This window comes from Manacus candei, unplaced genomic scaffold (assembly GCF_025592945.1).
Source record: "Manacus candei isolate 608988 ecotype Guabito, Panama unplaced genomic scaffold, ASM2559294v1 h1tg000057l, whole genome shotgun sequence".
Lineage (NCBI taxonomy): Eukaryota > Metazoa > Chordata > Aves > Passeriformes > Pipridae > Manacus > Manacus candei.
Genome location: NW_026138105.1, coordinates 15,873,564 through 15,938,411, shown reverse-complemented (window position 1 = coordinate 15,938,411; position 64,848 = coordinate 15,873,564). Strand labels below are relative to the sequence as shown.

The following is a 64,848-nucleotide window of genomic DNA, read 5'->3' as shown; positions in this document are numbered from 1 at the left end:
AAGGAGTTCTCAATGCACAAATAACATTCTCTGTACCTGCTGTCACTTGATGCATAAGCTGATTAGTGATAGAAAGTGCCTCCACATTCTCAGTAGGTGAGGCCACAGAAGATGTTCATTCCAGCTCTCCTCCATCATGGATCCTGGCAATACAGATATTAACAGGTGAACAAAGAATTAACTGGTGATTTCCACTTTAGTGTACAGAGCCATAGAAGCACAATCAAAGTGTCGTAGGTACTAAATCCCGATTAATATCTTCCCTTGGTAGCACTGGGCCCTGCCCTGTGTGTACTAGCACTATCCTAGGCACTCAGAGAGGAGTGTACAAGGGTAGGAGCAACTTATTTTGGAAAGTCAGATACATTATCCAGATAAATGGCGCATGGAGAATGTGCCTCCCTTTAGCTAGTCATCAAATCCATACAGATACATTTAGGGATGCCCTCATGTGTCAGTATCTCAGTTCCTCTTTCAGGGCAGATTACTTCTACCCTATTGCTCTTACTATACAATATACACCAAAGCTGAAGTTTGAAAAAGCTTTGTTTCACATCTTCTGTGTGTGAAACAGCCAGAGCTGCAGCAGGACAGGGAGACCACAGAATGCCCTGTCCTACCTGCACACTTGATAATCCCACTCCTCAGTGCTGGAACTCATTTCTTACTTGTGCCATGTAATCATGGTTCCCTTCAAAACAGGCCTGGGCAGCCTCTGTTTGCCTCAATCTCAACATTTCAGATTCCAGGCAAAAAGCAGATTGATCAATCTATTTCCTATCCGTACATCCAGTGCTCCTCAACAGCCTCACAGGTACTGCAGGTTTGAAGGGGGTCTGAAGCCTGACCAGTTCTCCAGCCTGACATGGCAATGCAGCAGCAGAACCAACCACCTTCTACACTTTACTCTCTAAACAGGGCTTGGAGGAAAGAGGGACAATGGTCACCCTCCTCACCTGTAATAACCAACATGGTACCAAGGGAGGGCTCCCTGGAGATGCTTTCACATCAAGTCTTATAAGAACAATGAAATTTCCAGTCCTCATCCCATTTAGAGCCCCAGCAAGACAAAGGGATGGAAAACAGCAGCTGAAACCACAAACAAAACCTAGTTGTCTCAGGTCCATTTGCCTTATGAGTTTGCACCCACACAATGCTAAAACAAGGCCAGCACCGCTTGCCATCTCTTGAACAGATGTAAAACCTGAGCAAATCGTTCATCAGTAATGAATTTCTGTTTAAAATGCCTCTAAATTGAAGAAAATGAGTATTTCTCTTTCCGGCAGAGAAGCGGCACCGTCCCTCAATCGGGGTTGCTACGCAACCACCTCCTGCACATGGCTGATAACACTCCCGGCATTATTTCCTCGCCTGACTACTCCGTCAGAACAAAGCCCAGCTAACGAAGCTTTCAAATGCTTTTGGCTTTGCCTTTGACGGCTCAACACGGGTTTTCCTTGCATGTATGTGACAGTTACAGCAGGGACTCACTGTCCCTCCCAGCCAGGCACTCTCCGGAGCTGGATGGAGGAGATGCCCAATGGAGAGTGATGGGCAGCAGGGGAAAAGAGCAGCCAAACACCCAACAGACATAACCAGCGTCCAAAATGGAGGGCAGCCACACCTGCCACGGCATGAGGTGGCAATGATGAATCCCTCTGAAACACTGAGCCGTCAGCATTACAGATCAAGCCAGACATTCTCCAGTTTCAATTTATCCCTCTGCCCTAAGGCCCTTATCACACTGAGGCTGCTGCTCATGGGTTTGGATATAATGAGGATAAACCTCCCCTAGCATATGCAACACCTTTTTTTACCAATATGTTGGAATAAATTTGACTGTGATTTTCTTACACAGTGTGTGTAAGCAAAACCCTCCTTCTGCTAGATGAGTTGGTGTAGCAAGAACCATTGCTGGCAAGGAGAACTAGCTTCCACCACAGACATCTTCATCCTCCTGAAGGAGCAGCCAGCTGAGGCTGAAGCAGTCCCATTTTGTAGTGCCACATCCATACAACTTTTGAACGCTTCCAGGGATGACGATTCCACCACTTCCCTGGGCAGCCCATTCCAATGCCTGCCCATCCTTTCAGCGAAGAATTTTTTCCCAATCTCTAATTTAAAATTCCCCTAGCACAACTTGAGGCTATTTCCTCTCGTTTTGTCACTTGTTACCTGGGAGAAGAGCCCGATCCCCATCTGGCTCCACCCTCCTGTCCAGGAATTGTAGAGAGTGAGATAGTCCCCCCTGAGCCTCCTTTTCTCCAAGCTGAGCCCTACAGCAACCTCAGCCACTCCTCTTCAGACTTATGCTCCAGACCCTTTCCTAGCTGTAGCAGATCTACCCTTTACCAGTTCATTTCACAGAAGGGCTGAACACAGCGAAACAGGGAGCATTTCCTTGGCCCTCTGATATCTCATCTACTTAATGGGAACACCCTAAATACATGTGTGGATGTGACACAATCTCGGTGTGACCAGGCAGAAAGGATAGGCTGACTACACAGGCACTGTGAGCTTGCCAGAGCGCACAGACAAAATAACAAGCAACAATAAATAAAATGACAAGCAACCCACACAGGTACAGAAGCTCCAACAGGAATGAATTCCTGTAGCTGAATGTTTTCTAGACAGCACGTGGCTCCAATTACCCGGAAGAAGAGCTGGGGACAAGTTTTTCTCACACCAGCAGGATGGAAGGATTGGCTGGGGCTAAAAGCACAGATGCCCTTGGACAGCAAGGCGGCATCTGGGCAGTCAGAGCAGGCAACAGACAACCTGAGGGATTAATCTTGCTCTCAAAGACATACATTCTGCAAACAACTCAGTAAGAGTCACAAGGAAAGGCACCACCCAGAGAATCCAACCCAGCCCTGATCAAGGTGTAGATTATAGCAAATCAACCCACCTGGCTGCTCGCCTGCCAGGACTCTGCCTCGCTGGGCTGAGCTGAAGAAAGCCCAGCATGGGCGCTTTTTGCTGGAGACAAAATTATCTAACAAGAGACAATTATGTGACATTACCATTAAAAGCAGTGTGTGACAAAAAAAGCTTTAAGCCTCTGTATCCTGAGATCTGCAAACCCCTTTCTCTACCTTTGTGCTAAAAGGGCCTCATTTAGTCCATTTGCTCTGTCCCAGTCAGGCAAAGCGAAAGTAAGGTTGATCGATTTGTTAATTACAGTAATTTTATCTTAAATAGAGACAGCTGAGTGTTCATCAAGTCACAACTTCGCCTATTACAGAGACCTACCTCCTGCTCAGTAATTAGGGATAATAAGTGGCTCATAAATGCAACCCACAACAACACGCTCTGAGAGCATGGCTCAGAATCAGGAGGGCTATTAGGGAACCCCAAGGTCTATTTCTCCTTTTGAAGAAAACAATGTAAAAATCTTTAATTGTCTCTCTTGAAACCCTGAGACAGCTTTGCCATTTTGTTATAAATAAAAGGCAATTATTCCACTTTGTGATTGCTCTTGTGCCCAGAGAAGGCTTAACTAGAGTCACCAGTGCAAATGAGAGTGACTTTCTCCTGCATTGACTGGGCACATACAAAAAGCTGAGGTAGGAAGTAAGACCAGTGAGTTATGTATAATCACACTCCTCAGATTTTTAAGACTCTAAGTAAGGCTCAAAAGATTCAGTTTGAACACAAGTCACAAGCAGTCCATGCTCAGCTTGAATCATCCATCCACACACATAGCCTAACTTGAAATGTGTTCGTTACATGATGGCTCACCTCACCCTCCTGTCACAGAAAGGGCAGGCTGGCAAAAGCTGAGGGCAAAGGAAACCAGCTTTGGTCGTCATCCTGCACAGAATGGGGAATCTCTGAGGCAAGTTTCTACTGCAGCCTGCCAAGAGCAAGGCTTGAGGTGAGCAAGGAGAGAACATCAGAGCTCATGTGCATCTGTATCTCTTCCAAATCCTGCAAAACAACAAACAAAATGACAAGCAACCCACACAGGTACACCCACACCCTCCATTTCTGTTTGGCTTCTTGCTCTTTTCCACCTTTATCCCCTAGGTAATTACTCCTGCAACTTCACCAGCCAGAAAAGTACAGACAGCCAAGAGGGTCAGAGAGATGAAAACCACACCACTTCAAGGACTACAGAGAAAAGGAATTCCTTCCTCCACCCACCTTCTTTGGGCCAGTCCTTGGACAGAGCTAGATAACAGAGCACAGTGTGGAAGGAAAGGCTTCAACACCTTGAGCTCAGTTGATCCTGCCAGGTCCAGGTGCTGGGGAAAAGGACCTTAGTAGGTGAGGTTGCCTACCTTCCCCAGGACAGTGAAGAATGGGGAGGGACAACCAAGGGTGTTTGTCACCACAAGTAACGAAAAAAAACATAAAACCTGAGATCGGGTGTAGTAGAGGAGGCTGGGGGTGACTATGGGGGCTGATCCTGCCCTGGCTGTTTCCCAGATGGTAAGTCAGTGCAGCTGCACATTTTCTTTTCCGGTAATTTAAAATACTGAATTGTGGCCTCTATTTTCCCCTGAAGCTGAAGACATATATGCAGCCCCCACGTGCAGTCAAGACCAACCAGCATTTGGAGAGAACTTTAAAGTTTCATTCTCTTAGCATGCAAAACAACAGATGTCATTTATCTCATTTTCAGCACTGGAGAGTGCACAAGGATAAAGAAATAGATTTAATCAAATGCAGTTGTATTTCATTTACAACAATACTTGCTGTCACTTACTTTGCTCCAGGAAGTGCATTTAGTTGTTTTCCTGTGGCATTTCCCTCCAGGAGCTGAAGCTTCACTTGTTCCTGTGAAGACCCTGTATTTCTGCAAATACCTTTTCCTGATGCAAATTACCCTTTTTTTTTTTTAATTAACGTGTGGACGTGTGGTATTTCAGTTCCACTTAATCCACAACTATGTTTAACCAGCATTTGCAAGATTGTTTTATATTCTGTCCTGTTATCTCAGCACAGCATAAAGTTGCATTCAAGTTGCCTGCAGAATAAATACTGAGCTTTTATTGCGAGCAAGGGAGAGCTGTGTAAGGATCAATCACAAAAGCCCTTGGGGATGGGAGAGATCAGCACTTTGATAGTGCTGAAGATGAATGGGTGAAATGAGTTTGATAAGCTGGTCTTTTCCTCAGATAATTGCTCTGGAAGCTTTCTAAAGCCACTTGGATCCTCTTTCCCTTTTGTTTCTGGGTAGGATAGTAATTCCTGTTTTTCCAGCAGCACTACTGGATGGGCTGCTGTTACTGTTTTTAAACAAATCACAGTGGATTTATGCCACATTTTATCACCGACTATTGAACACTAAAGTATTAGTCACGATTTAACAAAATATTCAGACTGGATTCCTATTATTCCTTGCCAATTTGGCTAGTCCAGCACCCATGTCACTGAGCACAGCTCAGCTGAGAAGGACTGAGGGAGTAGGAAAGGGACTTCTCATCCTTCCTCAAGCTTAAATCTTTAACAGCAGCTCGGAAGTCATTAATCCTTGGTGCTCACCTTCAGCTCCCATCAACCTTTCTCTGGACTTTTTATACCCACAACCATCCTCCTTTTTCTCCTCCTAGATCATTCTTTTGCAGCAATCCCACAGGATCATCCAAAGAGGAACTTCTCCTGAAGCTTTAATACAAAACTCTTGCCCAGCTCACTTAGACCCCAGGTACATCCCTCTTCAGGCCCAAGGCAAATAATGCTAGCATTCATAGACATACTAACTTATTCTCAGCCACTAATGAAAATGGAGCCAAGAGATTTCACTGTATTTTTATTGTTTCACTGAATAAAATGGAATTTAAATACAGAATTAAAAATTTGTAAAAAACGTTATTAAAAACCAGCATTCAAAAGTGGGTTGCACATCAGTGACCAAAAAATTTGCGTTTACTTTTTGATACAAAGACAGGTCAGAAAAATAAAAAAAGCACGTCCATCATCTGAAAAGAGCTGATTTTTTTTTTTTTACATTTCCTTTCATATTTGAGACCTGATATTTGGCTCTTAAGAATCTCCCACGAACCTTGGTTTTCACAGCTCTGATTCACATTGTTTGGTTTTCAAAAAACCCCAATCATTTGTAGTTTACAGTAGCAGTGATGTAGTGACCCCTCAATACATACTGACAGTATGTTTAATAAACCAGCATATGAGGGGTGGAAAAAAAATGCAGCATTACGTGATTAGCCTGCAAAAGATCTTTGCACTCACACCCATGCCTTTATGAGTTGGGTATTTCTCGGGTTATCACATTTCTGGCATTCGCTCTTTGCCAACTCCATCACTGCAACAAAGAATTCTACAAGTGATGAGTGAATAGGTACCATTGATTTTTAATGCCCCATTTTAAAGCAGCTTGATCTTTCAAGGCACAAATTTCTCATCCTCAAGGGAAACAATCAGGCTCTTTTAGGCACAATTTAAACCCTATAAAAGAGGCACCTTCCTCAAGAATTCTTGACATCATCGGGGATCTCAGTCGGGGTTGGGAGGTGGTTTTTTTGCAAGTTTATATTATCGTTTCTTAAGAAGACAGCTATGAAGATGGTCCAACCAGTCAATGCATCTGCATCATCTCAACCAAAAAATACTAGACAGACTCTCTAATATATGCATAATTTTAAGATATCACTGCCACTCACATACTGTTCATAACAGGCTGGAAAGAATATGGAGTATGGCTCACCTGTTCTTCTAGGATCTTAACCACCACAAGAATTTAACCACACAGACAGAGAGTGAAGTGCCCTTACAACAGAAACTAGGAGTTTGAGATAAAGAGTAAGGAAAGCTACACATCAGCCTCAGGGGAAAAAAAGGAGAGGGGGGAAAACTCAGATTGCAATGGAAACCAATTCATTTAACAAAAGAAATAATACTGGAGATTGTCACTAGTGCACCTAGAACTTGGCAAATGAAATACTTTGAGCATACACTTGCAGGGCAGCCCTGCCTCTGCCACAGGAATAAATATCCAACAGTGTTTAATAACGGTACATAAAAAGAGACGTCCGGATTTCTGGATACGATGCATGTTCCACCCTCTGTAACTGCACAGTGGGTTCCCTCACATAAGGTATTTCAGTAACATCACAAAGGAATACAATTCTTCTGTGCTCCTCCTCCAGGAGTAGAGTCCTCTTTAGCTGGGGCTGGATGATGATGATGCAGCAGCAATGTGAGGTGCAAGTGTTTTGCTCTACCCTCATTCTCCACCCACAGCGACCACATTGTGCTGTGAGGGACAGAAATGTGCAGCTGGAGCAATGAAGGCTCAGTTCAGTACCCACTGTGTGACCAGGCACAGGCATAGACCTGTCAGTTCAGCCACTTCACATCGCAGGGGAGGCTTGGTTTGTTTTGGACAGACATGTTCACACAGAATCCTCCACAAAGATGTTCAGTTTATGTGGCCAGGTCAGATTACTAACCTCAAATTAACTTCAGAATATTTCCTGTTTTCTGTTGACATATAGGTTGTCCAGCAAAATAAATGCATGTTTTACCCTCATCAATGGCAGCCTGTAGATTTGGTTTGCATTACCAGCAGAGCTGTATGGGACACACATCTCTCTTGTCACACTGCACATCTGAAAGGTTGCTGTCCATTTTTTGCAAGGAAAGTTATGTTCTTGTGTTGTGTATGTATTTATCTGCAGTCATTAAATACAGGATGTTGGTATCACATTCCACCTGGCCTTTTTGCAAACACCCTTCTTCATTCTTCAAAGAACATAACAGTGTCTCTTAGTGAAACCTATGGTCTCAACTTCTGGTGATGTGCACCAGGCAATCATGGACCTTATCAAGGGGATATCCTTAATACCACTGCAGCAATTTGACTGTCTCTCCTCCAAATGGTGGATACGACCAAAAAAAAAAAAAGAGCAAATCCAGAATAGACAGATGTTTTCTAAAATCTTCAAGTTAACCTTTCTTCTTTTACATTCCATATTTGCTGCACAATCACTGTTGCTTTGCTTTCAGGGCTTGTTTTGGGGGGATATTTCGTTTAAGAACAGTCATTCCCCCTGCAAACTCTTCTACACAGGAACTGCTGCTTGTTTCCAACGCCTCTGTTAGCAGGTAGGCTCACGTACTCTCACTGCCAGCTGCCATGGAAGCAGTAAATAAAGTTGTTTTTACCTCCAAAGTCACAAGCATTGTCCAGTCTGTGACTACACCAGAAATGTCTCTATTTCCATAACTTCCAAAAACGTCAACCAAATGCTTTGTTTTTCTCATCTTTTCCTTAGAACATCCGAGGATAAGATGGGTTTTGCTTAATTATCCACTCAGCATGGGGGTTGATGTGGTACAAGTCCAAGAGGTAAGTGTCTGGGTCCAGGCAATGTTCACCTATTAAAACAAAAAATTCAGGAAAAAACCCCACTTTTTTTTTTATGTCCTTAGTTCTGTAGTTGTTAGGTTTTGGGGTTTGTTTGGTTTTCCCTCACCTAAAAATCAGTACTTGTTAACATTAATTTCAATATTACGCCATTCAGAAGTGTTTTCACAAATCTGGGGTAATGCTTCAAAATGAAAGAGGGTAGATGTACATTAGATATTAAGAAGAAATTCTTCACTCTGAGGGTGGTGAAGCACCAGCACAGCTTGCCCAGAGAAGTTTAACTCCTTTCTAAAACAAGTTAAGCATAAAAATTGGATAACAGAGTCCTTATTTTCAGTTGCCTTTTGTACTTACCAATATTACCTCCCACTTCATACAGAAATAAGTTTGTGCACTCTGTTGAGTTGTTACTGCAGAAAGAAAAACACACTGAAGTTAAATCTTTGCAAAGACAGGTTAGGTTGCTCAGTACTGTTTATTGCAAAATAATTGTTTGTGGTTCTGAGGCCAGCAATGGTCAAGGAAGCTACAGGCCATGGTACAGAGACCTTGCTGATCCTCCTGAACAGGTGTTGAGAAGGACACCCAAAACTGGAAAAAAACCCCACCAAGGCAGTTATTCCTCACTGGCAGCAAGCAGCACACTGTATGCAAACACTAACTTTTCAGTTGGAAAACAACAGGCATAAATATCAAAGTTCACTGTCAGCATTCCTCAAAAACTGATGGACTACTCCAGAGAAGCTCACTTGCAGGAAGACTTTGGCAGCTGTTAGTGAGATACCAGCTGACTCGTAATCAGCCAACTTCCCCTCCATCCTCCTTGTCTAGACACCTTGTGTGACACAGTCAGGAGATGCACTGCTGCATTACCTACTAAATACAGTCTGCAGGAATGGTGACAGAGTGGGGCAGGAACTCTTCATTTTTTGGGTTACTTCAGCAATTTACCACTGGAGCATAGGAGGGAATTGCAGAGTTCATTTGAGGAAATCCCTACATTAACATATTCATGTTGAGATTACTACTCCAGGCAGGTAATTTGCACAGGTGATGTTTTTTCCAGGTGAGTTAGAGAGGATTTGCTTTGCAGGGTCAATGTTATTCCAATTTTCCTTCCTTTCTCCACCTACTTTTCCAGAAAGGTTGCTGGAGTTCACTTGCTGTCCAGCAGCCCAGAGGGGATGGGACCACTGACCTCTTGACAGCCTAAGCACAGAATGGAATCACTCAGCTGAACTAACACTTGACTTCCCCATCCAACACACTATTTCCACTGCTGAGAATAGAGAAGCAGAGAACAGTCTCCTCATGATTCACTGTGTTGCCACATCACCTCAGCCACAAGATCAAAACCAGCAACCACTTAGTTGGGGGTTTTTTGTTTGTTTGTGGTTTTGTTTGTTTGTGGGGTTGGTTTGTTTGTTTGTGGGGGGTTTTTTGTGTTTTGTTTGTTTGGTTTTGTTTTGTTTTTTTTTAAAGCAGAGAAAAAGCAATTTACCACTTGAGGAGGTTGACAGTGTTAACAATATTCCAGCCATTCTGGCACAGGTTCTTTTGAAACTGCTTGAGGACATCTGCAACCCTGGTTGCATTGTTCAAATGCACCTCCAGTGAGTCCTTCAGGAGGAGTGATGCGTGGACTTTCACAATCTTCGAAGGCTAAACAAAAAACAAAAAAAAAGTGCTTAAAGAGTTTATTATCAGTCAAAACCCCAAGTTTCAAAATAGATTGGAGAGTGTGAAGAATTACACCTATCCAGCCAGCTTCTCATAGACTTTAGCCTTGTTTCTTATTCCACACATTCTACAGGTTAAAAACTTAAAGCAGCATCAAGGTGAGCATTATAAATAAATCACTAGCATTTCGGTGCTGTGTCCGGGAAAGGAGACCTGTGCTCTCCATCAGCGAGCGGTGGTGCTCTCTGCTGTTCAAACCCAGCACTACCACCAGAAAGCGACACAAGCTTGGATGAAAATAGGATTTGTCGCAAGAAATTTTAACAAACTGGTTTGCACAAGTCTGAATGACTTATCTGAAATTCATTTAAATTACTGTAAAAGGAGTTTAGACAGCTGGATTGCAGACTACTGAATTTCAGAAAGGTAGTTTCCAAAGAAAGGAAGCACTGAGCCATCACCAAGCTGAGTCCGAGTGGGTTTTTTTTTCCAATACTGTTTTAATCAGCTACTCCATGAAGTAACTTCTCAGAACTTTTGCCAAGAACACTGAATTATTCTCACAGGATTTAACCTGCTGTAAGTTAATTTTGCAATTCCAAAACCTCTGCAAAAACAGTGCACAAGATTGAGTCCATTAGAACGGTGTTAACCATTCCAAGCATGGGGTCGTCTGTTTGATTGCCTAAACAGTAGCTGCCCTATCCAAAATGACAGCACCTTCAACAGTGACATGTCATCTTAACAGCCGTATTTTAGGCAGACATCATCTCAGTATCCCAGCCATAGAAAGGTGGGGAATGTATTGGCTTGTGAGAACATAGACTCTTCTTCAGGAATGCAGATTTAAACTTTCAATTATTATTTCTACCTGCAGACTCCAACTAAGCCTTGTGTCCTTAGAGCATCCTGGTTGCACCACCACTATGTGATATTTCAAATCCAGCCCTGCATGATATAACCCAGCCCCTACAGACCTGCACATATTCAACTAAGATGGCTACCAAAAAAACCCAGGCAGAATGGCTCCAAGGATCTTTTCCCAACTTTGATACTGAAACAGATCAGGTAGAAACATCTGTTTAAACAACCTCAGTCTGCACCAATACGAGAGTGCGCAGAGCCATGTCGTTCATCAGGGAACTTTTCTCCCTTTAAGCAGCAAGAACCTCCTCCTCAAACCCTTCCATACAGATCAACAGCATTATGGAGCAAAAAGAAAATTAGATACAATACTGGTATAATAACCTAAATTTTTGTTTTAAGTTCCTGAAAATAAGTCTGCCTTTATCACAGCAGATGTATCTGTGCCAACACCTAGGGCACCCAGAGCCACGTGAATTTTGCTTTTCACACGAGGCAAAGACCAGCATTTCTGCTCCTGGTCTCTTCCCTCTTCATCTGCTTTTCACCAAGTGTTTTGTAGCCTGAAACGTATTTAGTGTTCTTGTTGTTGGAATCAGTTTTTCCCACAATCTGGCCGAGAGAGTCTGGGAAACTGTTCCTCACTATTCTGCAACTTTTTTCTCTCTCTTGCTCTTCAAAGAACATCCCTCTTTACAGCTTTCTGAGTTCTCATGAAAGCATTTGACACTGCCATGAAATGGCTTGTTTTTTCCAAGCCCCAACTCACCTCTGCCTGGTTCTTTTCCACCTTATCTTTATCAGCATGAATCTTGCGCAACAAATTTTTAATTCGCTTGTCACAGAACTGGTACCTTTTGCTGTTGCTCTCGTTCAGCTTTCTCACTTGAGCTACCAGAAAAGAGGAGACCTGGGCAAGGGAGAAGGGAGAAAACAGGAATTAAATCAAGCAGAGATGAGGATGTCATTTAAGAAACTAGTCATCACTTTATGAAGCTCCTGAAATAGACAAAATATCTGTGTACCTTGAAGACAAGGTAGTCTTGGAACTCAGTCAGAGGATTTGCCTACAGATGTTTAACTCCTCTGAAATTTCCAAGACTATTCCCTCCCCTCTTCTAACTCTAACCAGATCAAGACACTGCTGCACCATACTGCAAAACACGTGTGCAACTTACTGTCCAGAGCAGATCCTGGTAATGTATCATCATCCGTACCACATCAGCCGCTCCCTCTGCCAGCTGCTTCTCCTTCCCTTCAGGGATCTTGTTTGGTAGCCCCTTATGCATAAAGAGGTTTGGGGCCATGACTGTGGAAACATTCCAGAGGTTCATTTTGTTGTTGTTCTCCCTGGCAACCACTTTGCTGAGAAACTCAAGTAGAGCCTGAAGAGAGGGAAAGAGACTTAAGACTGTGGCAATTGCTGGAGAGATCACTTAATTAGCTTTTTCTTCTTGTTATCCATGAGCAAATTCTCTTTCCCCAGTCATGAAGTTCAGTGACCAGTTTCTAATACTAAAACGGCAACAAGCAACTATACTAAGCATACTAGTTTGTCCAGCACTTAGAGATCAGGAGAGACAGTCAGTGTGGGAAGCAGATGGGCTCTTACTCCTTGGCAGGTAGCAATTTACAAAGTCGAGTTGTAAAATTTGCAGAATCTAAAGATAAACCCCTCCTTCTCTTAGTATCCCTTCAAAGCCATTCCCAGATGTGGAAAAATAAACCCTTTTGGATTATTTCTTTCACCTCATGCCTCACCAGAGCCATGACAGATCATCTTTGGCTCGATTATGTATTCCAGAATCCTAAAGTCTTCAGGGTGCTAAGTCAGCCTTGCCTTTAGTACCTGGAAGCTGAACTATGCAAGAGAAAAAAAAAAAGCAGTAGCAACCACCATAGCTCTTATAAAGCACAGAAAGCCAGAGGTGGTGCTTATTTAAAAGTCATGCAGATGTGGCACTTGGAGGTATGGTTTAGTGATGGCCTTGGCACTCCTGGGTTAATGGTTGGACTCAATGATTTTAAGGGTTTTTTCCAATCTAAATGATTCTATGTTTTTTCCAGTTAAAACCAGAACAAGCACTTTTACCTTTAGAGTGTTTCTGTTGGGCTCTGGCAGAATCAGGATCAGGAGGTTCAGCGCTTGCAACCTTTGCTTCAGGTCTGGAATACCTAGATAGGGAGAGCAACAACAGGACAGAGGATTCAGGCTTCTGACACTGTTCTTCTTGAGCAGGGAATCCCCCAAAGAATAAGGCAATTACTTATTGCAGCGTTGTCTAGGATTTGAGAACTTGCTTTATAGAAGTAAATCAAGCTCATACTGTCCTTATGAAGGGAATTACCCATGTTTTAGAAGACTGGCTCATTTCCTTCAGAGTACACAGTCTACCAGCAACTCTGATTCCCTTGAAGGGCACCAAATGACCCCATTATTCCCCGTTTCTTGAACAAAGAAGTTGTGCACTGAAAAAGTTAGCTTAACCCATCCAAACCACTCACTGAGGCACAAACCTCAAACTGAGGTGCTTGCAGAACATTGCGTTACCTGCAGTCAAGCCAAGATTGTACACCCTGGCCAGTGGCCACAGCTGAGTTTTCATGTCCTAATTTTTTCCATGACCTAATACAGCATGGCAGCAATGCTGTAGCCTCAAATGACACAACATTATGTAGATTTCAGGATAGTGTACAAAGACATATTCAAGCAAGCACCAGCAACTATGACTCTCAGTCATGCACTGTATTCCCATTGGATCCGCAGGCTCCCAACACACCTGACAAGAGAGTTCAAGGCCATAGGAGCTTTGCAAGAAGAGCACATACCAAAAAACTGCTGCCAAGCAGGCAGAGCAGGGACTCACTTTGCACAGCAGTAAAAGCAGGGAGGTACTCTGCTGTTAGCAGCGGGGCTGGCAGTTCCCGTATGAACCTCTTCAGCAGCCCGGACACATCATTCTGATGCACTTCATCCCAGCGGAAAAGGCCAGTGTAGAACTCCCTTTCTAGCTTCTGTTCCAGACTCTATTAAAAAGATGGCATTTATTACAAGCAGGTATAAGGGAAAATTCTGTAGCTGAGCACTAGGAGGGCAATCTGTCAAGTCAAAACAGTGCAGAGGCCCTCACAGTATGCACTCCCAGATTTCCCAGGGTATTTCCAGTTGTAATTGGAAGGGGGATGAGACAGGTTATTAATAAATATTAATATTTATTATTTTGGGTTATTTAGATACTCGCTTCAGCAAATGCTCCCTGATCACCTCTGACATTTTTAAACACTGCTAAAGAGCTCATACCTTGATCCTGGTCTGAGACCCAGAAACTCTCAGAATGCCCTCTGTTTCAAGTCCTCTCTTCTCCAAGCAGGACAACAGCTATTAAAAACGGGGGAAATGAGAAAGCTATTAGGCACAGACGATGAGGAGTCAGCCCTTCCTTTTCACAGGATGACTCTGGGGATCAGAGGTGTGATTGAAAGCAGAAGAGAACTTACTGCCTGGAGTAGCAGAGGAACCTTGGTGTTGGGGAGCAGTTTTTGGTCATTTTCCAACAAGGTGCTGAGTGGAACTCCGAAAAGCCTTTTCTCTACAACAGAAACAACAGTTCGTAAGGTCTGTATCACCTCTAATACAGGGCTAAGGGGTATATCCCCCACTGCAGACTAAGATGGCACTTTTGCAAGCATAGATACTGGAAAAAGAGAGGAACAGTTAAACAAGACAAATGCATTTAATAGCCAGATATAAATGTGGTACTAGGTCTTGATGTCATGATCCAGTGACTTCCAGGACCAAGGAAAAGACACCTGTCACAAGGTTGCTTATCAAAGACTCTCTCTGTCCTAACATTTGGGACACAAATCTATGAGATGAGTGTAAAAAAAAAGGCACCAAAAAAGAAAAAAAACATAACAAAACACCCCAACTAACCTGTTGTTTTCAGTTTTGCTGCTTTGTTTCTCTTCAGCTCAAAGCCCAGGATATCACAGAGAGCTGTCAGTTCAATGAGGGCCAGTGTGGGGATCTTCTTCATGTCCTGAGCAGACAGATCTCCAATCCTGGTCACTCCTAGTCTGCCCTTGAGGATCTTAAATTTCTAAAGGAAACCACACACACCCAAAAGCTTCAGTTCAAGTTGTCACTTTTTCCACTAGTAAACAACTTTTGCTGTATTCTTACGACTCTTTATCATAACCAGCCACCTGTTCATTCTGCTGTGTTCAAGACCAGACACATGCCCAAAACTGCTCCTACTCAACCACTAGTTGAATAAATATCTTCCCTTTTCAGTATTGCTCTTCGATCATATTGGACATTCCAATTTATCTAAGTTAAAGCCTGATACCCACCCTGATCTACTTGGATTTTGGAAGCAGTCCAGTTCATCTGCAAAGAAAACTGTTAGGATGATGAATAAGTCCAGTTACTCTCCCCTTGTCAGAGGAAACAACACAGATCTGTGTCAAAACAGATAGTTTCAGATATAAGTCTTACTTCTTTTGACCCTCCACTATACAGTGTCTATCCTTGCCCAACACTGCAAGGATAAAAGCACTATGTACCCAAAAATACCTAATACAGACCCATTGCAACACTATCCACAGAGGATGTTTCCAAGAGCTGATCATACAACCGAACTGAGTGTCTTGACAAGAACAGATTAATAAATTCTAACAGAAGAAATTCCTTCAGTGCTTACAGTTAGAGCATTTCCATCCTTTAACTTCCTAGATTCAGACAGGAAGGATCCCTTGAGGAGGACAGCTGCTTGCTCTGAGTAGGCAACATCCATGTTGAACGTTTCCTCTTTTCCAGGGTTTCGAACTGTGCGGGAGTAACCCTGGGTTTCTGATACAGAGGAGAAATTGTCTCGAATTTCTGAAAGCCAGGAGGGTGAAGCTTAGAAAACAAGAGTACTAGAAAAGATTTGGTACCATTGTTTTTACAAAATCCTAAATTAACATACAAACACAGAGTTCTAATAGCACAGCCCTGACACTGATCAATAGATGAGAATAGTTTGAAGTCATAACATTACAGCTACAATCATCAGACCACTGGTAAGACAAGTATGGCCTTAAATTACAGGACACACCTATGGCTAACTTCTCCTTGCACAATTGCATATAGTATTTATAGGATTTCACCACATGATCTTTACTAGACTGATTCTACTTTCATTTTTCAGTTGCTTTCTTGCAGAGTTACCGTTATCAGTTTGAGCAGCAAACTATATAAACGATATATAAACTATAACAACAACTATATAAGTGTATCTATCTATCTTTCCTTCCAGTTTCAGCCCTACTTCAGATCCTACTCCTCATTCAGTCCAACTCTACATTTAAAAACTCTCCTTACTTCTCTGTGCATTTGTAGTCTGTAGATTCTGCCACAACAGATCTGGGTTGGACTCCTCTTTCTCTGCTGCTGTCTCCTGAAAAATAAGGAAAATGTTGTTTTGACTAGAGTGAAAAGAGGAGCAGAACTGCAGGAAAACAGCTGAAAAGCCAATTGTTATGTATTCTCTGGCAAAAAACCACAAAAACAGGCATCAAACAAAAAAACCCCAAAACCCTCCAAAAAAGGCAGCTCTACTCTTCCTCCAGGATTTTTCAGCTGCACAAGGTCAGCTTATCAGAACTGAACTTAAGAAGTTCTTTTGTTTTGGTTAATAATGATGATTTAACATGTCACTGGAATAAAGAAGACACAAGAGGGCTCCAAATGATGCCAGTGCTCCATGAGGCTGTCATGCTGTAGACACCATATAGAGGCAGGATACAGAATTGTTCCAGCAGCCTCTAAGTAGTTTATGAATCTTCAGGTTTTGCAATAACTTATCAGCACTGCAACCAGGATGTAGAATTTCTCCAATCTCAGCTCCATTTCAGCTCAGGGGATGAAATCATCTCTTTGGACATGACAGCAGCCCTAGACCCAGAAAGGCAAGTCAGCCACCAGAAGGCAACAAGGTCTTTCAAGAGATCCCACTAAATCAACAAACCTCCGAGCTGGCCACTCCGAAAATGTCCCGGACATCACGCACAGAGTGCTTGTTCTTTCTCCGGCGGGAGCGGGAGTAGGTGTCCAGCCGGCGCTGCACAGCGGCCGCTTGGGTCTGGGTCAGGGTGGAGAGCAGCACGAGGTTGTCACTGTCCGAGCCACGGTCTCCGAGGAGCTCGGACAGACCCGCGTCCTGGAGCCACTCAGCTTCAGCTTCTCCCTCTGCCAGGCAAGGGATGAGAAAGCAAAGTGAGCAGATAAAAGAAATTTGGGTGCTTGCAATGCTTCAGAGGCAGAAAACCTGAAGTTTGAGCCATCCCCTTTCTGAGGCGGCAAAGGGACATCAGTGGAAGTTAAGGTTAGGTTCCTAACACGTCCTGGTTAGGAAGCCACAGCTGTTCTCAAATTCTTAGCCCTATTCCCTGGTACCCAGCTGCTTGTGCAAAGGGGAGCTCTGACAGCTGGCAATGGAACACAGTCCCCCCCCAGAGGGAACAGCAGTGTCTCCCTGAAGCACACGTGATCCTTTGACAGCTTTGAGAATGGACAAAAGGTCTGTGAGAAGCCACAACACTGCATATTCGGCTTTTGTACTTTTCCAAATTACTTGGTTATTTATTTTAATTTTTATTTATCTATGCATATGCCTGTATATCAGCTTCTTTTTTCTTTTAATATCCGGACCCTGATCTGGTAGATTCAAATGCATTTTATTTAATATACCCGCAGAACTATTTGTTTGCACCATCCCTACTCTTTACCTTTTTAAGTGAATTGGTATCCATACACTCAACAAAAGCAAAAACGTCATTCTTACTCTGTGTATTCCCTTTATGTCTGGGCCTATTCAAAACATCACTAAAATTAAAGACCATTTCAGATTCAGAAGGAAGTGTGAGAAGCCTGGAGACAGTACAGCAGCATCACTCAAAAAATCTCAAGTTCACTTCATTCCTTAATAAAGTTGCACTTCAAACACAGAAGACAATTTTTTTCTTATGAGTTGCACTCATAAGGAAGTGCAAGTGAGAAAGTGCCCTGAGCAAGGCAGCTACTTGAAATCCAAAGATAAAAGAAACAATTTAGCAGGCATTTTCAACTTTAACACAGCAAACACCACAAAGCCTTTTATCTTTTCTGCTCTTTGCACCACATGGATTCACTGCAGGCAGCTCCAGTACAGCTCTACCAAAGGTTATATTGGGAAAAGAAAAATCAAAACTGAACTGACACAGAACAGTCCATTCCCAGTCTTTCTATCAAAAGAAACTTCTAAGCAAACTTCTATCTCCTCAGCTATCACAGCTGCTCAGGCCAAGTTTTATTATTCCTGCATCAATAATAAAGCAGCCAAGCAGCTCTTCCTGAGAGATTAAATAACGTCATTTTTCTGGAGAAACCTCTGTGTTCGTGCAGCTTGCAAACATGTTGTGACAATTAAAACTCTTCTCAGCCTTCAGAGCATACTATTTGTGTTTTTAGGTGCTGTAACGAAACAGAACATTTCTCTTCATCACACCACAACAGAGCTGGACTTGAAGTCAAGTAATTCCCTTAATGAATCTACTGGCAAACTATCTGGTTTTCCTACATGGTCTTGAGTTTTGGTCTTTTCCCGTGTCTGGTTCTACAGTATCTAACAGTTAAGAGTATCCCCCCAGTAGTGCTCATTTGGGCACAGCCACTCGTGGTCCCACTCACAACTCCTCACTGTACATTTGTCCTACATCCATGGTTTCACAGTAGAACAAAACACAAAAAGCCTCTGGTTTATTTTGCCTTTGGGAACCAGAGGAAGTGAAATGTATTGCTTGCAAATTTTGAAAATAGCCATTTCAGTCATAACAGGAAACAAATCTAGTACACAACACTAAACAGCAGCCCCTAAATCGAACATCCATGTGAGCCTACTGCCCCTTCTGATGCCAAAGCACCAGATTGTAATTCCTCTGTTTAATATTTTGGCCCAGTTATGTTTGCCAGTAGCACAAAAGGAAACCAGCAAAATAGGTTATTTATGGGGAAAAGGTTAAAAATGGGAGAGAAACAGGTCAGAACAGAGAGATCCACAGAAGCTGAGCTGCAGGCTTAAACCTGGAGAGCTGCTAAGACTTGTCTTGTGAGCAAGCAGCACTTCAGTGGATAACAATTAGGAATGATTTCGCAAAAACTAAAGAACACCACTTCTAAAGACTTACTTGAAACATAAGCTGGCCACAAAGAGCATTTGTAATATAGCATTCAGTTTCCAAGTATTTAAAGGACAGCTATGGCATCCTACAATTTCAGACTGAACATTAAGCACAGCTTCTTATTTAGTTTTTGAAGGTGGAGAAAGATCACTCTGCAGACAGTTCTCAGCCATGGTTACATGTTGGAAGTGAACAGGTATTTTAGTGGCAGAGACCCTGCTGTGCTGTCAGGTCCTGGGGAGACCTCGACAAACAGCAACAAGCAAGGAAAGGACAATGCTGTTTGTATTCCAGGAAAAAGCTACTTTCTGCTCCCATCAACCATAAGCGAGGTCACAAGACCATCAGCACCTTTCAGCTGTCCCAATTCTGCACAGTTACACTCTGACCTCCCAGGTCAGGAGCAGCTTCCCACAACACCTCCCCTCACACAGGGCTTGCACAGGAGCCCAGTTCTCCAACTAGGTCAGCTTTTTTGCAATGCCTTATCTCCACACAGCCTCCTCACTGTCCTTTGTGCAGTGATTGTGATCAGCCATCTCTCCATGCTGTCTCCAGATGGAGCTGTTTGCCACTGTCCAAGTACAACTTCCTGGAATTTATGCAAAGAGCAATGGTGCCTCTGGCTCTGAGGAGCCTCAAAGCTTCCATGTTCCAACCAGAAGCTGCAGAGGTGTGAAAGCCAACAGGCACCAGTCAAATCCTGCCTCCACACCATCCAAAGTTTCCCCTCATCACCAGTGCTCCCAGCACAACCCTTATTTGCCTAAGCTCCTTTGGAGAAGGTACCAGGAGCCCAAGTGTGCTGCACCACCTTCCCCAGCCCACCAGGAAGGCTTTGCTACTCAGAGCATTATTTCAAGTCTGTCTGGTTTCAATGGCCAATTAAGCAGTCAGCTCCTGCCTGACAGATTAACACACAGCATTAAAAGACATTTCCTGCATACACATGGTAATTAAATTGCCTCCAGCATATCAGCCTTTTGGATATCCCAGACAGTCTTTCATCTCATGGCATGGTCTCTTTTCCAGAATCTCCTTCCTGATGCACTCGTTTTCTTGGTTACTCTGCATCTCTTCCAGTTCTAAAAAGCAAACTTACATCCTTTATGTAGGGACACAATCAGCAGACCTTAATGTTTATCATGTCTTGCCTGCTACAGCAAACACAGATGGTGATCTTCACATCCTTCTCTCCAGAGCCCCCCTATGAACCCAGGAGAGCTATTGACCCTATTTTTCAAAATGGACCCAGGAAAGGTATGATCCCAAACTGTGGGATCACTGGGTATTTGTCACTACTTATCATCCCTCCGAACACGCCAGGATGTTGTACCTCGCATGTCAAAAGGAAATGCTCATCAGGAAAAGGTTCCTGCTCACCAGTGATAGGACAAGGAGTAAACTGAGGTTCAAATTGAAGGAGGGGAAATTTAGATTAGATATTCAGATGAAATTCTTCCCTGTGAGGGTGGTGAGGCCCTGGCAAAGGTTATCCAGAGAAGCTGTGGTTGCCCCATCCCTGGAAGTGTCCAAGGCCAGGTTGGATGTGGGAGGTGTCCCTGCCCATGGCAGGGGGTGGAATAACTTGAGCTTTAGTGTGGCAGTGAGCGTCACAGGGAGGGTGCCAAAAGGCATCCTGGGAAATGTAGTTCCTGGTACTCTGTTGCACATGCCCCGTAGAATACTTATATGTAGTTAAACATCGTTTGTTACTTTTTGAACCTCATTATAAGATATTGATGTTCTAAATAAAGTTGATTCAGACGCCTGCCACCCCAGGCATCAAGGTCCGTGCCCACAGTGCCATCACTTTAGTATCTCTTTCAATGCAAAAAATTCTATGATTCTAGAAGAGGCAACTGTATTCCAAAAATTTTAGAATACGATTGGTTTCAGTTATTCCAAAACACTGCATATAGTTACTTCAGGTTCCACTTATTCCAAAACACTGGATAGTGCTACAGAAAGCCCATTAAAAACACCCTATGCACATGAAACAGTTTTCCAAAGAAAGAAAGAAAGAAAGAAAAAGAAAAAAAAGAGATATGCTGGAAAAACCTTGTGTGGAAGGACTCAAGGCTTTCTGGATGTTTACTGTGTTTTCTTGAACAGTGAATTAGAGAGGGAACAGTCTGCCTTCCGCAGAAGCAGCTCCCATAAAAGCCACTATGATGAATCTCAGAACCACGTACACAAACAAGCCTTCCAAAACACAGTCAGCTTTCACAGGGTGTCTAACATGCAGCCACCTGCAGTGGGAGTGAGATCCCCTCCACTTAGTGGGGCTGTTTGAAAAAAATCTGGAGCCTTGAACATGCTCCTGTGACTAACCTTTAGAGTCAGCTTTGCTTCAGAAGCCAAAACCAGGCCAGGCCAGCACTTCCCTTCTGTAGGGCATTACCCACCACCCAATTAAAATAATATGTCTATCTCTGATTGACTGATAATATTCTAACCATACTCCCACATGCTTCTAAATCGTTCAGGTGCGTAAGCAAATTTCCTGTTTCAGATGTTCACATTCCTCTCCTCACTCCCAACATTTTTGGCAACCTACCCTCTTGTGTTTTGAGATCTGCAAGGCTGCATTCCTCTTGCTCGGCTTCAGCGCTCTGTTTAATGTTCTCTACTTCTAGCCAAAAACTGTCCATTGACAAGTTGTCCAAAGCCTCTACCCTGGAATTCGTGCCCTCTGACACCAGGGATGCCAAAGGACTCTTCGGAGGAAGCTGGCTCATTTTGCAAGGACAATTTCTGGTGCTGAGAGAGGAAGAGATAAGGAGAGAGAGATTAAGCTACACATATTCACACAGAGCATTCACAGTACAGTCTTCACTGATTAACGGCTGCAGTAAAGTCAAACAGAGGTAAGCGCTGAACTTGCTGTGGTTAGTGTTTAGCAACACAGACAAGGTCGGGACTAAATCCCCTAGAGAAGGGGGAAAACTGCTGTCCAAACCTGTGAGAGGACAAAGTATCAACACAGTTTTTCCAATGCTGCCCCTCCAGTGACCTCCAACACACCACCTACCACCACACTCTTGCTTCCAAGACTCCTCTGCAAGCTTGCACAGATACCCTCTACATTCACAGCCAACCAGGATGTTCTCCAAGCTTGGTGTATATGTGCTCCAAGGACCTGGAGCCTGGAAGCTCCCAGCCACAGCAGCCCAAACCCAGCAGGTCTGTGCTCCATATGCAAAAACAGCACAGCTCCGTCTCTTGCACTTCAGCTCATGCAACAAAAAACTCAGATGGCTGAGGCCCCCTTTTCCTGCTCAGACCAGACTTTTCAGCTGTGAAACAGCACAAGTGTCCTGGGGAACCCAAGCATATGGAATTTTCTTACCACCCTGTTGATTCATTCATGGGCAGCCAAAGTCCCAGACTGGCCTCGTTCAGCTTTCAACCTCTGTGCAGAAAGCTGTGATGTTCTCATCACCTCATGAAATAGTGCCTCTCCTAAAATGAATTATAATTTTCTTTAAAGGGTTACAAGCCATTTAAACCCTGTTACACATCTTTTTCAAAGACTTAAACAAATAGGGATAAGTGGAACATACTTATGAGAACACCTCAATAGTTCCAATTATGAATACAAAATTAAAGAGGCGGCACACTACACTAACTGTGGGTGGTTTGAGAAACACCTGGGAACAGCCACCACCACCAAATGTAGGCCAGAATTCCTTTCTAGTTTCATGAAAAATAAAAATATAAAAAATAAAAAGGCAGATTGAGTCTTATGCCTTGAAAACCATGACAACAAAACACACATGAAAAGCAGTTTAGATTCCTAACTCCTGGACTCTGAAAGTTATAGATGGCAAAATATCTGGAAAGTTTTAGCCCCTTTCATTCCAGAAAGCCATTACTAGCAATTCTGGCACCAACTTGCTTCTGTTAGAAGAAGCATTTCAAGTCATAAAGGGCTAATTTAGAGACACATGTTATAGGACATTCTTAACTTGTATTTATGCATATGCATCCACATCATGCTCACACCTTATTCTAACATGCACATCGGCAGACCTTCTCTTCCAAAGGTCAGAACCAAAGCAATAACCACCACTCCAGGAACATCTGGAGCCAACCAGAGTGTTGACAACAAGAATAAAAGGGATTTTTTTGTTTTATAGGAACACAAAAGTAAAAGACTGAATTGAATCATTCTGCTATCCAGCCCTGGCAAGGGCAGAGGTGATCTGCTTGTTTAATACCCATCTGCTCTATCCTATTCCTGGATATCCAAATAACAGGTCTCCACTTGAGATGCCGATTTATAGCCTGGTAGAACACTTAAAAAGTAAATCTTAGATTGACTATTTATTTACCTTCACAATCCATGTCCATCTCTCTCAGTTCCACTGCAGCAACCACTCCAAATAATTATTTCCCCTTTGGACTTTTTACTTATATCTTTACCCATTAGGAATTAAAAATTTGGATCACACCCCTCATTAACTCTTCATCTTTAGTACTCCTCTCCATTTTCTCACATTTTCTGACAACCTACTCATAAGATTAAACAAAGCCACCTTGCCAGCATCAAAAAGTGTTTAATACCTTGCCATATCTCACTAGGATTCTATTTTGCAACAGTCAGTAGACATCAACACTAACACAAAAATAATTGGAAGGAGGCATCTATATTGGAAGGAGGAATTTATATTATCTTGAGGGAGTTGGTTTTGGCCATATTAGTGTCAGAAACACTGGCATAGGAACTTGCACTGAAGAGCAGTCTCTCAACACAGAACACTAAGGACCATCTTACAAGCTCTCCTAATTACACTACTACATGCTTTCAGCAGGCACAAAACTACTCTTCTTGCCCTAAGTTACTGCCCTATACTCCTGTAGAATTTAGTTTATACAGATCAAAGCTGCTCTGAAATGTATCTTTCTTTTGTGTTAAGCTTGGTTTAGAGCTGACTCATCCAACACCCCTAAAATCTCCATAGATTCACACCAAAACAGAATTTAGGTTTGCAGCTCCAGCAGAACCTTCCCTAGACCTGAGCAGCAGCTTGCACCCAGCAGATGTGCTCTGTGGCAAGCCTGTGTCACACATGGCTGTGACAATCCCTTCCCCATGCCTGCTGGAAAAAACAACACAATTTTAAGCCAACATAAATACAGTCTCCAGCTCTTTCCAAAGAGTGGCTCTTGACTTAAATCTTCTGCATGACTTACATAGATACCAGACCCTGAATGTGAGTTTCAGTCCAGGAGATGTTACTACAAGTGCAGCATTATTTATCTAAGGCATTAGGGCATATTTCTGGTGCACACCTGAGAAGGGTCACAGCATCCTTTCAGCCCAGGTTTCAGGTTACAGCCTTGCCAGCAGCTATTTTTGATCTACCTTCAGTCCACACCAAGACTCTTGCACAGAGTACTGGTGTAAGGATATAGTTTTGCCACACAACAGCAAACTGCTGTCCCCATCCCACTCTGACTGTGTCTCCACACCACCCACAGTTATTTTGCTTCCTTCTACAGCTGGAAATACAGATATTCTACTACTGATTGCACCAAAATGCCCCCTGACCAGTCACACTATAAAACTACTCTAGAAAAGCCATCTCTGAACTACTTTTGTGTCAAGCAACTTAAAAGGCATCCTGACTTTTTTTCTCAACAGGCCCACGTCCTCATGCACTAAACTTGATTTCACTGAGGTGTAGGATGTTATTGTTACACAGCAGCTCTACAAAGCAGCAGCAGGTTGCAAAGCCCAGTTCTAGAAGTGCTAAACTACAGCTGTTGCTCCTGTCTCAAAGGACAACACCAAAGTCAAGCGTTTACATTTAGAAAATGTTTTATTTTCTGGTCTAAGTATCTTTTTTTTCCTTGAACTCAATGCACAGTGCTTTGCAAATACAGCTACCCAGGTGGAAGGTTAATTTTAGATTCAGTGCACCTGAAAGATTGTTCTTCCTCATTGCATTCCCGAGTCAACTGGAGGGCAACTTGTGGCGTACAAACATAGCAACAGTTTAGATTGAAGGCAGAGATTGTTGGCTTAAAATGTTAATCACTTGGTTGCAACTGGGCAAAGAGGAGGTAGAATAATCAAATTCACACTGTTGCACTGTCAATGTAACTAAAAGCATCAGATTATGAAGCTGTAAAAATTAATCCAACAAAAAGCAAACTGGCAGAAAGATCTAGTTAAGGACAACCATAAAGAAAGGATTCTGTGGGAAAGACTGACCATCCTAATGCAGCCTTCTCCTCTTGTTTAAGAGCACAGACAATTTCAGTGGGGCTTAGGATTTGCCTAACACCTACAGTCTAACTCTGACTTCAGTGTTAATGACACAGTTACGAGTAATTAGACTGGTATGGACTTTACAGAGTTCATTTTCTTATTGTTTTCCTCTCTCCATCCCCTCCATATGGATCCCTGGGAGCTCCCCATGTCTGCACAGTGCTGAGTCCAAGTGATGGTGCCTCACTGATCCTGGGCTGGGAAACGCAGTCTCAGTAGTTCTTGATCTGTTCCTAGATACTGTCAACACACTGCAAATGTATCGCAAACACTCATTCACCCTCTTGAATATCAAAATAAAATAAACACTGTTGCTATGCATTTGTTCATTCCAGGCTTGAATCATTCCTGTCAGAGAGCTGCTCAAAGGACCTGGAGCTGCCTAGACTACTTCTCTGCTTGCTCAACATCCCTCCCTCACTGAAATCTCTCCAGCAGATGAATAAATAAGGAGGTTCCTTCTCAAGCATTTCAAGTAGAACAGGAGGCAACAAGTGTAAGCCAAGAAAATGGAATTCCTTTAATACTGATTCCAGAAAAACTAAGATGAGAAAAAGGCAACAAGAGCAGAAGTATTAAGTCAGACAAGGCAGTCCTGCCACACAAGGAGCATCTGGTCTTTAAAAACATTTCCAAAGATTTGGAGCAAGCACAAAGGCACACAAGAAACAAAGAAACAGACTGAGAGTCTGAAATAACCTCAACAGCAAGTTGAGAGCAGTACACCAAGTCACAGCATCATTTATAATGATTCAGACCCTGAGCATAAAACACAAGTGTCTTGAAAGGAAAAAAAAAAAACCGAGAGATTAGTCTATCAACTGGTTGCGGTATTTTGACAGATGAAGACACTAAGTAAGAACAAAACTACATTAGTGTCACAACACATATTTTACCTGCTTTAAGTTTGATTCAAGGTCAAAACCAACTGATGAGTACAAAAGCACAAGACTAAAAGAAATGACAAAGAAGTCCAGACAGAAAAAAGTCCCTCTTCACACTGCTTCCAGGTTCTTCCCCTAAGCAAGCAGTTTAAACCCAAATGATGAACTGTGAAGTAAATTCTGAAGAGAATGAATCACATGAAGATGAGCCTATCACAGTTCCTAACATGATAGACTTTGTTTAAAATCGTGTGGCAGACGAAGGTGTCCAGAAACAACAGACAAGAGACTTTGGAAAACTGGAGAAAATCCTGAAGCAGTAAGTCACATATATATCTCTATTTTACATAGATATAGCTATAGATATTTTTCTTATTGGAGTTTAAACATTAGTCTCTCAAAGTTATCAATGCTAATGTAAGAACAAGTCCCTGTATGGAAGAATTCAATCTACTCATTATCAAAATCTTACACGAAATATGCATCAGCTACTTCATTCAGACACACAGAATTACACAAAACTCTATTCCCAACACAAATAGCAAATTTATCTAGGAGATGCCTCATGGACAAAAACTCCACAACTTTTATACAAAAGGCCTAAACCAAATGGAAGCTCTACCACAAATATTTAATGCCTGGATCGGTTACCCCCAGATTTTGTACAGTAACATCACAGACTACCAATTCCTTCCTTCTCCCCGTAACAAGAAGGAGGAAAGAACTACTGCAGTTTACTCTGAAGAGAAAATGAAAAGCACATGCTGTTCAGATTCCTTGGACCAGACCACAAAAGCAAAGAGACTAATTATCAAATTACTGTGGCAGCAACAAACAGTAACGTACCAAATAGACTGTTACCATGCTTTACTTTCTCTGACTTAACTCAACCAAAGCAGTCAAAGAACCAGAATTAAAGTAACCTTAGTAGCAGTCTGCCACTGCTGACATGTCTCCATAACTGACCACAGATTTGCTCACATAGTAGTTTCACTGAGAACATCCCCTATGAGAAGCCACAGTTCTTTAGCTCAGACTATTTTATCCAGCACTGCTGCTAACCACCACTTATGTTCCTATTAAGGTCTTTTATCAAGGACTTTTCACATGTGGGACAGCACAGTTGAAGGTCTCTATAGCACCAGCAAGAATAGCTAAGATGTCACTACCACGATTTGTTAATAAGATTAGAGCTTGTTTTCAGTAACACAGCAATCAGCTCATCAAGATCTATTATGCAAGCAGCTCAGGGAGCAGCGTCATTTCAGGTTGTTTTGAAGAAGCCTGTTCTGCAAGTGATAAAGAGGATGCACCAGATCGTGCTGAGAGTGTGGGGTAATCCCTACTAGTTCCAGCTTTCCCCCAGACACCTGAGAAGGCACAACCTCCTGTCCTGGCATCCCCAGTGACACGAGAAAGAAGGAATAGAGGTCCTTTGCTCTGTGGCTTTGTGGAGGGAAAGATGTGAATTCTGATGCTTGTATGTATCACACTGCTACTCCTGAGCACCTCCAACATTTTCTGTGCTGGACAGGAACTCTAGATGGTGGTGGAACACCAGCATAGGTTGTCCAGTGAAGCTGTGGATGCCCCATTTCTTGAAGTGTTCAAGGTCAGGTTGGATAGGGCCCTGAGCAACATGACCTGATCATGGGCATTCATGCCCATGGATCGGGTTGGAACTAGGTGGGCGTTAAGGTCCCTTCCAACCCAAACCATCCTGTGATTCTATGATTCTGTGTTACCTCTATCACAGCATTGGGACTTTTAACTAAAGCACAGGTTATAACTTACCAATAAGGGTCTCTGTTAAAGTATTTAGGGGTAAAGAAACTCCATCTCAACTTCTTTGTCTCAGGCCTTCATCCGGAATAGTTAGGGGCAAAATGAGCAAGCTAAGGAATAAGGAAAGTTGCCTGTAATTACAGATCTGCCTGGAGGTATCTCAGACCGAAACTCAGAGCAGAACAAACACAGGATCGATAAGCCCCTGCAGATACAGTCAAATTAAAATTATTCAAAGCCATTTTTAGTTTAGACTATCAGCTGGGTGTCTGTCCCATCACACTAGCATTTGTTTTGGCCTCAGAAGACCAAAGCTATGCTCCCTGTACATGGTTTCATGTTTGACTGTAAGGTCACTACAGATGAGCCCATTGTTCACTTTTCCCCCTTAGCAGGGTAAGCCACACAGGAAAGGGCTTTCATCCACACAGAAATCCAGCTGAAAGGAAGGGGTACCTGGCCAGAACAAAGCTTTAGTAGTACTGGGATCTTTAATGTGATTGGAAATTGATAAGGCTGATCTACAGGATGATTAGATGACAATCAATTAAAAGGTAGCATTCCCATCTCCACTGAATCCATAGTCACCTAAACACACAAGCTGCTTTATCTATCCCTTAGTCACAAGGACCTGGTCTGACAGTCAAATTCCCCTATCAATATGACACCAGGATCCCAAACCCCACAGTTCAGTAGCACTGGTTACAGATGGGAACCCCCACACACTTGTACCTCTGTACAGAAGCTGCCCTGGGCTTCCTCCAGCTGCCTTGAGGCTGAGCCTGTGCACAGGATTCTCACGAAGGAAGCAGCAAGCACGGACTCTCTGCCCTTTAGTGACTTGTCTGTCACCGCCCCAAGCACACACTGCTAGGGATTTTGCCGAGACCAGAATGAGTCAATACCTCCCAGTTACTGAACACATCCTCAAAACATGCTGCCGTTACATCAAATGAGACAGCTTGACTTTATTTCCATCACTGCTGTGACTTCAGGCAAGATGCTAACCTGTATACATCTGAGACGCCTAGGTTTGGGACAAAGGGGTGAGGGACCACCTGGCTTCAAAAGGAAAGGCAATGTGTTTGAATCCACTATAAAAAGGCTGTGAACTTATTTCTTGTGTGCTCATTCCTTAACACAAAGACTTTTTACAAAAGCAGATTCACGCATACTAAATATTTGGCCTCCAACCTCTTTAATGTTGAACTTTGAGTAAATCAGGATGATAGAGCTCATCCTTATTTTTTCTTGTCGCCCATTCTACCAGTGCTTGGCAGTTACACTGCCATGAAAAGCCCTTGGTAAAAATTTATAACTAATTCTGTAACTAGTAACTGGAGTGCTGCCAGCAAGTGCAGGGCCAGCGACCCCACCCATGAGCCTTCTCAGGTATCACGAGCTTCACAACACCCAGAGTAGGAGCAGGAGGCACAGCTGGCTCAGCAATGGCTTTTTCTCAGTGTTGCTTTGGAGCCAAGACACCACCACTGCTGTGTAAGCCAGTAGGTGTCTCAGTGGAAAACCCAGTGAGCATGTCACAGTCACTGATCAAAAATAAACAGTCATTACAGGCAATTAATTAGAAGGCCAGGATGGCTAGTGTATCATTGCTGTATTGTACAGGCATGTCTTAAGTAAATCCTAGCAGAAAGGCTTAGTTACACATGTACACACAGGACATGTCTCACCTGTGGTGAGTTCCGAGTGAACCGGTGAGAAGTGCCACCTGGTTGGAGTTCAGTGTTTCGGTCGAAGTTAGTGAACATGTTTGAGGTTCCTGCTGTAGGATCTGTTCAGACCTGACCACAGAGATGTTCTAGCACCAGTACAAACACTGGAACTCAACAAACTCGTTTGGCAAAAACATAAGTTGTTAACAAATATTTTAATTTTTACCAAAGAAGCCCTGCCATACTCAAGGTGTTAATCTTGTTCTCTTAAACACTGCGTCAGTCTCCTAAGATTCTTCTTTTTTTTTTTTTTAATCTCAAATTTTGTCTGGGGTCTTTTAAAGATTTCTTGTCTTGCTTTGAACACACAATGTCAAAGCAGATTAGAAAAAATGAGAACTCAGACAGAAACATGAAAACATGAGCTGTGATTAGAAGTAAAAATCAGTACATTCACACAAAACCAACAGATTTCAATTACTACAGCAGGGAAACATTCTAAAACTTGATGCAACTTCTAAGCTCATGCAAATATACATTAAATGAATGTCCAGTAAGCACACCAGCAAGATGGTGTTTGCCAAGCAAAGCAGTTCAAATTTCAGTTCTATCCTCTAATGCTTTGCATGATATTTATAAATAAGCAGTTCTTACCTTTATATAGTTCCACAAATCCCTGAACAGCCCCCAAACCCCAGGAGCTGCCCAGGCAGGTTACCAGTGAACCACAGAACAGGCAGTCGACAGTTTAGTCCCCCAGGTCCCACTTCCCCAGTTTGCTGCACTCAGCCCAATTACAGAATTAGTACAAGAAAAAAGAAAGGTTTTTTTTTTTTAACAAGGTTTCATTTCAGGATCAAGGCACTCAAAACCCCATTTAAAGAGCATATAAAAGCCTCCTCACTGCTCGGAGTTCACCTTGCTTCCACACTCCGTACCTGCTCAGCACCTGGGCACAGCTGCCTGCCCGGGCAGGAGCCAGCACTACCCGGGGCCTGGGAATCCCACTTCTGGCCATCCAAGAGCCGCACGTGCCACGCTTGTCCATGTCCAAGTGGGGAGGAGGGCGGCAGTCAGTCCATCCGTGCTCCTCCGAACACCGCTGGCCACTCGAGGAACGGCTCACCCGCGAGGTGCCGGCTGGGTGGCCGCGAGCATCCTGCATCCACCCGCCTCGGCAGTCCCCGGAGAAGTGACAGTAAATTCACCCGATCCTTCAAGTGCCTGAGGCTGAGCCGCCCACGCCTGGGACAGGGGCTGAAGGAGACAGCCCACAGCCAGCACTCAGTGCCCGGAGTACACAGAAAATAGCGAGCAGCTATTCCCAAGGCTGGGCTGAAGCTAAGGCTTGCTAAACATTAACATAAGCCTCGGCCACGTGAAAAAGTAACTCCCTATCACAGCCCTGGGAAGGAGGAGTCAAAACAGCCTATTTGCTCTTTAAAATTGTACTTCCCTGCAGTGAAAGAACATCAAGAAAAGCATGAAACATCTGTCTGGGGACCTCGGGACAGCAGGAAAAATCTTCAAGTGCTTATTAAAAAAGCAAATTCAGCATTTCTTGCCATAGTTGAGCAGTGAGTAAACCCCAGCTGGATGTAAGACACTGGTGTTGAAAGAGCAAAGCTAACCCGTAACACCCACAGAGGATATTTTGTAAGATCCACATTATTCTTCAAATTCTCATCAACAAGCAAAGCACAAGTGAGTGAAGGGTTAAAGCAATCCGATTCTTTTCAGCCATCCCTGACAGGTTTGTTCTGTCCTTGTTATTCTCTCCATCAAACCTCCTTTCACAGTGTTTCTGCAACTCTCCTTTCTTATAACATTTACTATTCATAATCCCAAAGTTAAGGGGACAAAAAGTGATTTATTTAAGTTTTCTTAACGAAGGTACACAAAGCTTATCCAGCACAAGTAATAATCCCTCTCTGTGCTTCCAATATTCCCAGTAAGGCTGGATCTACAGCTCAGCCTCCTCTGCCTCCAACAGCTTAAAGGGCAGCATCAGCCAATTTAGAGACAATCCCTCATAAAAGGATGCAAAGAGCCCATTTCAGCTTTGTTCCTACTAATATGGCTATTTATCCAGTCACTGCTTTAATCCAGTCTGTTTAAACCCCCTTTGCTGCCAAGGGAATGCTGCCTCACTGCCCAATATCAGACACCAGGGCTGAGGAAGGGAAGTTGTTTGGTCTGGGACACTTACAACTCCCCACAGTATGTGAAAATACTCACGGGAATTTCTACCAACCCTCCTCTCTTTTCCTCCTTACCCACAATTCCTGTGAAACTTTATTCCTCCCCTCAAAATTGAAAACTCAGGTTATCCATACAGCTCCCCCTCCATCAACTCCAAACCAAGATAAACTACAGAATGTCCCAGCTTGTGAAGTTCACAGTTATAACCAAAACACATCCACAGACCACAGGTTTTACAACAGCACAGAATTATACACAGGTAGCATATTATCATAAAATGATTTGGAAGGGACCTTGAAGATCATCTCGTTCCACCCCCTATCATGGGCAGGGACACCTTCCACTAGCCCAGGTTGCTCCGAGCCCCATTCAATCTGGCCTTGAACACTTCCAGGGATGAGGCAGCCACAGCTTCTCTGGGCAACCTGTGCCAGGGCCTCCCCACCCTCACAGCCAAGAATTTTTTCCTAGTATCCAATCAAAAAAGTTTATTCAGCAATGAAGATCTTAGAAACGGGCAGAAAGCGCATCTAAAGAATTCTGATGCTTTTATACAGATACACAGAACAGTTGCTGCAAAGCTACATCAGACAGAAGCACTACCATCACGTGTGACCACGCACACTGCCCAGCATGTGAGACATGGGAGGGCAGAGCAAAAAGGGACAACAAAAGCATCTGTGAGAGGAGATGTGGCTGCTCAAAGCTCTGCTGTTTTTACAAACTTTGGAAAGCATAATTTCTCCCCAGGGACCACCCAGCCTTTCCAAACAGCTCCCCAGCAAATGCACCTTGCCCTGAAACAAGAGGTTAGGTCTCACACCGTTCCTTCTCCTATATACAAAATCACATCTAAGCTTCCAGCACTGCAAGTCAATGTACACCACAGCCCTCAACTACAATTTTTTTTGTCCCTCGGTGATGTTCCTTGTCATTACATTTCTTTTAATAACTTCAGCAGCCAGCTGCTCATCCTTTTTGATGGGTAAATTTGAAGACAGAGGCTCCCAGACACTCATACCAGCTAGCTTCATCCCCACAAGTTTCTCATCACGGCTAGGCTTTGCGAACGAAGATTTGGGTAACAAGTTTCTAATGCAGTAGTAATAACTCAGCCAGGCTTCTTGCACAACTGAGGCAAATTTAAAGTATCCAAAATGAAGACAGAACTCTTTAAGAGTACATTCAGCTTTGATTACTCACATAAAGCAGTACACAAGCATTACTGAAACTTTCAGATCTCTGTGGATAATAACAGCTGTGCTCCCATCTACAACCTCTAATGTCTTCACTCCTGTCTGGCCTTCAGTTATTCATGGTATTTGGGAGGAGCAATCAGTAAGTTTATCTCCTAGATTGTGCTTGTGAGAAAAGAGGTGGAAGAATAGAACATGAGGCCAGCTGAGTCTGCTTTTTCAGAGTGAATCAGTTTAAATATTCCAACTCTGGCTCCAGCATGTTTCATGCTCCAAGACAGTCTTCCTGGCATCATTAGAGATGAGACAAGCTCACTGGGATGAGACTATCTGGATCACAGGAGCTGAATCTTACTCAAATATGGAGACAAAGACATACTGATGCTCTCAGCAGCCAAGAGTTCAAATGAATCACGGGTACAGACCCAGCACTGTTACCGTCACCACTTCAGTGCACGAGTTGTTTCTGAAGGTATCTACACTTCCTGCCAAACTGACATGACTTGGCCTGACTTCTTCAGAAACAAAAGGAGGTGAAAAAAAACATCCAACATGCTTTTGGACAATCAGGAATTTCAGCAGGCTGGAGACCTGTAGACTAGAGGAACCCTCATCCAGCCTACAGGGAATCCCCAGCCTGAACCCCAGCCAGGGAATCCCCTGCCTCTTCATGGTGCTTGACAGAGAGCCCAGCATCAGTGCCTTCAGGTCAGCTTGAACACAATGCCTATTGCATCACAATGTTTTATGACAACATTACATTTTTTCAAGCATCCCCAAAGTAATTTTTTACCCTGAAAAATTAATGCAAGTGACACACTGCAGTGTGGAGTGGAAAAACCAAAATCCATAACACGTAACTTTTTTCCTCCAGCCAGTTTACTTTTAGGGTGTTTGAGATTAGGAAAGGCTGAAAGTAACTTATCCCCCCTCAATCCCACCACATAACAAGAAAATCCTCGCACAGTGTTACCTATCCATCACATGGACCCATCAAGATTAAGAGATTATTACAGTTTCTGGAGCCACTGAGGCGCTGAGATTATCCAAGTCCCAGCTTGTTCCCAGTCTGGCAGGGAGCAGAGCCCAGGCTGTGGCTTGGGGCACAGTGCTAAGCTGCCATCAGGTCTGGGTAAGGCAGCAGCTCCCAGCAGTCAGCCCTACAACAGGTTTGGCTCTGCTATGCCCTAAGGTGGGAGAGCAAACCAGCACCTCTAAGCAAAACAGCTGTCAAGAAACAGCCACAGCAACACTCAGACCCTAAAAAGTGCTTCCACTCATGACACTACTGCACAAGACAAGACCTAATTTGTCATCCTGCTGGAAGAGATACAGACATGCCCATGGGAGCTGGAGTATCAATCCAGTACAAGCAGAGGAATAAAGCATCACCTGCCCAATGGCCCAGCATCACCCCCTCGACCCTTCTTGCTCTATCCACATTTGGGTGGCTCAGCCCCAACAATGAACAGTCAGACCTTGCTTACTGTCAAACCCATCCTGTCTGCAGACACAGCTGTATGTCAGAGCACACAGTCTGCTTCACTGTATCCAAAAGTTGTAACAGAGGATCAGGACTTCAGGCAGCAGACAAACAGCAACAAGTATTTCCTAAAATGAGATTAATAGCCATCTGCATATAAGCAATCTCTCAGTTAAGAATATGGAAAACAACATTGGACAAAGGGCATATCCGGGAGGACACAATGCTGTAGCACAGTGGGATTGGTCAGTTGGCAAAAGATAGAGCCACTTCAGCACATCACCATCAGAAGCAGCAGTTGTAAGCAGAGATCTCCACCAGACAGCACGGTGGAGATCTCCACATGGGCCAGCGGTTGGGTACACAACTGCCTCCAGTCGCCTACCCTGTTCGACAATGTCATGTCTTGGGGGAATGAAGGAGGAGGGGGAAAAAAAAGTCATACACTCTTTAGACACAGATGTATATTCAGATAGGTGAACTGCAAAGATGCTTAAACCTAATTACTACTGTAAATGTAATTTAAATCACCCAAAACATTTCCACTGCTCAAGGAAGAGCTGTAACAATGGGAGGAAGCACTAAGACACAGCAGCTATTCTTAACACTCAAAACCACTTATTCTGATGAATAATCAAGATTTACTTGTTAATTTAAATTTAATGTGCTTCAGCCTCCTGGGCATTTAAGACTGTATAAAATTAGAAGTCTTAGCAGGTTTCAGAGGATGATCTCATTTACCTCCCTGCTCAAACATGTGTTTGACATCACAGGGTGCTGTGCCTTGCAAGAGTTGTATCTTTCCTGCTGAATGCCAAAGGCAGAAAGAAGTGACAGGCACCAGATTAATGACCAGCAAGCTGCTTGTTCACTTCCTTCAAACACCGGGAACTATTATGCCTGCAGGCAGCCAACAGTGCCACACATCACTGCCACAGTGATGGAAGAGAGGCAGGTGGGGAGGAAGGACCAGTGAGTTCCCTCTCAGCTGCAATGAGTAACCAGCACCTCGTGCCAGTAAGAGCACGCACTGGACTGGAGTACACGCTGCAGAGCTCACCCCAACACCACCTCCATGGAGCACTTTGCACCTCCCTAATTCTCATGGAAAAAGTTTCTGCAAAAACTCCAATTCCCACACTCACATCCCAGCTCATTTCACAAGCCTCATTTTGATTTTTGCAAGTTGGATTTTCTGTTTCTTTCTGGGAAATGGATGGGGCAACAGAGCCATGAATAGGAAGAGTGTCATAAATGGACTTTATTACTCTGGTGCCCCAGTTCCCAGCCCAAAGGTGTGATGGATTAAGTTGTCATCTTGTTCATTTCCTGCACCATAATCACAGCAGCAGGATAGGCTCCATGGGCTGAACTCACCATGAGTCAGTCTGTTTTTGGGCATCCCACAGGAGTTACTGCCCAAAGAATGCCAAACATCCACTCCTGAGAGAGGAGATCATGCACATGGCATGGCCCCACAATCAGTGCAGGGCAAATGGTTCAGAGCTACCAAGCTTATGAGACAACTCAACAATACCTACTGATAGCTTGGCTCAGATAAGCTGGAGTTTTAGCAGGGATGGTAAGACAATGGGAGGGGAAAAGTAGAAGTGACCTGATCATAGCTACAGAATTAAGCTATTTATTTAGATTAAAATTAAACACCTAAAGACCAGAGCACAGTCTAAGCATAAACGCAGTTTTCAAAGCAATGTCTCATTTAGGAGAGGTTTTGTTTCCTTAATAGATTTTAGTATCTTATAGTTTTAAAAATCCCCCCATAAGTTTTTGTATTGGGTCAGACTACCTGAAGCTACTCCAGAGATTTGTCTGGAACCCCCTCTGTGTAGTTGAAACTTGTCTTGTTGAATGACTACAATAAAAGCTAAATCCACTAACCTAAATACTCAAAATTCAAGTTTTGGAAAAATATAATTACCAAATAGGTTCCCACACATTGTCCTTACACACATAGACACAGGGCATGTACTTGGGAATGAAATGCCACTGTGCTTATTTGTGGGTAGAAGTTCCATCACCCTCAGAGCATGCAAGAGAAGGATACCCCTCTCTCCAAGAGAGCAGCATTTTTACAGATCCTGATTGCTCAATCAGCTATTTCCAAAATAAAAAGAAGATTTAATACAGTCAAGTAGCAGAAGCTCTCATTTAGCAGCCAGGCAATTGTAAGTGCCAATTATTCCACTTGTAAGCAACAGTTTTGTTTTACTCCAAAGTGCCATCACTTATCCTAACAGGCTTCTGTTTACTTTGTCATCTCTTCTGCAGTGAGAGGTCCACCAGGAGGAATCCAAACTTCTCTGTGTGCAGACAGATTACAAGTGGCCTGTAATTTATATTTATGGGCATTCTCCTCATTTGCCCTTGAGAAGAGAGCGGGGACAGAAACAGAGCTGGGCTGCTGCTTTAAAGGCTCAGAAGTGCAAAAAAAGTCAGCTGTGACTATTTTTGCTATGCTGGCACCCAGCTCTGAAGTCACCACACAGAGCTTTTTTTTGTACTGGTTTCATCTACAAACGATGCAACAGCTGGAACAAAAGTGGTTGAGATGCCGAACCTGATTACACAATACAGCTCATGGCTCTCACAGACCTGTTAGTAGTCAGGAGTCTGTGAATTCATTAGGAGAAGGCTTGTTTTTCCAAAATATTAATGACAAAGTTTAATTACACAAGTCTTCATGAAAACCAGGACTGGAAGACGTCAGGCACAATCTAGCTTGGGGGCCAATGAGGAGATGGAAGGGATTGCTACAGATTTTCCCAAACAGCTCTGTAGTGCAGGATTTACAGGAAGAACATGAGGCAGGTGAGGTTAGTGGTGCAAGATCACCTCAAAGCTCAGTCAGGGATTAGAGTAGTGTCCATAAATCCCTACATACTGTTTAGTCTTTAAAAAAAAAAAATCCACTGCTCTAACTGGGGGGCTAAAGAGAAGGTCAAACACATGCAATCTTGGGTATCAATGCCAAGTGATGTTGCAAGACAGACTTTTACTCTTCAGCTCACACCTGATGTGCAAGGTCAGAGTAGTTCAGGGCTGGTGCAAAGGCCAAAAGAAGACATCACACAGATTATCCAATTAATAAGAACTGTTGAATCCAACAAGTGAAAGAACAGGAATTCAATTCAGACTTGCAGGTGAGCTGAAAACCACAAAGAATTCAAAGTAAACCAAGACATACACACAAACAGATGAACTACAGCAGCTGTGTTTTACCTCACAGCTCTTACAACACAACTGACATTCAGGACTATGTGTTTTAACCAGGCTGGTCTAAGCAGCCAAGCTTTTGTACAATGGCCATTTTCTGACATGGACATCACTTGGCTGTGGCTGCTGACTCAACTCCTGCTCAGGTTTTGGCCCAAAAATGCTGATACAGCTCAGCCTGACCTACTCTGGCAGCAGCACCACTGGACTAAAGCAAAAGCTGCAGATACACAGGAGGGGAGAAGGTGAGATCTGCTTTCCCTGTAGCTGTGCAAAATCAACTGTCGAGCGGTTTCTGATAAGACTGAAACTTTTCAGAATTAACTGAAACAACCCACAGGAATGGTAGAAACCAAACTTTCACAATGCAACCTGTAAGTACATCACCTTACCCAAAAAGCTTTCAAGCTGAACCATCAGCATCTGCACTGTTGAGGCTCCCAGGCTTTCCACTGTGATGCTTGCACCATGATGGAGGAGGAAGGATGAGTGTTCTCACCATCAGCTGGAAAACTGGCTTTCTCATAAGCACGGGAGTTAGGGAGTTTGTGAATTAACCAATTAATTAGAAAATTAACAAGTTCCACTATCCCACTGAGAAGGGACTGAGCCCTTGTTTGAATTTTTTATCTGATGAGCCCACGTAATAAAGTTGGCTTCACAGTGTGCATCCTCCTGGAACTGTGAGAGATCCAAATGAACCAGGACACCTGACTCAATACTACTGTCAGAAAAAGTACTCATATGGGGTTAAATGATATTCATAGATCCCCAGCCAGCAACTAAGAGGCAGCTTCTTGACCTTTACAAAGACTAGATTTTTTTGCCATCTGCTTTGCTAGCTATGAGGTGATGCTAATCCATTACAGAACTGCACAGACCACACAAGCAGAATTCACAGGAATGCCTTAAAGAAGCAATTCCTTGGTCCTACTTATGGATTTGCTCCCCTGGCTCTTTTTTTCTTCCAGCTAACACATTATTGCAGCTGGAAAAAGCCTTGCAAAAAGCCACTCTCCAAAAAGCTTTTTCCACCACAAGGGCTGGTATTTTGTAAAGCCTTGAGTTCTCCCAATGGACCTGGCAGCTCTGTGCTTGTTCCAAACTCTTCCTGGCCTGCAAACATCCGGAAGCCTCACGCCTGTTTCACGCTGGCCAAGGCAGTGTAGGAAGCACAGAGTGAATGAACTCAAACTCTTGGAGGAGGGATATTGTTAGAAGGGCTGCTCCCAGGAGGTGTCCTTCCTCTCCCATTAGTCAAAGGAAATACTGCAGCTAAATACAGCTGTTACCTTTGTCTGCTTTTACCCTTCTTATGCACGAGCTGGAGGGAGGCCAAGATTCTGAAATATTTGACCAAAACAAGGGTATCAGAGATCAGCTGCAGGGATGTATATATTGCAGCCTCATATCCCCCTTCCGCTGGGAGCCACGCAGGGATTTCCTTCCACTGTGCTAGCCCTGCTGTTTTCAAATGGCGACATTGTCCAAGCTTTACCTTGGCTGAGAAAAACAACTTTCATCAGCAAAGCTGTATTTACTTGTTGCCTAAAGAGGATATCCTTCCAGTTCCATTATATATTGCTCACCTGCCATGGACTTTGCAAAAATTCCAGGCTCCTGTTCACTCAAGGGCTTACACACACTCTCAAGGCAAGAGATTCCGCTTTTATTTTGTGTGTTGGAAAATCAGCAATGAGACTCTTCAAAAAGATGAGTACAGAGACAAGGGAGTGAAGAGCCCTCAGGATTTGTGCCATTCCACTGTTTCTTAGTTACAGTGATACATCTCCCACGCTTCTCTAGGTGACCCAGGCAGGAATAACTGAGAAATATAAAATTTGGTCAGCAGCCTCCTGTCACAGCTTCACCCATGCACAGGCTGCCCAGTATGTTACTGTTGAACCACCAGTGTATAATGGTTGAGCAGGCTTGGACCTCCTTGGCAGTGCCTTCCCTGTAGTGTATGTTGTGTTAGTACCTACTTCCACTTCTAACGGAGTCCATCATCTCAGAAGGAACCTTCTCTAAAAGAACAAAACAGGGCAAAGGGATAAGTACATCAGTGCCACAAAAACAACAGCAATTCACACAGCAGAAGCTTTCTTGGGTCTCAGCCAGTCTGTTTGCTGAAACACTGAGGTCTCAACTACATGTTGCATTCAGTCACTTCCTATGCTCAGGCTCCACGATATGATGGGAGTGTGTATGTTCACAAGGACGTCTCACACACCATAAGCCACAACATTCAATTCAAGTAGCCAGAGACACTGCAGGTTAACACAGATAGACAAAACTCCATAATTTAAAAAAACTAAACAACCCTTGAACAACTAGTGAATTAATAATTGGCTTGCCAGACATTATGCAGGAAGATTCAAGGGTCCTGAAACTTCTCCCTCTAAAAATTTAAAAGAATATGAAAAAAAAACCAGAATTACCAGAATATTGTTTATTTTAAAAGGTCCCCAGTGAGGGTTGCCCTATTATTTTTTTGTAGGACAACAGCAAAGTTCTTTTCATACACAGCTAGCGCAGAGGATTTAGTGGGAAAGATCCTTATTTTTACAAGAGACACACATTTTAATAGCTTACCAGCCCAGGCACTAGCAGCCCTGGGGCTGATGGAATAAGCTATGCAGATGGAAACAATTATTTAGGAGGGGAAGGACTCCTGCATGCATGGAGAAACATCTCACTAAAACTGAAGCCTCCCACCAACACATTCCAGACTCTTGGAGTAATCTACTTTGGGGAATATGCTTTAAACTACATCAGCTTTTGTATTTCTTTCTCCAATCTTAATTGCAATCCCAAAACATACTCCCCTGCAAACTGACCCATCACTCTTACCAAACAGTAACAAATACCAGAAAATATTATGAACATCTGAACTCAAAACAGTTTAGAGACCCAACTTTTCAAGCAACAAGTTCTGACTTCAGACAAGCTTTTCACTACGCAACACACCTGGAAGAACTTACTCACAGATTAGCAATGTTGTCGTGGATGACTTACACCTAAAGTCCATAGCATAAAATCATGAATAAATCATACACACCATATTTGATATGTAGTATATCAAATTAAAATGCCTTATGTAATTCAAAATCGTGTGTCTTAGAAAGGAGCAGAATTTCAGAAAGCACTATTTGATTAGAAATATCTAATTAAGGATAGCCCTTTCAAGCCAGCTGCATAAAGAATGTTTCATATAATATGTTGCAGGAGAAAAATAACTCCAGCAGGTTTCAATTAAGCCTCAGTGCCATATGGATTTTGCATCAGCAGCAGGAAGGCTCAAACACCATGTCACAACTAAGATATTTTTATGTCTCCAACTGAAAGCACTTAAACTGCTTGGAATAGAAGCATGTGGGTCATAACATCCCCAATAAAGCAAAGCTTTTGCTGAGCCTAAAAGACACATGAAGCTAGAATATACCATATTCTTGGTCATGCATTGTAGTTACTAACTTTTAAAGGATATAAAAAGCTAAGTGTGTAGAGCATGTATACTTCAGTGCCCTCCTTACCCAGAAAAACAGAAGACCCCAGTGCAAGTCACACAGTGATTTTTAAGGAGATGCTAAAGGAGTGGAGCGTCTTTTTCTCCCTGCAGACCCAGAAGGGCACTGCTCCCTGAGCAGTTTACATGTGCCAACACAAGCACATTTGAAGGGCTCCTCAGGTTACCACCTCAGCCAACCTCCTGCTTAAAGCAGGATCAAACACCAACTAGGCCAGGATTCTGAGGGCTTTGACCAGTTGGGTCTTATGAAGGGCTGAGGTGCCATCACCTCTGTGGGTCCCCATTTTAACACTCCCCTGTACTCCCATGGAGTGGTATTTTCCTCAAGGCAAGCTGGATACTCACCCATTTCAATATATAAAGCTTTGACAAGTAACAACCCTCTATCCAACTAATGAAAGATGCTATGAACTGGAAAACAAAAGTTATGGGGTTTTCCCTTCACTATTAAAAACATTCTCAAAGACTACGTCTTGATTAACCCAAGAGCTCCACTGCTGCTGCTGTGCCCTCTTGGGCACAAGGGACCTTGAGCCAAACTGTCAGTGTTATTTTTCTTCACACAGTTTGGACCCAAGAACCCCAATTCCTCTTTACTGAAAACAGATGTCAGCCAAGTTAAATCATCCCATGACTCCTCCAGCAGAAGGATGTAAACAGCCACGGCTCACCCAGCTGTTACTCAGAGAGGCCCCGCTGACAAGTCAGGGATCCCAGCATGCTTCAAGACCTTCAAAATACTTTGACATACTGATTTGTGTTTATCACTTAAATCCATCAAAACACATTAGGTCACTTGAGTTTGCACTAGATTAGAGTTTGGGTCTTCTATCAACTTCCTTCAGGATTTTGAGCTCAGAGGAGAAAGAAACTATTATCTACGTTTTTATACATACAATGCTTCCCAACAGAGTCTTAATGTTTAATAAACCCCACCCCTGCACCATGCCTGCAAAGTAAATGCTTTACAAATAAGAAGGAGGGGGGAAAAAAAGGAGAGATTTAGTGATGTGCAAAAGGTCATAAGCCACGTGTGTACCATACGCCTACCATGTTCAGCACACAGAAATGCAGGCTTCCACCTCCCAGGAGGCTTAACCTCAGCCAAAAGGAACTACCAAACTACAGCTCTCACTAATGCTGTGCTCCAAAGTGTTCAATTCAGGTTTTTGTATCCAACTTTTTCAGCTAAGAAAACTACCTACTTGCAACAGTATGGAAGGACCCTGGGGCAGAAGCTGTGGGATGTGTATGAGAAATGATGCTTTGCATCAGGTGAACAAGAGGTGAATTAAATCCAAAACTATTTGCAATCATTATAAACAACCACACTGGCAGGAGCTCTACTACAACATCTGAGGCTGTAAGCTCTCTTGCTGATGCCCAGGAAACGGCTTTTGCACGCACAGCAAAGGGAAATTAAAGCACGAACTCACTGATGTTATTCAAACACTTGCAGACTACAAAGGCAGCTGGGAGGTCATTCATGCTGTGACTCCAAATGCTCAGCAAAGATAGGCACAGGGAAAGGCATTACAGCCAGATTCAGGGAAAGGAAATTTTCTAACAAAGGTGGATCACAACACAGTCCCCAGGGTTCAAACAGAGACCCCTCAACTGTAGGTCTGCATCCATTCTCCAGGCCAGGTTCACACATCACCAACCTCTTGTAAGAAGCACAGACCTGCAGCAGAGCCAAAATGTCCTTTCCATACAACTTCTAGCCAAATCCTCAAACAAACTTTTATTCTTAACAGCCAAATATTTATTTGTGCATTATTTCTCATAGCTCAGAGACAGGAAAAACAGGTATAAATTACTAGTGCCATCAGCATAGCTGTGGTACTGGGCAGCTCACAGGAACCAGGAGCCCTCAAAGTAAGTTCCTCAAGCAGGTTTTGCAAGCTGGCACCAACTTCCCTGCTATTACAGTGACACTACCAGTGACAGCCAGCCCAGCCAAGCTAAAGCTATTCCGAGTGTATTCACACTGACTAAAAACTACACAGAGCATATACTCTGCTATCCCCGGGCTTTAGAACATCACCATGTAATTCAAGAAGCAATATTCTCCTAGACCTTTGGGTTATTTATTTACTCACCTGAGTTCATCTACTTTGCAGTGATGATCCCACTACAACGTTTTTAATTTAAATTATGGCAACTGCCTCGAGATAACAAGGTGTCATTTTGAACTGAGATTGTAACAGTGTGTCCAACATACTCAAATAGCCTAAACAAGCGAAATCCAAGAGAGACAGGAGGTATCTCCAGGGATTTAGCTGCAAGATTGGAGGCATCCCCAGTGATGCAGCTGCAAGATTAAGACTTTCCTGCCAACACTTTTTTTAAGTGCACATAGACTGGGGAGAAAATGAAAAGAGAAAAACCTTGAGACTACCAGAAAACGTTCTCCTCGCTGGCTCAATGAGGACAGCCTTGAGGTGTCAGAAGGGGGACTAGAGCTGAGACGATAAACCCTTTCCCCAGCAGGGCAGAAGCCAAATTCTGCAGGAAAAGCGACAACTCAGCACCTAAAGCACTAGAAATCCCGCAGCTCCGGGGCACGGCCGGAGCCCCCCCAACATCCGCCACGCACCAGCCTACCTGGAGGGGTCAGCGCTGCGGACAAGGGCGGCCGGAGAACTAAAGGAGAAGAGAGCAAGGGGTTCTCCCGACCTCAGTACCGCTGCCCTGGAGCCGCCCAGGGATGCGCGCGGAGCTCAGCGAAGGCGAGACCAAGCAAGCAGACCCTTCCCTTCCCTCCGCCCCGGCCACTGGGAGGGCTCCGGGAGGGCGGGACGGGGGCGGACCCCACCCGGAGCCGCTGCCCGAACTCGCCCGAGGCGCCTCCGCAACCAGCGGCATCTGCGCCCGGTCCCGCAGCATCCGCAGGGAGCACCCCCATGGAGCACCCACCTCGGCCCGCTCGGCGTTGGCAGAAGGGGCAGTAAATGGGGAAACCCCACGGGAGAAGATCCTCAGACCCCCTCCGGGAAGAGTGGGATGTCCTTGGCAAAAGGCTTTTTTTGTGTGTGTATTTTTTGTTGGTTGGTTGGTTGGTTTGGTTGGTTGGGTTTTTTTGGGAGGGGAGGAGGTTGGGGTTTTTTGGGTTTGGTTTTGTTTTGGTTTTTTTCCAAATAAAGGAGCTGCGAAAATAAAGATGTGGGCAAACAGTTTTTATTTAAGAGCATACAGCTTTGGGCAAACATTTGGACACGTTCAGGGGATGGGGAGGGAAAGGCAAATACGGACAGGAGAGGTTTCATGGTTACTAGGGGCTGGTGTTACACAGCGTTCCCATGCAAGGCTCTGCAGGCACATGGCCTGCACGTGGGGAGCAGAGACAAACGTTCTTCACAATTGGCTCTGTGCTCTTTGGGATGTGACTTCCTAATTCAGGTCCTTTTTAAATAAAAAAAAAAGAGTGTGTTGAATGTGTGCATCGATGCCAGGAGCACACAGCTGTTCTGATCACAGCCCAACACCTGGAAAAACCTTTAGGCCACAAAATGGAGGCTCGTCACAGTCCTACCACCCTCCTTGTGGCTCCAACAACTGGTGAAATCAAGCTACTGGTGAGTGTCTCTTTAGGCTGTAATCTAACCTTCCATCAGCCTGCCAGCTGTGCCAAAAAGCAGAGCCTGCATGGAAATGAGGGACATGCATGCTCGGGATCTGCTGAGGGCTTAATTATTTCTTATTAATTGGAGGTAGGCTTGCTTAATTTATTAGACCTGAGTCTTGAAAAGTTGTTTCCTACTTTGCAAACTGACAAGTTGAAGATCAGAAGAGTGCTAATTGGACTATAAGTATAATAATCCTTGGGCTGTACTGCATTTAAGTCCCAGTAAGAACCACTACAGAGAAAGATTGCCTTGATCTTTTTTGTTTGAAACCAAAGATTAGTAGTGTGAGCAGAGAGTATCACCGGTGCAGTTCTTGGCCCTTAAAAAAAGGGACTCATTCCTTTGAAGTGGAAGGGGAGCAGAATACACATCCAGGTGGTGGACAAGAAACTGTCATTTATTTCATATCTAACCTGTTAGTACTCTGAAAGTAGTTGTTGTGACCTCAGTGAGTGCTGACTTAGTCTTGAGTGGGTTTCCTTCTCAGAGAATTCCCCTCCCTCTGTCATGCTGCAGTCGCTCTCACTGATGCCAAGCAGGATGGATGCTAAAAGCCATGAGACCATCTGCTTTATTTTCACCCTCTGGTGGTTCTCTGAGCTTTGCTCAGCTCCAGTTTCCTCCCCAAGACTGAAGCCAACAGTCCCCTGCTCTCCAGCCTCAGGGAGTCCAGGATTTTCACAGCTTTTTCATACAGCAAAGCAAACAGCTGAGCCATGTAGGTAATCAGATAGGACGGCAGCAGTAGAATCCTCAGGACATTAAAGATCTGGAGCAACAGGCAGACAAAGTTCCAGGTGAGAGAAGAAAACATGGTGCACAACAGCTGATGAAGAAAAGGAAGAACTGAATTATTATGGCAATGATGTTTTCAGAAGAGGTTCTATTTTCAGTGGAATAGACATAATTTTGAAATCACAAGTGCTTGTTCCCTTCCCTCATCCACCCTGCACAACCTGCAAGCCTTTCAGCATGGTATTATGCCCCACAAGAGACCAGTTCAAGCTGCTGTGTTCAAGTCAATGCTTGTACGTGTGAAGAGCTCTAGGAGAATCAAATGGTACCTTAGACAAGTCCAAGCTCATTCTTAGCATTGTTAGCCTTTGAAAAATTAATTAAAAGGAAATTAAAAAAATTGTTACTACACCGACTTGGTGCGGCCTTGGTGGTGTTAATAATGTTAAAAATGCTTTCACTTAGGGTATTGTTGATTCCATGCTAAAGCTCAGCATCAGGGTGTGTTAGTCAAACAACTGCAGCAGTTTAAGGTGATTCCAGTCCTTAGCTAATCTAGCCTAAGCAAGCTTACCACTTCAGCAAAACTAGTGGAAGGAAACATGAGTGAGTACCTCAGTTGCTGCAATTCAAAAATCCCAGCAATGTAACTGAACAGACAGGACTGTGTATAGTGAGCGTGGAGCCACAGAGCAGCTTTCCCTTGTGAGCCCCTTCTACAAAGGAACAGACAGTCAGGGCACAGGGAAAGAGAAGACACACAAGACATCAAGCTCCTCCACTGTGTCAAATATATCTTTTGGGATTTGTGTAAAGCCTAAGAAGATTTGGACTGTTGTGTTTGCAAAGAGATTTCTCACTTCAGCTCTTATTGAGCAAGTGAAATACATCCTATTTTTAGTCACATACTCCACTGTGAGAAATCTGAAGCAGCTTTTAAAAATACATAATATCAGCCATAAATACCACAAGAGTTTCTACGCACATTTGAGCTAAACTTCTTATCTTAGAGAAATAAGTAGCATTTTTTTGCTGTTTTAAATGCAATTCTCAAGGACTTTTAAACTATGCATACATACCTTGAAATAGATATACACACACATATTCATGATAGTAATTCTGCACAATTTTGTGTTACCTTTACCTTGTCTACATCAGGAGCCACTCCAAGTGGGGAAGACAGAATATAGAACCTCCTGTTAGTCATTAAGCAGACATAAACCAATCTTGCAGCTTTTTCTTACCCAAGAGACCGAGGAGTCAGGCAGAGGTGAAAAAAAGTCAGAGCTGAGGCACAAAAGCAGTAGATATGCAAAGAGACAACCCGGTCACACTACTCACCATCATGATGTTACAGAAATTGCTCTTTTCAACATGGGAATATCTTATCTTCTGGCTCCGGGACCAGCTGTTTGAGGTCACAGCAAGAAGACTTTGCTTTTGGCTTTTTGGATTTGAGCTCAGATAAGCAGGCTTGGGCCTCAGCCTCCCCGCAGAGTCACTGGGTTGGGACTCCTCTTGTGTCTCTGTACTGGAAGCATCACTCTGGTTGTCCTCCTCTGTTAGCTCATCTTCAAATATAGAGTCAGAATCAGGCTCATCAAAAGATTCTTTCTTTATCTTTTCTGTGCTGGGCATCTGTGCTAGAAATAGGTTTAAAAAGAACATGCAAAACAGCTGTATATGACTTTTTCTCCCTGGCTGCAAGCCTTGCATGTTCCACCTGTGAGCTGGGCAAGGTTCCTCTGAACATTTTTCAGCTGAAATAAAGGATTTCCAAACCCAACTAGACAATAAAAGGTTTATACAAGTGTTTGATTTCAACTAATTAACTCTTAATCAGCAACTATATTAAAGGAAGAGCTGAAACATCCATAACTTTTTACTTGTGCCTGCTGTAATCTAGCATAAAATAAGTGGATATGACTGAATTAGGAAGTTACTTAAAAGGGCACTGTTATCTTTCTCTCTTATGAGTAACTGGGAAATGCTTTAATGTTGTAATTCTGTAAATATGCTAGTATGTAAAAAGTTAGTAATGTGTCTAGTCTTACTGATTAAAACGCAATTTAGAGCATTTGTGGAAATTGTTGGAGGCCTGGCGCTAACAACAGTCGCTACAGGGCCAGAAATTGTGGAAGTAAATGTAGCAAGAATATCCCCAAAATCTCATTCAAAGCATCAATAGATTCCAGAGTTACTCTGTCCAGACAAAAACCTGAGCACTCAACTGAAGTGTGTGCAGAGCCACCCTTTGCCTATGCAAAATAGATTTTTTTTTTATGACTGATATTGAACTTACAACTCATTCCTTATCCAGGATTACTTACGATCCAGCATTAGAGCAAAGTAGCAAGGCTTTATCCTCATGAGTGCATCGACAAGTTTATTATTAGTCTAAACCAAAAGCCTGTTATCATTTACTGACATGTTAGAAGTAAGAATCAGTGATGGATTGGGAAAGAAAAGAGCAAAATACACAAATAAATGAAAATGCATCACTTGCTCCCTTCAAAATTTTCTATCAGCCTCAGCATTGACAAAAGGACTCTACCAGCTTCCCCAGTAACACCCTGCACACCTCCCAAAAATAGAGGTGCCAGAGAACTATAATGTCGGAATTTAAAGTGCACAAAACTAGAGGGTTAGCTTTACTTTCTGGGAGATTTCTTAAATAGAAATCTACAAAAAGTACTTGTCTTTTGCCCTTCTTAAATCAAATTACCTCTGAGAAAAAGGGAGAGACTAGGGAATAGAAGGGTAAGGCAGCAGCTGGTCTTCCTATAAGCATTGTTAACAGAAAAGCATAATAATTTGTGTTTGCTTTTCCATATACTACCACCAGTACTAAGAAACCTTTCAGTTTCTTTCTGTGACAAGTGTCATTAACCTAAAAATAGCTAGCAGAGGGTTTTAAAGGTGAAGCTAATAGATAAATGCTTTATGCAGAAGCATTTTATGTGATCAATAGCCGAACTTACCTTCATTAAGTAGAAGCTGTAGCCAGATGATCATGATGATCAACAGCATTACAAATGGCAAACAGAACCAGAAGAAAAGCAGAGGAAAGGTCAGCTCATTCACCAGAGGAACCAGGGGATACCTCATAACTTGCTTCGGGTTACACTAAATTCAGAGCAGCTCATCTGCTCCGGTTTCTAACCACCTTTTAATAACTCATTGCAACACTATTAACGACAAGAAAATGAGTGATATATCAGCATGGTTAGCAAAGGCAACAGTCCTGTGCTAGGGAGGGAGCAGTGGAGATTAAATACAGCATAAGAAGAACTGAGAAAACATCTGATATGATTGGCCTTCCTTCAGCTGCTATTTAAAGGAAGCTTTCAAGGCTTATGTTAAAACAGTAGTTAAAGATCTGGTCATGTTTGTGGATACAGGGGAGATAACCAAGCACTTTAGCCAGACTCAGTAGCCAAGGTTGCTTTTGAGAACACAATAAAACAGAGCCAACCCTCCACAGATGGGTAGAGGATGAAGAGGTAAAAATTACTTCTCCCAGGCTCCTGTTTGACATAGAGCATAAATATGTCCTGTATTAATATAACTCTATTTTTAGCCTACTCTGTATGCCTCCACCTATTAGTTAATCCTTTAGGAAAATAAACCTTTGTATTTTAATTGCCTATCTCCCTTACATCCAAAAAAGGTAACTAGTGTGTTTCATAGGACATATGTCTACAAATATATTGCTTAAGAGTAAAGGAGTTCAGTAGGGATCAAAGCAGGAACCAGATAAGTCACTTGATATTCGTCACACTGTGTGTTTCTCCTTCAATAAAATAAAACCATTATCTATTGCTTACCTCACAGAGAGCTGTTTGGCTAAATTAATTATTTGTGTAGCTCTCAGTGGAAGAGAGCAGTGATGTAAGTGCACATTACAAATGATTGCATGCATTAATGTTCTTGCTTGTGAGCATGTGTTTGTTTTTATGTAGTAACAGCTCCTCGAAATGAGCCTTTTAATCCCAAGATCTAAATGAACTCCGCAAATTCTTATTAATTCACATTAATAACACCCCTGCATGATAAAAGAAAGCTATTATCTCTGCTTTGTGCATTGGGTAAACAAGTGAGAAAAGCCATTAATGCCCTGAGCTTCAAGGATGCTCAATATTTGAGTCCTCATTTCGCACAGTAGGGCTGGCAGGTTGGGGGCATCTTTGAAAACCAGGCTGTCAGTGATTTGTCTACAGATGCAGTGCCAAAATGGGTGGAAAGGAGCTGAATCCTGAAGCTGTGATGTGTTTCATTTTAGTGGTAAAGTGTTTCTCTTACTCACGTCACTGGGACCCCTTGGGGTCCACACAGGCTCTCACCGAGCTGAGCCAGCCTGGGACCCCTTGTCCTTGTGTCAGGATTAATCCCATCCTGTGAGCCCACCTCCCTGGGGAATGGGGGAGTGAGAATAAGGGGGAAATGCCTTCACTATTTCCCATATCTCTGGAGAGGCTGGTGGGACAGGAGTGGGTCTCTCAGCAGGGAGTTGCCTGGGCTGTGTCAGTGACCTCCCGGGTGGGTGGCACAGCCCAGAGCCACGGGGTTTCACCTCCATGCAGACACTGGGGAGGTTTCACAGTCGAGGTTTAAAGGATGGCAGTCTCTGTGTGAAAGTGATATGGGGTACAGCCCACCCTGTGAGATGGTGGTGTTGTCCACAAAATTGGATTCTTTACCAGGTGTGCAACAAGACAACCATTACACATTTGAGAGAGACACTGAGTATTTATTTCAGAGCTGTGCAAGCCTGGGTGCTCGGTGTGTTCCACAAATCCAGCACACCCCACTGGACTTTCTGTGGCATTCTTTATAATTAATTTTTTATAATTTATTTATTTATAATTTTTATTTATTTATTTATAATTAATTTTAATTCAGAGTTAGTAACTTTCCAAGTACAGACGCCCTATTATGATTGGTTAGTAATTTCCATACGAGTTATGTAACCCCAGCTAACTTCTCCACATGCTTGGGGGAGGGTCTTCGCCTTGGCAGGGGTCTTTTTGACGTGTAGGTATGATTTTTAGTATTACAATGAAGCTAGTTCAGCTATAGGGCACATGGACCTTGAGTATTTTGCTGAGTTAGCAGTGTATACATAGACATACATCAACATCTTGATTTACTACATCCTTAAAGCTTGGTAGTTCCAGAATGTCAATGAGAGGTGATGTTCCTGCTACCTGTTCCACTGATTAGGTCTCCTTTCACAGAATTACAGAATAGCTGGGGTTGGAAGGGATCTCTGGATATCATCCAGTCCAAACCCCTACCAAGGCGGGGTCACCTGGAGCAGGGAGACTCCACACCCTCCATGGGCAACTGTTCCATTGCTCTGCCACCCTCAGTGGAAGGAAGTTCTTCCTCATGTTGAGGTGAAACTTCTTGTGTTTTAGTTTATGGCCATTGCTCCTCGTCCTGTTGCTGGGCACCACTGAACAGAGTCTGGCACCTGCCTTGGAGATATTTATGTGCATTAATGAGATCCCTTCGCAGTCTTTTCCGGACTAAACAGACTCAGCTCCTGCAGTCTTTCCACATTAGCGAGATGCTCCAGACCCCTCATCATCTTTGTGGCCTGTCCTGGACCCACAGCAACCTTCCAGTATCTGAAGGGGGCCTACAGGGAAGCCAGAGAAGGACTGTTCATCAGGAACTGTAGCAACAGGACAAGGATAATGGGTACAAACTGAAAGAGGGGGAAATCGGGTTAGATATTAGGAAGAAATTATTTACTGTGAGGGTGGTAAGACACTGGTACAGGTTTAGATTAAATACTCACAAAATCACAGAATATTCTGGATTGGAAGGGACCCACAAGGATCATCAAGAACACCCCATCCCTGGAAGTGTCCAAGGTCAGGTTGGAACTGGCTTGGAGCAACCCAGGCTAGTGGAAGGTGTCCCTGCTCGTGGCAGGGGGTGTGCTAGGATGATCTTTTAAAGTCCATTCCAACTCCTTAACATTCTATGATTCTGTGCTGGCTGCTGCCTGTCCCACTGCTCAGGTCTCCTTCCTTGCTGATTAGGCTCGAAAGCACACAAAGATCTCACACCAAGGAACGCCCTGATTTAAGATAATAAGGTAATTCTGACATTTCGTAGCGGCGGCGGTCCCGGAACCCCCGCGCGCTGCCGCGTTCCCGGCCGGACGCGGGGCCCGCCATGGCGGCGCCCACACGGGTGTTCGCGTTCCGGGACGCGCGCTGGGCCCCGGACCCGGTGCTGGCTCCGAGCGCGGCCGTGCGGAGCCCTCAGCCTGTGCCGCTGGTCATTGACAACGGCTCCTTCCAGACGCGGGCGGGATGGGGCTGCCTGGATCCCGCCGTGCCCGCCGAGCCGCTGCTGCGGTTCCGCTCGCTGGCGGCGCGGAGCCGCGGGGCCCGCGGCGGGGCCGGCGCCGAGACCCAGGTGGGCAACGACCTGGGCAGCCCCGAGCCCCTGCGGTGGCTGCTGCGCTCGCCCTTCGACCGCAACGTGCCCGTCCAGCTGGAGCTGCAGGAGCTGCTCCTGGACCACGTCTTCCAGCGCCTCGGCGTCTCCTCGCAGGTAACGCCGGGCCGGGGCTGGAGCCGCCCGGGAATCGTGGAATGCTTTGGGTTGGAAGGGACCTTAAAGCTCATCTCGTTCCATCCCGTGCCACAAGCAGGGACACCTTCCACTAGCGCAGGTTGCTCCAAGCCCCGTCCAACCTGGCCTTGAACACTTCCAGGGATGAGGCAGCCACAGCTTCACTGGGCAACCTGTGCCAGGGCCTCGCCACCCTCATAGGCAAGAATTTTTTTTTCCTGATATTTAATCTAACCCTACTGTCTTTCAATTTGAAGCCACTTCCCCTTGCCATGTCACTCCAGGCTTCTGTAAATAGTCTTGCCTCATCTTTCCTGTAAGTTCCTTCAGGGCCGGCCCCTCTGGGTGGAGGGGGAGGTTCCACGTTAACATGGGGAAGAACTTCTTTACTGAGCAGTGACTGAGCGCTGAACAGATTGACCAGAGAGGCTGTGGAGTTTCCCATATTGGAAATATTCCAGAATCATTTGGACACAATCCTGTACTGTGTACTCTGAGATGACTCTGCTTGAGCAGGGAGGTTGGACCAGATAACCCACTGTGGTCCCTTCCAAGCTGAACCATTCTGGGATTCTGGGAGGTTGTGGCTGGTCCATAGTGGGAATTTGGAGGTCTAGAATTTCCTCTGACTCTCCTGGGATATGTTGTCCCCCTCCTCACAGATAGTCACAGCCTGGGTACACAGTGAGGTGAACCTGGCTGGGCAAGGTGTGCCCCAGGGGGGTCTTCGAAGCTCTGCTATGCTATGCTGTTAATTTCTTCATGGTTTTGTGGTGAAGCAGAAGGGGAGGATTCAGCTGCAGGGTGAAAGGCTTGGACTGCAGTGTCCTGTCAGATCATGTCTGAGAACTTGCATCCAGGATCAGCTTTTGAGAAGGACATAAACATTATTAGTGTTGTGTAGGGCTCTTATTAGTAGTGCTTATTGACCACCTGTACTTCCAGCTACGTTGAGAGTTGATCCTCAGGCCATGGAGCCTTTTGCCTGCGTGACAACACAAGTACGAAAACTTTACCCAGTGTTGAACTAAACCTCCAGTGGTTTTCTCTCGCACTTCACCTTCTCATTGCATAGATTTTGGTTACTTACATTTTTAATAATTTGTATATGCTTTTAAAAGTCCATTCTCCTCCACCATTAGGAATTTATTCTTTGGTTGAATTAACATTAACATCTTTTTTCCCCTTTAAGCACTAGATATAATTTAGCTTACGTGATTTTACGTGATTAATAGCCTGCACATAAAGTGCTTTCTCATGGCTGTTTTGAAGGAGTTCTTGCTGGTGTTCAAAAGAAGAAGCAAGGATGATTGTGTTTTCCCTTCATACCTTTGTTATTATTCTTTTCCCTTGTCTCTTCCAGGGTTGTGTTGATCACCCAATTGTTCTGACAGAAGCAGTGTGCAACCCTCTGTATTCAAGGCAAATGATGTCCGAGCTCCTCTTCGAGTGCTATCAAGTGCCAAAAGTGTCCTATGGTGTGGACAGCCTGTACAGTTTTTACCACAATAGGAGGCAGAAGTGGCCCTGCAGTGGTTTGGTGATATCCTCAGGATATCAATGTACACACATTTTGCCAGTCTTAGAAGGCAGGTGAGTTCTTGGTGTCTTAAGTGCAGCCTCTCTTTGTCAGGCATTGGCTTTTCAAGTGGTGCAACTATCCATTTTTCCAGCACTGAGTATTCCAGCCCTGCAGTATTAACTCCTTCCAGGTCTTAATTTATACTGATGACTTAAAACCAGGTCTGCAGATTTTACTAGGTTCTGTTGAATTTTGAATTGAAGAAGCAGTACTGTCTTTGTATTTTTAGTTGCTACTCATGCCAAAATTTTTACTTTCAAAAGTAGAAGGGGATATCTGCTCCAAGTGAAATCAGGCATTAAAAAACATAGGTTTTAAAGCAGCTTTGGGACAAAATAAAGTGCTCTGTGAGAGTTCTGCAGTTCTTGAGGCTTTTATCATTCTAGTTATTCAGCTACATTACTCTACTTTATCTTTTTTCTTTTTCTTCTTTTTTTTTGAATCACTACTGCAGGCAATGGCTTTATTAGATCTGATAAATGCTTCATGTTTTCAAGGGTTACACCTGGCCAACTGTAAAATGTTGCAAAGGTTAAAGAACTACTTTTAGCTCTGCTAACCGTCACTTCCCTTGTTAAAACAGAATTATTTAATATTTGGGGTTTTTTAAAAGCAGAACTGAGCCTTTCAGAAAATATCTGCAGTAAACACAGCAGTGATTATGCTGTCTGAGAAAAGCAGGTGTGTTAGGTTCTGTGGTAACTGAATCTTGAAATATTTATCTATGAATATTCATCTGTCTACTTGTCCGTATGAGAAATGAAATGATACTGAAGTAAGCAGGAGGTGTGTTTTGTGTGGATTTCTTGTGGATTTCTCCAGTCTGAGCTGTGTCTCTTTGCATTTTGAGGCTGGATGCCAAGAACTGCAAGCGCATCAACCTGGGGGGGTGCCAGGCTGCCGTGTACCTGCAGCGGCTCCTGCAGCTCAAATATCCCGGGCATTTCGCAGCCATCACGCTCAGCCGGATGGAGGAAATCCTGCACGAGCACAGCTACATTGCAGAGGACTACATAGAAGGTAAAATCAGAGTAATTTACTGCCAGATAGTGTTCATCCACACTTAGTTTGTCGTCTATATCCCTTGTTTTGGGATATCAAGTTGGCTGGGATTCTACCAGAAATACTCTACCACTGTATTGCTATCTTTGTAGCCTGTCTTTCTCGTAACCTGCCTCATGCTTAACAATGGTTTCAAATTTAAAATTAAGAAATAAAGTTGAACTACTACCAAAAATAATCTGTATTAATTCAAATTTATCTGTGAATAAAAATTGGGATTGTTTCAGAGGACAATAATTTAAAATGAGCTTATTATTTACTTTATACTTCTAAAACCCCTTTAAATTGGTTAGGATTTCTACATCTAGCTGCATTTCTTATCGGCATTAAGGTTTCCAAAATTGCAGAGGACATTTGTCATGACTTTTTGTGAATTCAATAAGTTTTACAATTTTCACGGTAAGTGTCATCTGAAGTAGTGGTTGAAGAGAAGTGTGTTCTTAAATTTGTCACTTGTGAAGGAGCCTGCAGGAGTCCTTAAAAATGTGTGAGAGCTTCTCTTGGAAGGAGAGAAGAGACTTTAGTGTGCACTTCACTTGTTAGTGCTTTGTGTTTCCTGGAGATCAGAGCATGAAGAAGCACCTGCACTGAGTATGTGACCAGAGGGTAGTGCTCAGAGGGAGTAGCCAAGCATGGGGGCAGCTGCCAAGAGGTGACAAAATTTTAGGCTGGACTATTTCTGCCTTCTTTCATCACCTTTCATCCTCTGCATGGAGTGTGTACAACATATGAATCATTGTCTTCAGCTGACAAAACAGTTATCTTGCTTTCAAAACACGCAGAGCTCCAGAAGTGGCGGTGCCCAGAGTACTATGAGAACAATGTGCACAAGATGCAGCTGCCTTTCTCCAACAAGCTGCTGGGGAGCACTCTGACATCCGAGGAAAAGCAGGAGAAAAGGCAGCAGCAGTTGCGGCGGCTTCAGGAACTCAATGCACGTCGTCGAGAAGAGAAGCTGCAGCTTGACCAGGAGAGGCTGGACAGGTTGCTGTATGTACAGGTAACCAAGGCAAAGTTTTCATGTGATATTTTGGGAGGAGGGCAGGCTGCCATTGGAGTTGCATCAGAAGGTCACGTGTCATTGCAAAGAACCTATGACTGTCCTGGGTGTTTTCTGATAGGAGCTTGCCAAGGTTACTTGTGAGATAACAGGGAGAGACTACTGATGCAGAGGGTGCTTCCAGGTTCTGAACAGCACTTTGTTTGGGAAATATTTTGAATGCTGCCAAAGTGTGTATATGGTAATATCTAGTAATGAAGGCAGAGTGTCTGTGCACGCACAGTTGACAGATAGTTCTGATTACCCTGTCTTGGTCATCACATCTCATCTGTCTGCAGGAACTTTTAGAAGATGGTCAGATGGATCAATTCCACAAAGCTTTGGTGGAGCTGAACATGGACTCTGCAGAAGAACTTCAGTCTTACATCAACAAATTGAGTGTGTCTGTTGAACAAACAAAGCAGAAAATCCTACAGTCAGAAGTCAATATTGAAGTAGATGTTGTGGACAGCAAGCCAGAGGTATGATGTTTTGACCAAGTTAATCCCTATTTTATCTTTGAAAGAATTAAATTTCTGTGCTTGAAAATGTGTCCCTTCAGACTTCTAGTGGTGAACTAAGCTTTTAACACGCTGCAAGTCATTGTCAAGTTGGCAACTGCTTCTCTCTTTTCAGAGAGAATATCCTGAGACAACTATCCTTAATTATTAGTAGCCTTCTATTAATGATATAGAAGAACCCATCAAGCTTTTTCTTAAAAACAGTATTTGTTTTTCTTTCTGTTCTTCCCTTTCAGATCCAGAGAACTTTATGGTTAAACAACCAACCTTTTGCTTTCATGCTGGCCTTTTTTGGTGCAATTAAGCAGTCTGTTCTGTTTTGTTTACTTAATGAAAGGTTAATTGCTACACTTGGTTGTTGGAGTTGTCTTGAAGATGAGAAGCTTGTTTGTCTGCTTTGCCAGACTAACACAGGCCTAGCACACAGCAGCTGTTTCTAAGAGGTGGTCTAAGGTGTTTGTGCACGTGCTTATAATTGCCTTTCAAGTCACATAAAACAGAGCTTTTTTAGTTATGGCAGCCTTTGCTCAGGAAAAAAGGCAGAGAGAAAAACAGAAAATTGAAGCATAGAGGAGAGATCCATATTTAGGTTGCCCAGAGAAGCTGTGGCTGCCCCATCCCTGGAAGTGTCCAAGGCCAGGTTGGACGGGGCTTGGAACAGCCTGGTCTAGTGGAAGGCGTCCCTGCCCATGGCAGGGGGATGGAACGAGATGAGCTTTGAGGTCTGTTCCAAACCAAACCATTTTGGGATTCTGTGATTATCAGTAGAGTTTGTGTAACAATCAAAATGATTGTGTTTGAGCAAAATTCAGGGAGATGATGGGCTTACCATTTTGGTAAAACATCCTTCTGCCTTCTATCAAGAGAAATTGTTCTAGAAAGAAGATAATTGAAAGACTATCAGTTTCTTGTAATTTTGCTCAGTGGTTATGCCTAAGTTCCAGAATGGATCCCACACTCCTCCTCTTTAGGTGTAACCACAGACCTTGGAATGAATCCACAAGTCTTTTTGTTTGGTCTTTGCCTTGTGAGAGCACCTACAATTATCACCAAATCCATTTTTTAGACAGGCCATCCTTCTGGCATGTAAAGGAGTCTAAAAGCTAATTATGTTGTCCCAGGGTCTGTGCCAAGTCTCCAGCAGAATTCAGTGTTTCTTTCTGTTTTGTTTTGTTGTTTTTTTTTTTAAGATGTAAAAAGAAATGGATTTAACAAAGCATAAGTGGTGGAGAGAACTTGAGGTGACTGCATTTGTTTGCTCTAACAATGAACTCTGCTCAAACTTCAGTTTGAGTAATTGCTTCTATTTAAGTGAATATAAAATAGATACTTAAGAATGTTTAAAGGATCTAGTTTTAGCTCATCCTGCTAGATGAGCTTTCTAGTCGTTGCAGCAAATATTTCAAGTTTAAAATAACCAAAATAAATATTTAGCAACAAAATCCTAAAGGTAATATTGTAACACAAAAAATAAAGAAGATAATTAAGACGCTGCTGCAAGCTCACAACAGGAGTCCTGTAGGATTTTGAGTGATGCTTTTCATTAGGAAAGCGCTTCACATCTGTGTAAAATATAAAGGGGTTTTGGTGCATCCCATGAGCAAATGGTAGGTGGTTGAAACTGTCAGAAATTGTGTGGTGGCTTTGTAGCTAGCAAATATTTGTTTTCCAGTCCCACACAAACAAAACAGGGAATTTAATGGTAATTATAGTGGAGTTAGAGATGCTGGGAGAGCACCAAGTTTTCACCAGTATAAAAAGCTATTTACCAGGTTTTAATATGTTATGTTTAGGACATGGCTGCCTGGGATCCTGGCAGACTAAGGCCTTGATTTTTGAGCTAGCATTGTGACAAATTTATTGGAAGTGTTTGATTTTTGTGCTTTGAGTGAATGTCTGTCCTAACTTCTACTTTCTGGGCATATTTGTTTTCAGGCTAGTTAAAAAGTTGAGATTTGAGGAAACTGGCCCTGAGTTTTCCAAATGTGACACGTGAATTGCAGTCACATGTGTGCCCAGCACACCTGACCTAACCTACCATAATACACCTTCTCTGTTTCCAGACTCCTGATTTGGATCCATTGAGCAGTGAACAGTCATTGGAGGATATGGAAAGTATTAATGAATTTGAACCTTTATTTGCTGAGGAACAGCCTGAAGTTGAGAAGCCTGTTGCTGCAGTACAGGTTTGATTTCTATGTCTATACCTCGTGCCAGAGGTTTCTGCATCCCAGTTGTCCAGCAGGTTTGCTAACATTTTTCCCAATGCAAACATTGTTTGCCTGCTCTTGGAAGAGATTCTTAAACTACCTGAACAGGACATTGAGAGGAGAAGTCCTTGCAGTCTTAGCTGGTGGTTTAGACCATGAATATACCCACTTGGTTCACTCTGCAGGCAATGTCTGTTGTAGCAGTGCCATGTTATTAGGAAAAAAAAAGTCCTGCTCAAGGTTTTTTTGTCTATGATCCATAACTGATATCTCATCCCAGTGGACACAGCTTCCAACTTGTGAGGTAGAGCCTTAGTGGCACAATGGAGAGTAAATTATAGGAAAAGTCCAGCTTCCTTGATCTTCTGGAACCTTTTACATCATTCTCTTTCTCTATGAGAGCATTACCATCTGCTTTTTGTACAGAATTGTTTGGAAACTTTTCTTATTCTAGAATATTACTGTTCTTTAACATAATTACCCACTACTTCTCAATCTCATCTTTTCAAAGCCCGTGTTTAACCTGGCAGAGTACCACCAGCTTTTCCTTGGCACTGAAAGAATCAGGGCTCCAGAGATTGTCTTCCAGCCCTCCCTAATAGGAGAAGATCAGGCTGGTATAGCAGAAACCATGCAATATGTCCTTGAGAGGTAAGTTTACAAACCTGCTTACTTCAGATATCAGCTTTTGAAATACTCCTTATTTAGCAATAATTTGAGAAAATGTGTTGGAATAGTTCTTTTTGGCGGCGTGGAGCATTGCAGAATAGACATGTCTTCATGTTCTGAATATCACAGGTAACTCTGCTTGTCTTAAGTCTGTGGATCTATAAATTTTTTTGATCAATTACCCCATCAGTGAAAAGTTTTTGAGCACACACCTCTAATAGATATGTCTTTATAAATTACATACAGGTGCTACTGAACTGATATATTGTGAATATTTTAACACATACACAAAAATAAAAATTAAAAAGGACCAGATAAAGGTGAAATAGACACTATTTAAATTTATTTTTTAATGGTACAAAAAAATACCTTCTTCCTGCACCCCACTGGATTGCCTTGCACAGATCCTGCTTTGGAGATCCCTGGTCCGACTTGTTACAGAGGGAAACAACAAACCCTTGTAAATATCCATCCCATGCAACAGTGAGCTGGCAGTCTCTGGTTTTGGGAGACCAAAATCAGGGGTAACATTTTAAAGTTATGATATGCGCACACTTGCTGGACATTTCCAGACAAATTAGCACTGGCAAGATTTCGCCCCTGAACTGTATGAACACGGGAGATTGCATTTTCTGAAAGGTAAGAATTCCAGCCCTAGAAAGAAGGTAGAAATTCTGTTGTTGATTTATGGAGTACAGTCCACTGAGTGCTTTCAGGGTTTTCTTCTGCCACCCCTTGAATTTCCAGAAAACAAACAGTTTTTCATACTAGGAAAATGAAGGAAGTTTCTCCGTTAATCCTGAGGCAAGGTATTAGTACTCCTCAGAGCTGTTACAGTTCACAGGGAAGATGTCCTTGAGAGAGGCTGAAGTTGTTTTTGTTCCTCGTAGGTACTCAAAGGAGCAACAAGCTGTGCTTGTCCAGAATGTTTTTCTCACTGGTGGAAATATGATGTACCCTGGATTGAAAGCCAGAGTCCAGAAGGAACTCCTGGAAATGAGGCCGTTCCAGTCATCTTTTCAGGTGTGTGTGTTGACATTATGTTTGTGTGATCAACCTGTTGATTTGGGTTCAGAAGTCATTGGGGTTGGGTGAGGTGCAGAGCAGGTGTCCTTAGAGCATGGGAATGGAGTGTTTTATGACAAGACACTGCAGACAGCTGTTTTGACCTGAGAAGGTGCAGGTTAAGCAAAGATACAGTTGCTCTTTCTGAAGTCAGTAGAAAGAGTAGGGAAGATGCCTTGGAACAGGAAAATCTGCTTCTGCTAAAGGACCGAGCACACAGAAGCATGTTTGGCTGGAAGTTTTCAGATTGATTTCCTAGGAATTGATTCCAAGGTGAAAATGCACTTCAAACCCTTTCCTAACTTCCTATTCTTCCCCAGAGACACTGAGTAATCAGCTCAGACTTCTGAAGCTCAGTGGTTTGTCTTTACCACTGCAGTCAGGGTAAAAAGGCCTTTATCTCTGCAATCAGGGTAAAAAGGCCTTTCTCTCCTGTGCTGAATTGACATTGCTATTCTATTTTCCTTCCATCAGGTTCACCTTGCTTCCAGCCCTGTTTTGGATGCTTGGTATGGGGCTAGGGACTGGGCAGTGGAATACATGAACCGTGAGGAAGGCTGGATAACCAAGAAGGACTATGAAGAAAAAGGGGGAGAATACCTCAAGGAACACTGTGCTTCCAATGTCTATGTCCCCATTCGCCTTCCCAAGCAGGCCCCACGGGCAGCAGAGGTGGCAGCGCCCAGCAGAACACTGGCCTCGGGCACAGGGGAGCAGGGATAGCCCTGTCCTTGGCACTGACCAGGTGTGCAGGAGGGCACACCTCGTCCCTGGTGCTCGGGAGCACTGGGACTCCATCCAGGCCCTTGGAGGAGGAGGAGGACAGGCCATGCTGGCTGTCACCTGGCATGGTTGGAGTGCTCGCAGAGCGCTCGGTGCTGCTCACACACAGCAGCACGGAGAGAGGAAACACCATCTACAGTCTCGTAGTAAGACTCAGGGGGTTTTGAGAGTGTATGTTTTACAGTTTTTTAAAATTTTATTAAATGTCCTGGTTTTATACTGGTTTTATTTCTTGATCCCGCAGCGGGGCTGTATGGACCAAGGCAGCCCAGCAGGGGTCCCCCTCGCTCATTGCAGCGATCCTCTGTCGGGGCATGTCGGGCAGGACCGAGGGGCTGAGCTTGGCCTTCTCTCCTGCTCTATGGCCTGTTCGATCTCCTTCGTGCTACAGGCGTTCTGCTAAAGCACCACCCAGTAGGTGGTTTCATTGATGTCAGTGATGATATCGATGTCTTGGTTGAAACTGGAGAACTGGTCACATAAAGACACAACCTTCCATAAAGCACAGTCCAGAGGGACTACCAGGTCTTGTGCAGCCCTGGAGTGGTTTTACAGCAGTAGTGCTGAGCGGGGCAGCTCTTTGATGGGACTGTTTGATCAAAAGTTGATTTAGCAATAAAGCAAACTTTTTGCTTTACCACTAATTTATGTGTTTCAGCGATTTGACTCTTTAGAGACTACAGCATTGGCTGTACCTTGCTTACAAACGCAGGTTTGCAGCCAGACCCCTGTCCTGGTGTACAATGTATTCCAGCTTAAATTTGACTGAGGATTCAGTTGTTGCACTGAACAACTTGCAGTTGCATTCCCAAAAGAATAGTCAATACTTAATGTTGAACTGAAACCTGAGGAGACTCCATCCCTTTGGCAAAAGCTGGAAAAGGTAAGACTATAGGGAAAATATCCAGATTGTATCACTGGTATAAAAAGGTGTAGAGATGGTGATTTACTGTCCTTAAGGGCTGCAGAGCATCAAGATAAGTTGTCACCTGGCAGATTCAAAGCAAAGGACATCAGGTGCTTGTCGATGCCGAAGTTGTTGCCACAGGATGCAATACGCACATTTTTGAATTCCAAAAGTATTACCCAGAAGTCTGTGGTCAAACACTGAGGTCTCACCTGTGCATTGAGGTCCTGCAGTGTGTGTTCTTCAAGAGAGCATGTGAGGGAGGAGTTGTTGCAGACCTGCAGACAGCTCCTGTGGCACCCAGCAGTGGTCACTCAGGTGGGACACAGGTCTTGGTGGGCCTCTGGCCTTTTCCTAACAGGCTGTTGGGCAGGAGAGGAGGGCAAGGCAGCTCTGTGCCTCCAGGTGACCTCAGGTTTGGACTATTAATCCTATCCCTGGCTGCCTGGAGGCAGTGTTCAGGACCATTAAGGGAATTCTATGGGTTGTAAAGAATGTGGAAAAACTGTGCTGTGCTGAAACAGGGCAAAGTTACACCCCAACGTGTCTTTTCGGATCTCAGTTTCAGTGACCTAGAGTGGAGTAAATGATGTCCCATTGCTATTTGACCCCTTTCTGACACATCTTTAGCTACTTTAGGCAGAGTGGCTACTCAAGGTATGGAAATCTGTTCTGATACTTGGTGTTGGCTACCAAATAGATAAGTGTCTTGTGCATAAAACTGTTACAGGGTGAAAGCCTGAAAGGGCATCCGTAGTGGATGATTATGTGACTTCTAAATGTTTGGCTAAATTGAGCCAGACATTTCTCTTGCATTAGTTCAAAGTGGAACTGTTTAATTCTGTACAGAGATGCCAGAGCAGCTGCTTAAACAGATTTAAGGAAGCATAATTTTATGATCTCCTGAATATTAGCTGTTAATTTTTTACTTTATCTCCGAAATAGCTGAAGAAAGTAATGAAGTTGGACGACATGATCATGGTCACAGGCTGTTCTGAGTGTGCTAGTGGGCATTCAGTTGCTTGGGGTAACATCATGAAAAGTGTGAACATTGCAGAATGGGATTAATTTTACCCATTTAAGTTCAGTTCCCCGGTAATGATTTGGCTGTGGTACTACATGAGCATTGGTGCTGGCACGATTCAAGTGGAAGGAGTGTGTGGTACTGATTGCAGGAGGACACAAAGTCATTATTTTTTATGATATTGGTGGAATTCTTCTGGAGCTTCATCACTGTGACACTTGTGGCAAGGTTTTCTCATACCCATGTGCAGAAGAATTTGTTCAACTAACTGGCACAGGGCTCTCCAAAACTGAAGGGGTTTGGACTGTGTCTTCTGTGCATTGGCTTCTGCCACCTGAGAGGGGAGCAGGGAATAGGCACCTGCTTGGCTCCTTTTTGATGGGACTTCTGGTTGTGTGAGGAGCACTAGGAGGAAAAATAATGCTTCTGTGGACAGGAAACTTGAAGTGATGCTGTGAGGGCCTTTGCCAAGTGATTGTAGGGCTGCTGTTGAGTGAGCTGCTGTGCCAGCAGCCATGGAATCTGTGCTGTGTTTATCCTGGTAAGTGTCCCACAAGCTGACCAAGTACAATTGCCAGTCCTGAGATGGTCAAGTGGTTCCCATTTGGTCCTCAGTATATTAAGTTCAAAACAACTGTAGCCATATTATGTAATTCAGTTATCACCTAATTCAGGTCAAAGAATACAAAAAGTACAAGTTGCAATTTTACAGGAGTGGTGAGTTTGGTCTATTTAAAAGAGAGCTCAAACTGGGTCCCACCTTTCACAGGGTCCCTAAGACCTGCTCCGGGTGGAAACACGACGTCAGTGAGGAGCCCAGGAGACTAAACATCCATCACGTGTTCCACGTCCCAGATTTCTGTTTGAGCTGCTGACAAGCCTCGCTTTTAGGCTTCAAGGCTTCTTATGTTTCCTGTGCCACAGTAACTTCAAACACGAGCCGTTCTTTGCTAAATCTCTGCTAGGACACCAAGATTAGAACTCTCTGCTCCAGTTATTAATCTCTGAAATACTTAATGTGATGTAAGACAGCATTTCAGAAAAAAAGAGAAGATGCCCATGAACTGTCACTTAGAATTTAGGATTATCCCTCTGGAGACAGCCTGCAATGATTCTCTAGCAGCCAGTCATAAACCACAAGTTTTGAAGCCTGTGTGGGATGAGCAGGGGAGGGGAGAATGCTGTAATGGATTTAACATTATCCCCAGAGTCATATGGTGGGATTTCCACCCCAGTTGGGTACGTCAGGCACAGAGCAGCTGTGCTGATTCCCAGTGCTCACTCCCACTGCTTTGTGCAGAGAGCGAGCTGGTCCCTGAGCAGCAGCTTCAACAAAACTGAGTTTTAAATGGTTCAAACCCTGAGCATGATTTGCCAAGAGTTCTTCAGGCTCCTTTCCCTCCCTGTCCTGTACAAGCATGAGAGGCTGGGGACTGGCTGCCTTGTCTGAGCTTGCTTGGAAGAAAGTTTAGTCTGTGCAAACAATTTTTGGGCAGTCTTATCTTTCCACTAAGGGTTTTAATGCAGAGATTGTGTTCTTCGGGGCATTGTTGCCCTCTTCAAAGGAGAATAGTAATAGATAAAACTAATGTGCCTCACTGACACTTGTTTCTGCGTTTGAACAGCAACCCAACTGCATCCAGGTAAGAAACAGTTCTGTTGGTCTGCTCTTCCT

At 43.6% G+C, this 64,848-nt stretch overlaps 3 protein-coding genes across 7 annotated transcripts; 1 reads left to right on the top strand and 2 right to left on the bottom strand.

The window, feature by feature from the left end:
* Positions 1-5,745: 5,745 nt before the first annotated feature.
* On the bottom strand, positions 5,746-44,251 carry ARHGAP40 (Rho GTPase activating protein 40). Of its 3 annotated transcripts, none has more exons than XM_051803018.1 (15): positions 43,961-44,251; positions 21,645-21,847; positions 16,894-17,114; positions 16,248-16,323; positions 15,586-15,764; positions 14,817-14,982; positions 14,381-14,472; positions 14,184-14,261; positions 13,750-13,909; positions 12,975-13,057; positions 12,061-12,267; positions 11,652-11,792; positions 9,840-10,000; positions 8,693-8,748; positions 5,746-8,346 (listed from the first exon to the last, which is right to left on the bottom strand). In XM_051803018.1, the coding sequence occupies exons 2-15, from the start codon at positions 21,823-21,825 to the stop codon at positions 8,240-8,242; spliced, it is 1,908 nt and encodes a 635-aa protein (XP_051658978.1). In that variant the 5' UTR covers positions 21,826-21,847; positions 43,961-44,251; the 3' UTR covers positions 5,746-8,239. The 3 variants fall into 3 exon arrangements, with proteins under 3 accessions (XP_051658978.1, XP_051658976.1, XP_051658977.1); XM_051803016.1 differs by lacking the exon at positions 43,961-44,251 and adding an exon at positions 30,645-31,048; XM_051803017.1 differs by lacking the exon at positions 43,961-44,251 and adding an exon at positions 30,645-31,048 and having other exon boundaries at positions 15,586-15,734.
* A 266-nt stretch (positions 44,252-44,517) lies between these two features.
* Positions 44,518-48,989, bottom strand: ADIG (adipogenin). 3 transcript variants are annotated; one of them, XM_051803067.1, is made up of 3 exons: positions 48,699-48,989; positions 47,059-47,360; positions 44,518-45,751 (listed from the first exon to the last, which is right to left on the bottom strand). In XM_051803067.1, the coding sequence occupies exons 1-3, from the start codon at positions 48,823-48,825 to the stop codon at positions 45,560-45,562; spliced, it is 621 nt and encodes a 206-aa protein (XP_051659027.1). In that variant the 5' UTR covers positions 48,826-48,989; the 3' UTR covers positions 44,518-45,559. The 3 variants fall into 3 exon arrangements, with proteins under 3 accessions (XP_051659027.1, XP_051659026.1, XP_051659028.1); XM_051803066.1 differs by having other exon boundaries at positions 44,518-45,808; positions 48,699-48,983; XM_051803068.1 differs by having other exon boundaries at positions 44,518-45,808; positions 47,059-47,288; positions 48,699-48,983.
* Positions 48,990-51,879: 2,890 nt separating this feature from the next.
* Positions 51,880-61,886, top strand: ACTR5 (actin related protein 5). The gene is made up of 9 exons (XM_051803028.1): positions 51,880-52,290; positions 53,675-53,904; positions 54,744-54,913; positions 55,738-55,955; positions 56,294-56,476; positions 58,579-58,701; positions 59,237-59,376; positions 60,285-60,417; positions 60,934-61,886. The coding sequence occupies exons 1-9, from the start codon at positions 51,907-51,909 to the stop codon at positions 61,180-61,182; spliced, it is 1,830 nt and encodes a 609-aa protein (XP_051658988.1). The 5' UTR covers positions 51,880-51,906; the 3' UTR covers positions 61,183-61,886.
* The last annotated feature ends 2,962 nt before the right edge of the window (positions 61,887-64,848 follow it).

Coding starts and splice junctions, on each gene's coding strand:
- ARHGAP40 (XM_051803016.1), bottom strand. CDS start 30,871: ATGCAGGATGCTCGCGGCCACCCAGCCGGCACCTCGCGGGTGAGCCGT. Junction 16,324..16,893: donor TCGGAGTGGCCAGCTCGGAG/GTTTGTTGATTT, acceptor CTTATTTTTCAG/GAGACAGCAGCAGAGAAAGA. Junction 11,793..12,060: donor ACCAGGATCTGCTCTGGACA/GTAAGTTGCACA, acceptor TCCCTTGCCCAG/GTCTCCTCTTTTCTGGTAGC.
- ADIG (XM_051803066.1), bottom strand. CDS start 48,825: ATGAGGTATCCCCTGGTTCCTCTGGTGAATGAGCTGACCTTTCCTCTG. Junction 47,361..48,698: donor ACAGCTTCTACTTAATGAAG/GTAAGTTCGGCT, acceptor ACCTATTTCTAG/CACAGATGCCCAGCACAGAA. Junction 45,809..47,058: donor ATTTCTGTAACATCATGATG/GTGAGTAGTGTG, acceptor TTTCTTCATCAG/CTGTTGTGCACCATGTTTTC.
- ACTR5 (XM_051803028.1), top strand. CDS start 51,907: ATGGCGGCGCCCACACGGGTGTTCGCGTTCCGGGACGCGCGCTGGGCC. Junction 53,905..54,743: donor TTGCCAGTCTTAGAAGGCAG/GTGAGTTCTTGG, acceptor TTGCATTTTGAG/GCTGGATGCCAAGAACTGCA. Junction 55,956..56,293: donor ACAGGTTGCTGTATGTACAG/GTAACCAAGGCA, acceptor ATCTGTCTGCAG/GAACTTTTAGAAGATGGTCA.